This window comes from Phascolarctos cinereus, unplaced genomic scaffold (genome assembly GCF_003287225.1).
Source record: "Phascolarctos cinereus isolate Bilbo 61053 unplaced genomic scaffold, phaCin_HiC Scaffold_7;HRSCAF=346, whole genome shotgun sequence".
In the NCBI taxonomy this organism is placed as follows: Eukaryota; Metazoa; Chordata; class Mammalia; order Diprotodontia; family Phascolarctidae; genus Phascolarctos; species Phascolarctos cinereus.
The window spans coordinates 172,521,554-172,593,642 of NW_027556180.1; the positions used below are offsets into that span (position 1 = coordinate 172,521,554).

At 37.0% G+C, this 72,089-nt stretch overlaps 2 protein-coding genes and 1 pseudogene across 2 annotated transcripts; 1 reads left to right on the top strand and 2 right to left on the bottom strand.

The window, feature by feature from the left end:
• Positions 1 to 762: 762 nt before the first annotated feature.
• SOWAHC (sosondowah ankyrin repeat domain family member C) lies at positions 763 to 5,842 on the bottom strand. The gene has a single exon (XM_020965204.2). It carries the CDS (start codon positions 5,519 to 5,521, stop codon positions 3,680 to 3,682), a length of 1,842 nt encoding a protein of 613 aa, XP_020820863.1. The 5' UTR covers positions 5,522 to 5,842; the 3' UTR covers positions 763 to 3,679.
• Positions 5,843 to 6,475: 633 nt separating this feature from the next.
• On the top strand, positions 6,476 to 60,258 carry SEPTIN10 (septin 10). Its single transcript, XM_020965205.2, has 11 exons — positions 6,476 to 6,763; positions 27,190 to 27,255; positions 31,477 to 31,591; positions 32,447 to 32,642; positions 34,458 to 34,644; positions 37,976 to 38,137; positions 41,197 to 41,293; positions 42,746 to 42,914; positions 51,824 to 51,956; positions 57,467 to 57,652; positions 59,257 to 60,258. The coding sequence occupies exons 1-10, from the start codon at positions 6,734 to 6,736 to the stop codon at positions 57,647 to 57,649; spliced, it is 1,338 nt and encodes a 445-aa protein (XP_020820864.1). The 5' UTR covers positions 6,476 to 6,733; the 3' UTR covers positions 57,650 to 57,652; positions 59,257 to 60,258.
• LOC110193398 (proteasome subunit beta type-7 pseudogene) lies at positions 38,895 to 39,743 on the bottom strand (annotated as a pseudogene).
• Positions 60,259 to 72,089: the final 11,831 nt, after the last annotated feature.

The window sequence follows — 72,089 nt, forward strand, 5'->3', positions numbered from 1 at the left end:
CAAAAGAGGCATTGAAGCAATACTGTTACACCTTACAGGGACTGGCACATTTGTAGTTCTTTAAAGCCAAGTCATTTCTAACACATTTATATCTTCTATAAGATACATTTAGGTAACTTGTGCCAATGACTTAAATAGGGTATTCATTGTTGTGGTTAGATTTTAAATGTTTACTTTATAAAACAAAGAACTATGTTCTTTCAAATGGGGACATGCTTCCAAATGAATTGTTCAGAGTATCCTCTGTAAGATACACACTTCTAAGGAAAAACAGTATTACTTCTTGGAGTTAAAACATGACTTTAATCTTTCAGATAAATCAAATATAAAAATTGACCAATTCTTCTAGGTTTTAAAATAATAATGAGCAAGCTCAAGTGCTCTTAGAGGGCTTAAATATATGCAACTCTGCATGGTTTTTTCCCCAACTTCTTCATTTTCATCACAAAAGCAATACACTGATGGAGTGGAGGATTTCTACAGTTTTAGGAGGGTTTGTGGTTGGCTGTGATTTGTACCTGATATACTCGGGGGTGTGTGTGTGTGTGTGTGTGTGTGTGTGTGTGTGTGTGTGTGTGTGTTGTGTGTGTGTGTGTGTGTGTGTGTTTTAAGGCATCCTTCTGTTCACAAGCTACCTAAATTAGTCACTTCCCAACCCTGCTCCATCAGTGGATGGGGAGGAAGGCCAAAGTCCCCCACAGATATGACAATTTGTTACACAAATACTATAAACACTGACAATACAAAGAAAACTGAGCAAAATTCTAGTGAGTACTTTTTATTTTTGGCAAAATGAAAGTTCAACTTCTTACACACAAACCAAACTCTCAGACTTCCAACTTTTACTGTATATATAAAAAGACAAGGCATCCTGGCCCCCAAGTTTTTAGGCATAAGACACAATAAAATGGTATCAAATTTTCAAGTTATACAGGCTAGCTGCAGTACACATACCATAAAAAGTTAACAGAATACACATTCAATAGTTTCAAGTGTACCTATGACACACAAATGTTCATTTTTTGTATCACAGTTTTTGAATAAACATCTTTTAAAGCATCCAATACACACATATCCATGAATAGGCACAACTTTATGAATTTCAGGTGTATACAAATAATTTGATTTCATATTCTCTTGATTTGGAATTTTAAAAAATAACCAAGAGGAAATGTAAAGTCTCAAAAAGTGAAATATATGCTATAAATTTCATAGCACACAAGCACATTATGATTAGGCAGATTTAAAATAGCTCCTAACTGGAATGATTTTTGAAAATGATATTAATATATTTTTATGTGTAAGCCAAAACAAATATTTTGGTGGGAGGGGGAAGTAAAAGCAAAATATATACAAATTGCTAGACCTATAAAAAGTTGGAATATTAAACCCACAAAATTCTTCAAAATAAAATATCCTGTTCAACTAGGTATCACTCCTATTTAATAGTTTAGTATTTTGATTGTTCAACAGTACTTTCAAATATACTTGTATTCTAATCAATGTTATTGAATTATCTTTGTTATTTCAAAATAGGAATGCCTAGACTATGCCAATCTTTACATTAGTAATTAGAGGGTTAAAATTTTCAGTCAAGATAAATCTTGTCCTTTAGCTTATAGTTTTAATGCAAATTAGGAGGTGGGAACTCATACTTTATTCGGCATTATTAGACATTTTAAGCTTTATTTAACTGTTTTCCTTATAAGCTATACAGATGGTATAGAGCAAGTCAATTTTCTTCCACACAAGAAATCTATTTTTTTCCTTGCACAAGATTACAGATTGGCTCTTGACCCATCTGTGAGTAAAAAGTGCTTTTTAAGCAGATATGCCCCGTTTTCATAACAGCAAACAAAAAAAAAAGTAAAGGCACCAAGGAGTATAGCTTACATTTTTAAAAGATAATTTTTCATGTGTCTTTATGCAAGTAACATTCCTCATCTAATGAAAGATATTACATCGAGTTGGTCTAAATGCAGTAACTCTGTGCAAAGTATGCAGTGGTTAAACTGGTGATTTAGGGGAAGTTCCCTTATCCTCACTATCTCTACCAGAGTAGGTAGGTGCTTGTAAGTTTGCAACAGAGTACCAGACATGCTATATATGTGAGAATTGATAAGAGCAGATCTGCTTGGGCTAGCTGTTCTTATAATTTTTTCTAATTGAATGACAGAAGCTTTTGATATGCTTTTGAGATAGATTTTTAAATGAAATATAAAGCCATTCACTTTTCAAAAAATATATACATATATATATATATATATAAAGGAAATGTAATTGGGAACCACATTTTAAAGTCTTGGATTTTAATTGGCATTATTTTAATTTTGTTTATGTACAAAGCAATTGGACAACCAGCAGCATTCAAAATATAGGACCAGCCCTGAAACTTACTTCTTGAAGGGAAAGTGCCATTTTTTAAACTTGGAAGATTCACCACCTGATTTTAGTTGATATCTTTCTTTAGTATATACAGCCATTAACTTCAAGAAAGCTGTTAAGGTTAGCTAATGGGTTTAGACTAAGATCTTAAAATGTGCAGAACATTACTTCAGATCACAGATAATAAAAAAGTTCTATTTGTTAAAAAAAAAAAAGAATTGTACCTTAGGTGGGAATTATTCAATAGCAATAGTCTATTAAAGTCTAACTTAACAGTTACTTCACAAGATCATGCTAGTAGATTGCCAATTCTAGCTAAGCCTCTAAAATCAGAGATTGTTTCTTTAAACATTTCCACTCTAAGCACCATGGGTCAAAAAAGCAAGGCAAATGGTTAAGTGACCCCTAGATGATTAATCAATTCAAAAAAGTAATGACTAGGAATATTTAATACTTAAATTGATTTAGGTCTGACTAAAGAACTATTAATTTACTGCATGATTGGGTGCTGAGTGTTCTAGGTCTGCTGGGTGAAGTTATTAATGATGCACCTGAGTGCAGTACTGTTGTATACAGTTAGATGGAATGTACCACAGGATGGAATGCAACAACTCAAAAATAAGTGTACCTAACATTTGAGTTCACAGTGACTATAAACTGAAATTGTTTTTAGAATAAACTGCTACTGAAGACTTGCATTTTCACTCACATTATTCTTTATCAGTGCTTTTGCATTTTTCTGACTATACATTCAGTAGTAATAGTACCTCCAACAGCAAATATATTTATAGAAAATGCATGGCAGCACATACAAGTTTCATTACAAACTTCGTTATCTTGTTCCTATGAGAGTAGCAATATTTAAACAGATGCATCAAAAATGATGTATTTATGCATAAAACCCAATAACAGTAAAAAGTAACATTAAAAAGTCCTTCCCACTTTAAGTTCCTGTCTAGACCCTAAAAATCTCAGATCTAGAAGAAAAAAAATTCTAAGGGGAAGGAATCTGTTGGCACCGATACACCTCGACCAAAATAAGCCAGTGTTTGCAGAGAATCAGCCATGTACAGAAAGGTTTAAAAACCTAACTCTCTAGTTTGTTTATACATGGGTTTACCAAAGGGAATACATGACCTCTTTCCCTCTCCTTCCCCTCCCAAGTACAGAACATGGAGTTTATTTTCCTTAATTTTCCCCTTCCCCTTCCTATACTTATTCCTAATTCTGTCTGATACCCAAAATTCCTATGCCAGAGGGCACATACTATAAATTGTGCCCCAAAGGATAATTTTTACCCGAATACATTGGACTTCGGTCTCAGTTTGAAGGAAGATGTGGAGGAGCTGCTTTTAAGGGACCTTTCCTCCTCTGATAGTGGTTGTTCAGGGTCCCTGAAAGAGGGAGTGCTGTGAATGATCTGTGTTCGGAACCGGATTTTGTTCAGTCTGGGTCTCATCCTGCTGCTGTTGCTGCTACCACCTAATGCTTTGCGACTCACTGACTTGCCCCCAGCTGACCCATCAGCCAAGGAGTGGTGGGAGTGGTGGTGGTGATCTCCCCCATCCTCCAGTACGTGAGAGAGTTTATATGTGATAAGATGTGAAGGGAGCACTTTCGAAAGCTTCCAGCGACCACCTCCACTATCCGAAGTGCTCTCTCCATCATCATCTTCCAGGGCGCCCACCAAGTTCTTGATCTCTTCTGCGATGCTTTGGCTCAGGTACTGAGAGGCCTTTTTCCCGCTGTAATCCCTAATGTCCACGTCTGCATCGTACGCCCCCACCAGTAACTTCACCACCTCCACATGTCCGTGCATTGCTGCTAGGTGCAGAGCTGTATAGCCTGCGCTGGTCCTGGCGTTGATGTTTACCGGTATCTGGTGCTTGTTGGCAAAGTTGACGAGCATGGCCAGGAGTTCCTGCTTTCCGTGTTTGGCGGCCCAGTGAAGGCAGGTGAAGCCGGTGATGAAATCACGCTTGGCCAGTAACCCAGGTTCGCAAGTGAGCAGTCCCTCCAAGCTGTCCCATTTACCATCCGACGCAGAAAGCATCCAGGCATGTTCCAGAGGGTCCAAGGCCACCGACCCGGTTGCGCTTCCTTCCTCTTCTGTGGAAGACGAAGCCAGGGAAGCGGTGTCCGAGTCTCCACCACCTCTTGCGGCACGGCCCGCTCCAGAAGAGCCCCCAAGATTGTTTCCCCCAACAAAGAAGCTCCTCTTAAGCTGCGGGGAGCTGCCTATCATTAGGTCCAGCAAATTCTTGCGGCCAGGTCTCGGAGTACTGATTCCTCCTGGGGAGCTGCAGTTGTCTCCCTCCTCCCAGTTTTTTGGGAGAGGCTCTGACTCTTCCACACCGCAGGAACCCTGCGGCAGCCCCCGGAGCAGAGGCACATTGCGTCTAGAGTTCTTCCTCCGCGCCCCGACGCCCAGGGGCTGCACCTGCCCCAATCTCGGCAGTTCATTCCTGCTGCTTTCACCCGAGACTAGTAGGGGTGGCAATTCCTGGTCCACTGACTGTCCACTTTCCTCAGGGTTGCCCTCTGGGAGCGGGTGGTCCCCAGGCGAAGGAGAAGCGCTTCCGTCTGGTGACTCAGGCCCATTAGAGGTAGCCGAGTTAGCCCCGTCCAAAGAGCTCGGGGCCTCCTCGAGCTCGGATGCTTCGGTCACCGAAATGCTGGGCACTACCTGGATAGATGCCTGCGGCGGTAACTGCTGCTCCTGTTCCTGCAACACAGGGTTAGGCTCTCCATTTCCGGGGGAGGCTGGTGGGCTCCCCGCATCCTCGTTTTTCAAGTCCGCTGGCCCGGCTGGAGGCGAGGGATGATGCTCACTGCCCGCCCCAGGATCGCCGCCCTTGAGGGACTGGGGGGTCGGGGCCCCAGCATGCAGAGGGGGAAGCGGACCACCTCCGCAGAACTTCTTCTTCAGGTACACGTACTTGGTCCCGTCCGCAGGGTCGGTTCGGACCGTGGCCACAGCGTTCACCAGCTGCTTGAAGCGCTCCCGGGCCCGGGCTCGTTGCTCGGGCTCGCCCCCCAGGGCCCCCCTGAAATGCTCCACCAGCTCCGCGTTGCGGGCTCGGCCCCCTCTTTGGGTGAGGAAGAGCAGCACCGCCTCCTGCTCAAGCTCCTCCATCCCTCTCCTCCCCTCCTCCTTTCTCCCTTGCAAAGGGACAGCGGGGCGGGAGGCGGCTCAGCCCGGCCCCATCGCAGGCGGGAAGGGCAGCTCGGCTAGGGGAACCTCCTGGAGAAAAGGGGGCGGTGGCTCGAATCCTGCGGGAGCTGGACTGCGGCCCCCGATACGCCGGCCGGCTCCGGGAGACCACCACCGTCTGCTCCTGCGCTCGGTGAGGCCGGCCCCAGTCGGTGCCTCCGGACAGAAAGACGCCGTAGTGTCGGCAGCTGTCTCCCGCAGCGGCTAGCTGGCCACCACCTCTACTAGCAGCAAAAGCAACAGCAGCCGCCCCAGACCCCGCCCCCTGCTCCCACCGCCCCGCCCTTCCCCTCCCTCCCTCCCCGGCTGGGCCCTCCCCACGGGCTCCGCCTCGCTTCCGGTCCCGCCCCCTGGTCGGCCAATCTCAGTCAGCGCTAACTGTGATTGCCGAGGGGGATATGGGGGAGGGGGCACACACATTCTTCCTACGTTCCCTTCATTGTTTTTACTCTGGACGTTCTCCCCGCTTTCAGAAAACAGACTCCGCCCCCCCAACTCTTCCAGACTCTCTTTTGTCTTCCTCCCTCTCCGAAACATCATGGGGTTCCCTGCCTCGAAGGGTGGTTCGCGGCCCAGAACGGTGGCGAACGGCGCGGATCTCTGCAGTGCCAGCACATGCCCCTCCCCCGTCCTCAGTTGGGCTCGCGCCCAGCGCCTGGTTGTCAGCCGCGTCATGCGAGCGCCCCCAGCTGGACAGAGTCTTCGCACACGAAGACCTCCCCTCTCCCGAGTCTCCCGACTTGGCCCCGCCCCGTTTCCACCTCCTCGTGTAGGCCTTTCCGCTAAGGCCCCGCCTCCTCCCTCCCTCGGGCTACCGCCCTCAATGAACTCCGCCCGGGTCTCCCGCGCTCCTCGGGGCTCTGGCTCCACCCCTCTCCAGCCCCCGGGATCCCGCTCTCCTAGTCCCACCCTCCCCCGGGAGGCTCGCGCCAGACTCCTTTGCGCCACCAGTTAAATTCCAGCTGGTGGGAGCCCCCCGGGCTGTAGTCTGGACAACTTGGGTTCCTCCCGTTTTATCTCCTCTTTATTTTGCTCCGGGGCTTCCCCTGCACCCTCTAAGGCTTAGAGGGCGCAGAAATTGCGGCTTATCCCGTATCCAGGATCCTGGCCAGCTGTAGGACATCCCCCGAGACCATGACTTCCTCCGATGTGGCGCGGCACACGGTAAGTGCCGTCTCCCGGGGCATCCTCACGGGAGTGGTGCCAATGCCTCCGTGCGCACCCAGAAGTGGTGGGCTGGCAGGGCGGCGGCGACTGCTCCGCGCCCAGAAGGGGGTGGCTTCGATCCTTGGCTGCTCTCTTCTGCAAAGTTGTCAATTTCGGAGACCCCCCCCTCCAGTGCCTCCCCCCCAACACACACCTCCCTGGGAATCACCCTGGACTTAGAGCCCCTTCCGCCCGGGTACTCCTCTCGGAAATCTCTGCCTTCTTTCCTCCCTTCCCACCCTCCGGCTCGCCCACTCAGCCTGTTCCTTTTGCTTCCATCTCAATTCCATCAGTTCTGCTTATAGTCACCCGAACCTCTTCTTCCCCCCACCCAATTCCCTCACTTCCAAGCGCGCTCAGGGGTCTCCCCGCTAGCAGTGGCAGGGGGCGCGCGCCGGTAGACAAAGCCCTGCGACCAGGGGGGCGGGGAAGCCTTCTGAGTCCAGGAGCAGGAAACTTTTTCTCTCTTGCAGAAACGGGTGGGAGCGATCTGTGTTGATTAGGTTGCGGGCCTTTTAGCAGAAAGCGGTACAGGGATATTAACTCACTCAGATGAGATGTCCAAACTCTCCTCATTCTACCACTGTGCATTAATATTAGGACAGACCTGTGACTACTTGGTGCAAGCTTTAATTAAGAAGGCAGGTTTGAGCGATGGAATTAGGAGGGTACTTTTGTACTCTGCGTGTTAGGGCTTTTAGGAAAGAATGGAATGGAAGTTTGCCCACGTTTATATTGGATAGTGGCCTATTCTCCTGTCTGTGGAAAAAATAAGACCTGAGATCTTGTGCTATCAAGCATTTGCTTAAGATTTTATGAGTATGGAAAATATATCTTGCAGTTTGAGAGTGTGAAAAGTTTAACTTGCAAATTTAATATAAGTAATAACATGTTTGCATGAACTTCAGTTTCTCTTGTTACCTATGGGATAAAACAAAAACCTGTTATCCTGGTATTCAGGGCCCAGTTTACCCTTTGGCCATTTCCATTGTAACAGTCCTCTTTTTGGGATCTCCTGGGCTGCTCTTAGACCGTATTCTTTATAGTGCCTTTGCCCTCTTCCCAGGCCTGGTATCTTTTCTGCAAATCTGGACCATCCTTTAAAGCTGGGATCCCTTTATGCTTCAATAAAGAGTACAAATATTTATTAAGCATCTACTACGGGCAGGGCATTGTATTAGGCATTAGGAATACAAAAGTAGGGGGAAAAAAGTACAACCCCAGTGCTTGATTAGTCTTTCTCTTTCTTCCATCACAGAAGTATGCAATAGGATATAATGTATAAAAACAATACCAGACAGAGGGGCAAGCCCAATGCAATGGTTTAAAATAGAGAGCTTTAAACTTCATCTTTATTCTCTCAATAGGCCTGTGAGGTAGTTCTTGGAAGGAGGTTTCCCTATTTTAAATATGAAGAAAATAAAACCCAAAAATTAAGTAAATGTGAATTCGGATCATAGAGATTTAGAAGAGGTCTCAGATCATTTAGTGTGACCTCTCCTTTAGGAGATGAGGAAACTGAGTCTTAGGGGAGGTCAAGTAACCTGCCTAACGTTATGCAGACAGAAAGCTGGGGTCTGAGGTGGATTTGAATTTGATTTCCCAAGAGTCTTGGCACTTTTCCAGCATACTCTCCACTATTTCTTGCTGCCACTTTGAACTATAGAAGCTAAGAGAACGTGAGGAGCTAGATATTACATAGCTTACTTTTATGTATCACCCTGTTTGCAAAGCCTGTTCTCTGTAACACTCTTTTAACTTAATTTTGCGTTTCTTCCCCTTCATCCAAAAACGTTGAAATTTCTTGTACTGTACATTTTTAAAAATCCTGCTTTGTTTTACAGCACTTTTCGGAGTTCCCATATAAGATTGTAAGATCCTTGAGAGCAGGGACTTTTTGTTTTGCCTTTCTCTCTATACTGAGAGAGCTTAGCAGCTGTGTCTGTCACAGTTAGTGCTTAATAAATGCTGGTTGACTGACTGTCTGACTACCATAAAAATAGAGTTCTCTCATTTTAGATTTGAAAACATGTGCATGTAAGCATGGTATAGTGGAAAGAGAGCCCTTGGAAATGGAGTGAGTTGAAATGTGGATTCAGTTCCTCTTTGACTTTTTAGCCAGATGGTTATGCTCCAGTCACTTGACTTTGCTTTCCTCATCAGTAAAATGGGGATGTAATGTCTACCTCATAGGCTTTTTGTGAGAATCTAGATAATGTTATGCTCTCATAGGATTATAATTTATAATTGGAAGATCCTTGGTGACCATCTCATCTGACCTTATTTTACAGATAAGTGCTTTGGACACTTTAGATGTTAGTTATTATTCTCATTGGATATTCAGAGCAGTACAACTAAATGCTGATTAACAAATGAGAGGTTTAATTAGCAGTAGACCTGGATGTCTAGTTCAGTTTCCTCTGTAACTTCCACAGGTTATAAAAATCTGCTATATAAAAATATGTTCAACTTGCTGCCCTCTTTGATCATTTAAGCTTCAGAAAACACCTTAATCTAGAACCTTTATACATACCTGAATCAAGTCAAAACTTAGTCCAATTGAAGCATTCTATATCAATACTAATTTTTCTTATTTCATGAGTATGCCTGGTTTCTTTTGAGTCTGACTTGGATTTTAAAAATCAATTTAATATCTCTATGTGTAATTTAAGTGTTTTTGTTTGTGAGCCAGATAATGTTCCTTTATCTGATTACTACTAAAGGTAGGGTTTGGAAGGTTTTGTTTTGGGTATTTTTTTTTGTCTGGTCCTTTGGGGAATGTCTTTTACAGGTTAGGGATTAAATCATACAGCCTGCTTTTCAGAGTTGGAACTAAAATCCAAGTTTTCCTGACTCTAGTGATACTATTTTCTATCCAATATACTGTACTGTCTCTCACGTTTATTGCTGACCTCTGTGATTGCAGCAGGACTTTGTGTTTTTTAAAGTCCAGAATGCAAGCGCTTGATTGAACTTTTCTGTCTTTGGAGAGCTACTCATAATTTTCCAAATGACAGTTTTGTGTCTATTGACTACTTCTGAATAGTATTATAGAAATCTCAATTTCTTTTTCAGTTGTTACAAGTCTTGGATTCTCTCATTCTTTTTCATTTCCTTTTTAGTTTAATAGGTATCTGCTTAATTGAAAAGCTTTCACAACTATTTTCTTAATTTTCTCTTTTCACCCTCAAATACTTTGTCAAACTACAGAATTCATGCAAATTCCTGCATCAACAACTTTTTGCTTTGATTATCAGACATTTTGGCTACTCTGTCCTGTCTCCCTTCACACCTCCCTCCCCCCTCCCCCAATCCAATTCCTAGCCATCCTTCAAGATTGGGCTCAAATCTCACCTCCTCCATGTAAGCTTCCCTTACCACTTCAGCCAGCCATGATTATAGTACTGTCTCTTGCCTATGAACTCACAGCACTTAATGATTATCTAGCACTTGATCACATACTACTTTATGACATCTTTTGTAATGTCATTATTGACTTTATGTGTATATGGTTTTTCTCCCCAGTAAATCTGTAAACAACTTGAGGGCAGGAAAAGCTATTAGTTTTGTTCTGTAGATAGCACCTTATTCCTGGATGGTATTTGCTGAATGAATAAATTATCAATTTTTTTACAGGCAGCCAGGGGCTTTAGTTTGTCTGTTCTTTAAACTCCTCTAATGTCATACCCTCATTGTGTGCTGTCTTGTCTGTATTTTCTAGTTTATTCTAATTCTTTATCACATGCTAGCTCTTTCTTTTTCCTAAAGGAAAGTTTGATATGTAAATAAGTAGGCACAGAAAATACGCCTCTTTGTTGAGGCAGAGTATGTTGACATAGAGGGTACTGGAAATAACCTGAATCCCCAAATGTAGAGGATCTTCATAATCCCTAGTAGCCTATCTTTGCATAGGGGATAGAAACTGTTATGTATCAGGTGCTTGTGTTTAACTGAGTTGGCTAGGGCATTCTGTTAATGAGACCATGTTTGTTCTGAGCATAAGACTGTTCAATCTCCTTTACCTTTTAGATGATTTAGAACAGAAAATTTTCCAGGATCATGGAATATACCTTAATCCCAATAAGATATCTTGCAGTTAAATGTTGGTATTCATAAGGGAGATCTGGAAAAGTGAATAGTGCAATTCACCACAGCAATTGAAACACCTTAAAATATTTTATGTAATTTTTGTATGGCTATCCTATAAGAAATACAAGACTTGAATTTTTAGCACAGCATTATTGGACTTTATATTATATTGCAACAGGAAACTTAGTAGATTGAATGGGGATGGGGTGGGGAGCAAGGGACAGTTGCTCTATTCCTAGCATCATTACTAGATGTGTGATTTTGGGCAAGTTAAGAAACCATTAGTGCTTCAGTTTTCCTCTGTGGAATGGAGTTTATAATTTTTCAACTAATATGGGAAGATTAGTGGAATAATCCTCACAAAAAGTCTTAGTCTGATGCCTTTATTGTGCAGTGTAGGTAAGGCTGTGCTTTTGAATGTTTGCCCGTGGAATGGAAACTCTGGCAGGTGGAATGGAAACTCTGGCAGGTCCTGTCAAGTCAGAGACTTTTTTTTTTAAGATTTGAAAAGTTTTGCTATAATTAACTCTTTGATAGAAAAATGGTAGATTACCAAAGGATCTCCTATTATGTGTTACATTTTGTTCAAAATACTTAACTCCTACTTATTTTTATTAATTTATTTTGATTTATCAATAATCACTTCCATAAGCTTTTGAGTTTTAAAATTTTTTCCACCTCCCTCCCCAAGACGGTGTGTGATCTGATATGGGCTATACATATACATTCTTCTTAAACATATTTTCACCTTAGTGATGTTGTAAGGAAGAATTAGAACCAATAGGAGGAATCATCAGAAAGAGGAAACAAAACAGAACAGGAAAAAAAATAGCAAATAGTATGCTTCAATCTGCATTCAAACTTCATAGTTCTTGCTTTGGATATGGATAGCATTTTCCATCATGAGGCCTTTGGAGATGTTTTAGATTCTTTTGTGGTTGAGAAGGGTTAAGTCTATCAATATTAGTACCTAACATACTATGTTATTCCCTTCTTGAGCCAAATCTGATGAGAGTAAGATTGAAATTGTGCTCATCTCCCTCCCTTCTTTCCCTCTGCTGTAATAGGTTTTTGTGTTTTTTCCTGTAATGTAATTTACTCTTGTCTGCCTCCTCCTTTCCTTTTCTCTCAGTGCATTTTCTTAGATCAGATTAATCCACTTACTTGGATCCATTTAACCCACTTGATTAGATTTTTTTTTATCTTTACATCAAAGTCAACTTAAAGCCACCCAATTTATGTATACCCCTTTTAACACGATGTAATAACAATACAGTTATCAAGAGTTAAAAATGCCTTCTTCACTCATAGGGATGTAAACAGTTTGCCCTTATTAATAACATGTTTCTTTCTGTCCCAGTTACCTTTTTTTGCCTCTCCTGAGTCTCCTGAGTATTTGAAGATCAAATTGTCTCTTGAGCTCTGGTCTTTTTATCAGGAAGGTTTGAAAGTCCCCTGTTTTGTTGAATATCCATCTCCTCCCCTGAAAGATCATGCTCATTTTTGCTGGGTAAGTCAGAGACTTTTTAAATAAGGGTTGGCAATGGAACCCTTTGGAGGACTACCTAGTTAAGGTGGTAGGGACTTAATATCAGGGTTTTCCAATCAAGTGATGAATTGTTTTGACCACAACAACTGGAAGGTGGTCTACATAGGCAGACCTCAAATTAGGTAGGTCTCAAATTCTGGGAGTTATGAGAAGAAAATAGTGACTTGGGCCAGTCCCCTTACCCAGTATGTCTGAAATCCGATAGAGGCCACTCTTTCAGTGTCTGTTGGACACTACCAGCTCCTTTCTCCTTCCCCACATCTCTAAGGCCTGGACTGTGGTCTTTATGTAATAGCCTTCTGCTTGGTCTCTATGCCTCAAGAACTTCCTCATTCCAGTTAAACTTCCACTCAGGTGTCAAATTGATCTTTTTCAAGTGCAGAGCTGACCATGATCACTCCCTACCCTTATCTGTTAGTAAACCCCAGGTTTCTTATCACCTCCAGGATCAACTATAAAATCCTGTTTGATGTCCAAAGCCCTTCAGAACCTGGCCAGCTCACATCTTTCCAGATTCTTACACCTTACTTTCCCCAACCCTATGAACTCTGAAATTCAGTGTCACTGACTTCATTCCTGTTTTTCACACACTTTGATTTATGAGTTCTTAACTTGGAGTCTACAATCCATGGATAGATTTCAGGAGTTCTCTGAAATTGAATGGGGGAAAAACTACCTCTTTATTTTCACTAACCTCTAGCTGAAATAAAGCATTTCCTCTCAATTATTTAAAAATTTTTTGAGAAAGATTCTATAGGCTTTCAAAGGAATCTATGACACCAAAAAAGTTAAAGAGCTCCTAACTTAGATGAAGTTAACTAACTGCTTTTGATATTCATTTTAGGAAAGAAGACAACAAACACTAGAAGGAGTAGGGTAGGTCCTTCAGTTTCAAACTGGATGGAATTAGAAGTTTATCAACAGCAAGGTGATCCTACATAGCAATTTGTAAAGACTATTTAATGTAGAGATGGGTTCTATAGGCAGGGGGAATATCAGGGAGATGAAAGTTTGGATCCTTGAAGTATGGGAAATATGAAATAAATAGAAAAACATGAGAACAGTTCCTGAATTCCTATTCTGATTAGGGGAATGTGAGGTATTTATGTCTGAAACAAAGAAACAATTTTAAGGTAACATGTAACTGTTACAGTAGTACACACTGTACAACAATGATACTTTTTAACAAGTACCTATTTTGATGGCTCACTGTTGTCAGAAACATTATCAAAAGTATAAGGGCAGAGGCCATAGTAGTTAGAAAATAACATTAAATATTATCACCTATAATGAATATAATAAATATGTCTAAAAAATAGTATGTATCTGAAATCTTGGGCAGAGTAAATGGGTCAGAGTTAGAAAGGAGGAGAAAGCCCACCCTTATGCTCAGGTAAACAACGGAGGAAGCAGCAGAAGGAGTAAAGGCTCATTGTCTAGCTTTAGAAATTCAGTAATTTTAATGTTCCTTTCCTTTTTTTTAAAAAAAAACATTTATTTATTATTTCTCTGGGGCCCAAATACAAAGCCTATTTTTGAAAGCTATTTCTTAAGACAGATGTTATTTTAATTAGTCATTTTATGGCGGAGGTCATCTCTTTAGACCAGAGCCCTATTGTTCTCCCTTAGAACGTCAGCTTTTGATTGTAGATGATGTCTTGGATCTTCCCTCTTATTTTATAGGTGAAGTACATAATAATTGTCCTGTACATGTTTAGGGTAGTAGGGATGGTAATAGCTATTAATAATAGCTAGGATGTATATATGATTTAAGGTTTCAAAGCATTTTACAGGCATGATCATATTTTATCCTCGCAATAACTGTGGGAGGTGTTATTATCCCCATTTTACAGATGAGGAAAATGAGGCAGGCAACGGTATGTGACTTCAACAAAAGTTGCCCAGAACACAGACTCATCCTAAGTTCAAGCTGGATCTTGAAAAGACTTGTTGTCCTGGTATACAACCACAGGCCTCTTGGAGCTCTGGGGCCAAAATGACACTGTTGGCTCCTGTTCTTGATCTTATGTCTTAGATGCATGCCTCTTTTATCTCTGAGACACTTGGAGAAGACTACATCTGAAGAACATCTGGAGAAACAATGACCCCTAAAATCTCTTCTCCTGTTCCTACTTTTATAGGCTTACAGTAATGGGGTTCCGGTTTCCTGTGTACCTTCTTGAAAATTGTAGCATCACTAAAATGTGACACTGTATCCCTGTACAAACCTATCTACCAGAGCCCAGAAATGAGTAAAGACTGCAATGTGGATTAGAGAATGATCACTAGAAAGTCGGGCACCTAGGCTATGCACCATAAATTTGTTGGATGTTTATAGGTAAATCACTTCTGGCCTTTAGTCTTCTCTAAAAATGAGAGGGGCTGGATTATGTGATATCTAATATGCCTTCTAGCTCTATAGTTCTGAGTTGAGGGGGGTCTATAGCATACAACCTTGTATCATATTAAAGGAAGTGACTTTAAGTGCCTACTATGTACCAGTGACATAGATTCCTAAATTCTGGTATGATTTTAAGACAGCATTTGGAAGTCTAACATGGCTACCTCCATCTCCTCGCCTCCCTTTTAATGGAATTCCAGGGGATACCTTATAAGTTTTTGGGAGTTCTGTAGAATAATTTAGAACCCACTGATTCTCTGGATAGGCCATTTTTATCTCGAGACATAAAGACTACAAGAGAATTAAGATATACAGCTAGTTTAGAAACCTGTTCCCCAGTGTCTCATGATCAAGCTTAGGTGACATGATAAGTTTGTATGAAGTAGTGAATTTTGGTAATATTTGGTTAAGTTGAGTGCTTTGGGGAAAATCATAAAACAGTTTGACTATGAGGAACACCAATGAATAACTCCCAGCTAAGCACCGTAAGAAGTACCTCTATTTTTTTTTATTGCTGCCACTTTAAATAAGTGAACCAAGAGCCAATATAATAGAAAATGACAATTCTACCTAAATTAATCTATTTATTCAATGCCACACCAATCAAACTACCAAACAAATTTTTATAGAGCTTGAAAAAAACCACAAAATTCACCTGGAAGAATAAAAGGTCAAGTATAATAATATCAAGGGTATCAATGAAAAAAAATATGAAAGACGGTACTCCAGCTGTACCAGATCTCAAACTATATTATAAAGCAGTAATTATCAAAACAGTCTGGTATTGGCTAAAAAATAGTGGTGGATCAGTGGAATAGATTAGGTACACAATACATTATAGCAAATGACCATAGTAATATGGTATTGATAAACCCAAAGATCCAAACTTTTGAAACAAAAACTCATTATCTGATAAAAAATGCTGGGGAAAATGGAAAACAGTATGGCAGAAACTAGGTATAGACCAACATCTCACACCTTATACGAAGATGTCAAAATGGGTACATGATTTACTCATTAAGGGTGATACCATAAGCAAATCAGGAGAACATGGACTGGTTTGTCAGATCTATGAATAAGGGAAGAATTTAGGACTAAAGAAAATATAGAGAGCATTACAAAGTGTAAAATAGATAATTTTAATTATATAAAATATAAGTTTTTGCATAAACAAAACCAACGCAACCAAAATGAACAGGAAAGCAGAAAACTGAGGGGGAAATTTTGCAGCAAGTATCTCTGATAAGGGCCTAATTTCTCAAATACATAAATAACTGAGTCAAATTTATAAAAATACAAGTCATTCCCCAACTGATAAATGATGAAAGGATATGAACAGGCAGTTTTCAGAAGTCAAAGCTTTCTGTATATATGTAAAAAAATGCTCTAAATTACTATTGATTAGAGAAATACAAATTAAAATAACTCTGAGGTACCACCTCACACCCATCAGATAGGCTGCATGTCAACTTAGAAGACCTCACATTATATTTTGTTAAAACGTTTCCCAATTATATTTTAATCTGGGTCAGTGGCACTTTGACACCTCTGCTGAAGATCACCAATCCTAGTTCCAGACTAGCTCTTATAGCCGTTATTCAGAGATGAAACTCCTGTGGAGAAGGGGCTGGGTAACCCCATCAGCTACCAACCAACTGCCATACATAGGACAGGCAAGCCAACCTAGCTAAAGCAGCAACACAAGTCAAGCAACGTCACCACCTTCTCTCATACCTGGATGGAGACAGCCTAGGACCCTGGACCCAAGAGCCATAGGAGTGGCAGTACTTCCAGACTGGTGCCCTCAGCCATCATCTTGGGAAGTGACCTCTATAGAGATGCAGCCTAACAACTGCTCCTGCAGGGCTATATTCAAAGGTATCAAAGATCCCGAAAAAAAGTTTCTTGCTGCCAAAGTATTTGGCAGTGTAAAACAGTTCACCATCACAAAGTGACATGACTTTATCACTGGAAATGCATTAAAGTGGCATTAATCTCTTGCCAATACTGTTAAAGGACCATGGGACCTTGCCATTTGACAAGGAGCTACAACCTTCCAGATGGGATGTCTCCCCTATCAAAATGTGATCTTGAGCACAAGGGCTGTCTTTTTTCTCTTTTTGTCCTGAGCACTTTGTGCAGTGCTTTGCATGTAATAAACACTTAATAAATGCTTTTTTCACTCATTCATATGTACATTAAATGACACTACTTCTTAGGCACTTTATATCTTTTAAGAAAGTTTGAAGTATTGAGGGAACAATTTATGGGAGTGGATAGTGGTGATTTTCAGATTTCCCCATGTTTTAGTATCATCTCCTTTCATGTTAGCTTCCTCCCTTAGACTGTCAGCTCTTTGAAGGAAGGTACTGTCTTCCTTTTGGTGTGTATTTGTATCACTAGTCCTTCTCAATGTCTTCATTGCCAATGCCTATCAAACATATAGTATATGCTTAATAAATGCTTTGTTGACTGACATTAGGAATTTCACCTTGTGGAGTGGTTATTCTCCCTGTAATTCCCCTTGTGGATAAAAGATTGAGAATTTTTCTACAAGAAAAACCATTTTAATCCCCAATTTAAAAAAATAACTGCCAAGTAATGCCTGGAAAACATTAACTTTACAAAGCTATTTATAATCTTTCTAGGTGACTCAGGCTTCCTGATCAAAATACTTGCCCACAAGGAGATTATAAGAAAGCTTTTGGCAGTCCCCAGAAGCTCAGGAAATGAATAAACAAAGGGGGATATTTGATATGAACTTTGAGTAGAAAAACTTAATGAAGATTATAAGGAATTTTCCTATAAAAACTGCAAAACATCCTGTTGTCACGTATTCATTGTCTTGGAAACAGAATTTGCTTATCAATCAAGTTGCTTATTAAACAGTGAATAGACTAGAAAAATAAGCCATGCATATTAACAGGTATAATAAAAGCTGAAAACAAATATCAGCCAGGGTTTGTTTGGTCATGTGAGGTCTCTGATTAATTAGATTGATTACTTAAAGTAATCGTTCTCTAACTACCTAACACTATCATGGGTATAATCGCCATAGTCATTATTAGTTTTACCTACTTTTTAATACCTCTGAAGTCGATAGCCTAAGAAGAAGGCTAATTGTAATGGTGATTTTATGACTGCAAATAGTTTTTCTCTGGCCTGGAGCAGATGTTTCTCCCCTGTCCAAAAATTTAAGGCTCCTTTTGTCTACCAATTAAACCCTATACTCCTCTGTCTGGTGTTCAAGTTCTTCCTTAATCTTGTGGAGGTCTACCTCTTTGGATCTATATCTGTCCATATATATGGTCTTATACATATATGTATATATAAATATACATATGTAGTCTTCCTATGCCCTTACATGAAATTTCTCCCTAACAAAACTGCTTCACTCCTCTCCTCCTGTCCCTAGGGTTTTTTTTTTAAACTTTATTTTATTTTCCTAGAGTCTCTGCAGGAGCAACATAGGGGAGAAAAGGGTTCACAATATTCATTCAGTAAACATTTATTAGGTACCTACTATGTGCCAAGAACTGTGCTAAACATTGGGGATACAAAAAGAGGCAAAAGACTCTGCCCTCAAGGAGCTTACAATCTAGTGGGGGTGACAATATGTAAACCAAATATATGCAAAGCAAGCTATATGCAGGATAAATAAGAAATAATTAAAAGAGGGGGAAGCATTGGAATTAACAAGGTTTAGGGAAGGCTTCTTGTGGAAGGTGAGATTTTAGTTGGGACTTAAAGGAAGCCAGACTGATCAGAAGTTGGATTGTAGGAGGAGCATTCCAGGTATGGAGGACAGCCAGAGAAAATGGCCAGAGCTGAGAGATGGAGTGTATTTATGGAACAGCCAAGAAGCTAATGTCCTTGGAGTACATGTTGGGGGAGTAATGTGTAAGAAGACTGGAAACAAAGAAGGGGACTAGACTGCGGAAGAGCTTTGCATACTAAAAAGATTATTTTGTATTTGCTCCTATAGTTAACCGGGAGCAACTGGAGTTTATTAAATAAGGGGTGGGGTGATAGAATCAGACCTGCCTTTTTTTTTTTACTGAAAGAATCAATTATTATGTTCGTATAGTTCCTGCCTTTGTTTTGGTAGGTGTATTCTCAGGTATTTTATACTGTCTAGAGCTCTTTTAAATGGGGTATCTCTTACTATCTCTTCTTTATGTTTTGTTGGATTCTGATTTTTAATCCATATTCACTTTCAAAGTTGTGACAGTGAATTTCTCTCCATCTTATTTTTATTCAGTATTGTTCTTCTCAAGCCTATCTTTTTACCCTATCCCTATTAGCTTATGCTTTCCCCTTACCCTCCTATTCCTTTTGTCCCTCCTTTATTGTGTCTCCTAGTCCTCTTATTTCTTTATAAGTTTAGAATACTTTTATACCCTTTTAGATACATATATGTTGTTCCCTCTTTTACCCAGATCAGATGAGAATGAGGTTCCCCAGCATTACCAGCTTTCCACCCCATTTACTTCCTCTGTATCAGTTCTTCTTTTCATGCCCCATTTTTGAGATGATTGCTCTTTTTTTTTGCTACCCAATTTTGTTTTTTAGGTCACCCCATTGTACACAACTCAGCCCCAACCTTTCTTTCAAACTATCGTAGTAACATTGACACTCATAAGAATACTGATAACATTTTCATATATAAGAAATAAACACTTTGACCTTAATGATTCCCTTATAATTAATCTTTAATATTTTCCTTTTATTTCTTCTGGATCTTTTATATTGAATTTTCCATTGAATTCTGGTCATTTTGTCACAAAATACCTGAAAGTCTTTCAGTTCATCAAATGTCTTTTTTTTTTTTCAGTCAGGCTTATACTCAACTTTTCTGGGTAAATTGTTCTTGGTCACAACCCTAGTTCTTCTGATCTTTAAAATATAATGTTCCAATACCTTGGAGTCTTTTAGTGTAGAAGCTTCTAGGTCCTGTGAAATCTTGATTATATCTCTGCAGTATTTATATAGTTTTTGTCATTGTTGTTGCTTGCAATATTTTCTCTTTAACCTGGGAGTTTTGAAACTGGCTAGGACATTCCTTTAAGTTTTCCCCCTGGGATCTCTTTCAGGTGATGAATGGTAGGTTTTTTTCTATTTCTTCTTTACCCTCTTGTTCTAGAACTTCAAAGCCATTTTCCTTAATTTGTTGTAATATTGTATCAAAATTCTTTTTGATCATAACTTGCAGGGAGTCCAGCATTTCTTACATTGTCTCTCCTTGATCTATTCTCCAGATCAGTTGTTTTTCTAATGAGATGTTTCAGGTTCTAATCTATTTTTTTTCTACTTTTGTTATTTCTTGGTATCTTTTAACATCATTTGATTCCTCTTGTCCAATTCTAGTTTTCAAGGAGTTATTTTCTTCCTTAAGATTTTGGACCTCTCATTCCAACTGGTTAACCTTGTTTTCATAATTTTCTTGGATTGCTTTTTTTAAAAATTTTATCTTGATCTCTCATTTATTTTTGAAATCCTTTTTAAGTTCTTCCAAGAACTCTTTTTGGGCTTGTGACTATTTGACATTACTTTTTGTGATAGGAGTGGCTTTTTTATTTTAACTTCATTATTTTCCTCTGAATACGAACCTAGATTTTCTTTTACACCATACTATCTGACGTCTTGATCTATATCTGGCCACTGGACCCAGATGGTTCTGGAGCAGAAAGTGAGGCTGATGATTTTGCACAGCCATCCCTTACTTAAATCCAATTCAACTTCATGTCATAGCATCACCTCCCTGATATCATGGTCCTCTTTGGGAACCAAGGAAAGTAGCAGCCTCCATGAGGAGAAAAGAAGCTGCCTCTCAGGGACCGAACTTCCAGTTGGGCAACATGCTTGCTTCCTTCCCTCCCTTCCTTCCTTCTCACGCTTCCCTCCCTTCCTTCCTTTCTGCCCCTGTCTGCCTCTCTGTTTGTCTGCTTTTCTGTCTTTCTGTCTTTCCATTTTCTCTCTTTCTCTGTGTCTATATAGGGTATCACACCCTTGCCTGCTGGTGCTCTGCCCAAAGGGAATGTAAATTTTAATCTCTGAAACTTTTTTCTCTTAAAGACTAGCCTTAACCCCAAATCACACTCCCTCATTGATTGGCCAACAGCAGGTCCCAGCCCATGCCCTGCTTGGTCATTGTTTCAGCCCTGATTGGCTCAGAATGAATGTAAACAACAGTTGTTTCCATTTTGCCCAGAAACCCTGAGGGCCTTCCCTTCCTAGATTTTTTTTTTCCAAAGAGGCCATTCTTGGCTCTTTAAGCCTTAATCACTGGTCGCCTCTGTCAAACTGAGAACCATTAAAGACCGTGGCTTGAAAAGGCCAAAGTCTCCCCCAGCATCCTGGGCCATCTCCAGTTGTCCTGTTCCATATCTGGCCACTAGACCCAGATGGCTCTGGAGGAGAAAATGAGGCAGGCGACTTTGTACAGCCCTCTCTCACTTAAATCTAGTTCACTTGCATGTCATGTCATTATCGCCCTGATGTCATGGTTTTCTTCCAGAACAAAGGATAAACAAGTAGTAAGTTATCTATGATCCAGTTCATTTCCCTTGGCTTACTCATTTTTATTTTATTTTTTTAGCAGCTTATCATCGTAATCAGGTTTTAATCTTGAGTTGTGGATCATGGAACCCCAGACCTTAGGTCCTTTTTACTGTTATTTTCTGAATTCTGGGGGCCCAACCTCAGGCACTCCTCTCCTCCCTTAAGCCACAGTAAGATCTTCCTGCCACCCTGTCCTGAAAATGTTCTTGTTCCTTGCAGTGCCATCACCACACTCACTGGGTGTGTGCTCGCTCCTCCTTTCCAACAGTCTGGTCAGCATCTGTAGGCCTGGTATCTGGAAACAGTGGGAGTCTTTCACTCTTCTCCACCCCCCTCCCTCCCAGCTGTCTGATCCCTACATTGTTCATTGGGTGAAAATTCATCAGGTGAAAATCCCTTGCATGTGCTCTGTGATCTAGTGACACTGGCTTTTTGGATGCTTCTTGCACATGACATTTTGTTTTCTCTTTCTTTTCTATCAGCTATTCCTTGTTGCTGTAATGTTCTCTTTTCTCACCTCTGCCACCATAGCTTCCTTCAAGACTCGTCTCAGATCTCACCTTTCAAGAGAGGACTTTCCGCCAGTGTCCCTCCTTCCCTTCCCTCTGAGATTATGTCCCAATTACATCTCTTCTATCTATTTGTCTGTCTATCTAGTAAACAACCAAGTATACACAAAATACCTAGATATATAGCTACACACATACACACACACACACACACACACACACACACACTGTACCTCATTGTTTACATGTTTATCTCTATTTTGTGGGTACCTGGTTGTTTACATGTTGTGTCCCCATTAGAATGTGATCTCTGAGGGGAAGGATCATGACTTTACTTTTCTTTGAATTTCCAGTGCTTAGCACTGGTCAGATTCACAGTAAGTGTTTAATAAATGTTTGTTGACTAATCTAGGTGAAGATGTCCATTACTCAGTTGTGGGATTGGAATTTATGAGAGAGTTAGGGTTGAAAAAATATGTTTGGTAGTCATCTACTTAGAGGTAAACTAATGGAAACTGTTAAGATCACCAAAGGAGACAGAGGTGAGACAGAAGAAAGGAAGACCTAGAACAGAACCAACCCACAGTTAGCTGGTAAGAGATGGACGATGGAACTGCCTATGGTGAGTGACTGTGAAGGAACAGTCAGGTAAGAAAGAAGAGAATCAGGAAAGAGCAGTTTCACAGAAGCCAAGGAAGGAGAGAGGATAAAGGAGCATATGACATGTATCACCACCACTTCCCCCCCATGCCGCCACCCCCCCACCCCACCACACACACACACCCAGTAATACTGTAATATAAACTTAAACATCCCTGGGTCTCTTCCTTCTCTTTGCTTTTACTTCTAGGGTAAATTGCTAATTTTACCTTTTACAGAAAATACTCGAACAAAGACACAATGAAACACATTCTCTGCCCTCAAGGAACTTGTATCCTTCTGGAGAGATATGATATGTAATAGAAATGGAACTATGATTTTCATAATCGATATGATATGTGTAATGAATATACCAATAGATTAGATTTTTTGGAATTTCCTCTCTTGTGAGTCAAACTTACAATGCAGCTTAAATGATGAATCAAATTTTGACAATGCTCACATATATTGATTATTATAAAAATCATAATTCTCTTCACAGTAATAATAGTAAGATGATTTTTTTTGTTCAGTCACATCTGACTCTTCTTGGCAAAGATACTGGAGTGGTTTGCCGTTTCCTTCTCTAGTTCTTTTACAGATGAAGGAACTTAACTCTAAGTGACTTGCCCAGGGTCACATAGCTAGTAAGTGTCTGAAGTTAGATTTGAACACAGAAGATGAGTATTCTTGACTGTAGGCTCAATGCTCCATCTGCTGTGCCACCTAGCTTCCAGATAAGGCGATAGCAAAGTGTCTTACAAACAGTATCATTTTATCTTAACAACCTTGAGGAGTAGGTGCTATTTTTGCATGGATATACAAGTTTATGCCAAGTAGTTCTAAGGGAAAGAGAACACTAAAAACCCAAGATGAAAGGGTGAGGAAAGGCTTTTTGTATAAGAGGTTGTACCTGAGTTGTACTTAGTAGGAAGCTTGGGGTTCTGTGAAATGTATGGGGTGCAATTAGGCCAATTTCACTAGGAGGGAAGGGAATTAGCATTTATATAGCACCTACTATGTGCCAGGCACTATGCCAAGTGGGTGTCAAGTCTGCAAGGTAGGAAGAGTGTGTGAAAAAGTAATATAAAGAAAAACCAGAGAGGTAGGTGGGAGCCAGATGGTGGTGAGACTTCAAAATGCCAGACTGAAGGTTTTATGTTTTATCTGAAAGACAATAACCAACCATTGAAGATTTGAGTGGGAGAGTGGTGATATGGTCACTGTGAAATGACATCATATCTATACTTCAGAAATATCATCTTGACAGCTTTCTGGAAAGTTGGTTTTTGGGTATGTATGTACTCTACAAATATTTATATAATATAGTGAGTGCATAGAAGGCTGGCTATTCAATGAGAAGCTGGGTTTAAGCCCTGTTTCTGACACATGGCAGTAGCAATATGACCATGGACAAGTCACTTAGACTCTCAGTGTTCTAATGATGTAAAATTCAAAATAGAAACAGATCACTATGGGCTGCAGATTGGGATTAAGTGACTTGCCCAGGGTCACAAAGCTAGTTAGTGTCAAGTGTCTGAGGTCGGATTTGAACTCAGGTCCTCCTGACTTTAGGGTCCAGTGTTTTATCCACTTCACCACCTGGCTGCCCCCCATATTTTTCTAAATCAGTTCATCATTTCCTATACCACAGTAGTATTCCAACACAATCACATCCTATCTGAAAGAAAGGTTGTCTAGGAAAGTTTCTTCACAATTTTCTGTATTCCCTCTATTTTTGGCTACATTGGCTTTATTTGTATAATAAATTTTAATTTAAACTGATTGAAATTATTCATCTTATACTTCAACAATGAGTTTAAGGTCTGAATCTCCTTCCTTTTCATCTTTTTTCCCTGGTTTCTTTGACATTCCTGACCTTTTATTCTTCCAAATGAACTTTATTTTTTTTTCAGTAAGATTTTTTAGTAATTTAATTGGGTTGACATTGAATAAATAGATCAGTTAGGTAAAATTGTCATTTTAAAAATATTGGTTTTACCTACCCAAGAACAATAAATATTACTCCAGTTATTTAAATCTGACTTTATTTTTATAAAAAATGTTTTGTGTTTATGTTCATGTAGTTTCTATGTCTGTTTGGCAGGTATACTTTCAGGTATTTAATACTGTCTAGTTATTTTAAATGGTCTAAAACAATATTGAATAATGTTGGTAACACATAGTGTATGTCATTTCCTTATTTTTCTCTTTTAATTAAATCTATTTTAGCTTTAACTTTGAGATCATGATTACTACCCCTAGGTTTTGGGGTTTTTTTACGTAATAAATTCTACTTCAGCCTTTTATTTTATCTTTGTTTATCTCTCATTTTTATTGTGTTTCCTGAAAGCAACATATTGTTGAATTCAAAATTTTAATCTGCTATCCTTTTTCATTTTATGGGTAATGTTATTCCATTCCATTTTATGGGTAAATTTATCCCATAAGCTATAATTATATATTGTGTATTTCCTTCCTTCCTGTTTTTCCTTACTTTCCTTCTCACCCTATTACCTTATCCACCCTTGCTCCTCTAATTTGCTTCTATCCTGCCTTCCTATGCCTTAACATACCCACCCTTCTAAGAGTTCTACCCTTATCCTCTCTCCCCACCCCATCCCCTGTCCCTCTTATTTCTTTCTGAATTTAGAAGACTTTCATGGCATCTGTCTGTCTGTTGTCTGTCTATATCTATATCTATCTATATGCTGTTTCCTCTTTAACTCATTCGTGATGGGTTCTAGCACTACCCACCCTCCCCCTGAATTACTTCTCCTGTATCATTTCTTCCTTTCATCCCTCATTTGTATGAGATAATTACTCCTTTTTATCTCTCCCTACACAGTTTTATTTTTTTTAGAATTACCCCATCATACTTGGCTCAGCCCAAGCTTTTCTTTCAAACTACCTAAATAATGATGACAGTGATAAGAATACTGATAACATTTGCACATATAAGAAGTAAACAATTTGACATTAGTTATATTTGGTCTTTAATGTTTACCTTATATTTCTCCTGGATCTTATATGTTGAATTTTAAGTTCTGCCGTTTTTGTCGTAAATACCTAAGAGTCTTTCAGTTAATTTTTTTTTCATTCAGGATCTTACTTAGCTTTGCTGGGTAAATTACCTTTGGTCATAATCCCATCTCTTTTGCTATAGGAAATATAGTATTCTAAGACCTACAGTTCTTCGATGTAGTAGTTGCTAGGTCTTGTATAATTTCTTATTGTAGTTCCATGATATTTAATTTTATTTTCTTATTGCTTGCAATATTTTTTCCTAGGAGCTGTGAAACTTGGCAATGATATTCCTATAAGTTTTCTTCTTGGGATCTCTTTTAGGTAGTGATTGGTGGAATTTTTCTATTTCTGCTTTCCCTTCTTGTTCTAGAACTTCAGGGCAGGTTTCCTTGTTTTTTTTTGTAAAAAAAAGTTTTTTTGTAATATTGTATCAAGATTCTTTTTTTGATCATAACTTTCAGGTAGTCCAACTAATTTTGGATTGTCTCTCCTCAATCTCCTCTCCAGATCAGTTGTTTTTCTGATGAGATGTTTCAAATTCTCTTTTATTTTTTTCATTTTTTATTATATTTTTTATTCTTTTGATTTTGTTTTATTATTTCTTGGTGTCTTATAACATTATTAGCTTCCCTTGCCCAATTCTTGTTTTCAAGGAATTATTTTCTTCCTTAAGTTTTTGGTTCTCTATTTCTAGTTGGTTGACTTTCTTTTCATACTTTTCTTGAATTGCTCTTATTTTTTTCCTGATTTTTTTCCTCGATCTTTCTTATTTGATTTTTATAGTACTTTAAAGTACTGTTTTTGGACTTGGGACTATTTGACAGTTCTCATTGAAAAAGGAGTGGATAACTATGTAGTATTAGCTATCTATGATTGGGTTCTTTCTCCTTTGCTAACTCATTTTTATTTTTGTTTTGTTTTTAGCAACTATTAATATAATCAAGTTCTAGTCCTGAGGTGTGAGGTTAGCACAGCTGTAATTAGTGTCCCTAGACAGAGGAAAGTCCTTCAGTCTTCTCCTACTTAGCCTTCTGACCCCTGTCAGAAGGTGAAAATTCCTGAGGCTGAGGCTGCCATCCAACCCCAGCTTCTCCCGGGGCTTGTTTGTTGATTCCATAAGGCCTGGAGGTATTTGTACTTCACTCCAGCCGCGGAGGCCTAGTCTTTCCTGGGGTCTTCTCAAGTTGTCTTAGGAGGACAAGTGCTTTACCTAGACTCCCATTATTTCTGCTGCTCTACATTGACTCTGAGGTGTTTTGTCTTTTTGTGGAAGAAATTGAGAGCCAAAAGTTTTCTGACCTACTCTGTCATCTTCCCAGAATCTTCTCCTCTTAATTATATTTTAATTTGGTTCTGCCTACTTAAAAGCTTTGCACAGTCGTAAGTGATAAGCCAGTTGCTGATCTGCCTTGGTAAAATAAGTTTCTTTGCCAGGAGTCCCTTACTCTGATGAAATCAGGTTTAGACCCTGTCCTCTTCTTTCCTCCTTCTCCTTGGAGATCATGTTATTTAAAAATTAGTTTCTTGTTTGGTTGTTCGCCATAATTATTTTTTACTTGTTTTTGTATTTTTGTGGGTTTTTAAAAAAGCTTTCAATTTTCATTTTCAGGTCTATCAGGCTCTTGGGGGGATAAAAACATGTTCTACCTCACAGGCAGGCAAAGAAGAAAAAACAGTGAGTATATATTTTAATTAATGACATGATTGTGGGTTATGCTTTAAATATGATACATGATTTGATTTTAACCAAGAGGCCTGGTAGCTAATTTATGTGATAGAGACTCATACGTGGTTTTAACTTATCCGTAAATGTGTTCTTGACTTAATGATTAATTTAATAATTGGTAAAGCTTTTCAGACTTTTTGATCCAAAAACCGTCTCATCCAGGTAAAATACCTATTCATACTTCACACCAAAATGGAAGAAAAGCACAACCAGATCTCTTTAGCACTAAATGCAAAGAGCAGCATTATTTTGATGGATGTAGTCTTAGAAATGTGTGAATAATAAAGCTATCAGTCTGTGGGGAAAAGCTACCCTAAGTGGGGCAGAAGAAAGCTCTCCTTTCCTTGGAGATATGTAAACAGACAGGATACTTGTCTAAGGATGCCTCATTGATTGAGGGATTAGACTTGAAGACCACTGAAGTACCTTCTCAGCTCTATGTTATTTTGTTCTCTAATAACACAATGAATTTAATATATTGTTAATCTGGATTTAAAGGGAGGAAGACTAATTTTAGCATGAAAGGTGCCTTTTCAATGATATCAGTCATTGCAACTAGTTTTTTTTTTTTGGTGAGGCAGTTGGGGTTATGGGACTTACCCAGGGTCACATAGCTAGTAAGTGCCAAGTGTCTGAGACTAGATTTGAACTCAGGTCCTCCTGACTCCAAGACTGGAGCTCTATCCACTGTGTCACCTAGATGCCCCTTGGAACTAGCTTTTTAAATAATATTTTATTTTTTCCCCGAATTACATGTAAAAACAATTTTAAACATTCTTTTTTTTAAAGCTTTGAGTGCTAAATTCTATCTCTTCTTTTCTCTCCCCTCTCCCTGAGATAGTAAGCAATCTGATAAAGTCATACGTTTTGTGTGTGTGAGAGAGAAATAGTGTGCTTTGGTCCATTTTCTGACACCATCAGTTCTTTCTCTGGAGGTGGAAAGCATTTTCCATCATGTATCCTTTGGGATTGTCTTGGATCATTGTATTGCTGAGAATAGCTAGGCTCTTCATGCAAAATTCTCTTACTGTATACAGTATTCTTCTGGTTTTGCTCACTTCACTCTATATCAGTTCATTTAATTCTTTCCAGATTTTTCTGAAATCATCCTGCTTGTCATTTCTTATAGCACAATAATATTCCAATACAATTATAGAACACAACTTGTTCAGCCATTCCCCAGTTGAAGGGCACCCCCTCAATTTCCAATTCTTAGCCACCACAAAGAGCTGCTATAAATATTTTTGTACAAATAGTTTCTCCCCACTCCAGCCCCCCCTTTTTTAAAAATCTTTTTGGGATACAGACCTAGTAGTGGTATTGCTGGATCAAAAGGTATGCAGTTTTATAGCCCTTTGGGCATAGTTCCAAATTGTTCTCCAGAATGATTGGATCAGTTCACAACTCCACCAACAGTGCATCAATGTCCCAGTTTTCCCACATCCTCTCCAACATTTATCATTTTCCTTTTCTGTTCTATTAGCCAATCTGATAGGTGTGAGATAGTACCTCAGTTATTTTAATTTGCATTTCTTTAATCAATATAGATATAGAGCATTTTTTTTATATGACTAGATAATGTAATAAAAATTATCCATTTTACATTTTGTAATGCTCTGTAGCTTGTTTGGTCCTGAATTCCTCCCTTATCCATAGATCTTACAGGTTAACATGCTCTTCTGATTTGCTTATGACATCACTCTTCATGTCTAAATCATGTACCCATTTTGACCTTATCTTGGTATAAGTATGAGATACTAGTCTATACCTAGTTTCTGCCATGCTGTTTTTAGTTTTCCCAGTAGTTTTTGGTCAAATAATGAGTTTTTGTCCAAAAGCTTGGATCTTCGGGTTTATCAAACAATGTTACCATGATCATTCACTATAATGTATTGTGTACTTAATCTGATCCACTGATCCACCACTCTATTTCTTAGCCGGTACCAGATTGTTTTGATGAATACTGCTTTATAATTGAACTTGAAATCTGGTATGTCTAGCTCACCTTCTTTCACATTTTTTTAATTGATTCCTTTGATATTCTTGACATTTTGTTATTCCAGATTAATATTTTTGTAGTTTTTTCCCTAGCTCTATAAAGTAATTTTTTGGTAGTTTAATTGCTATGGCATTGCAACTGGTTTAACCATGCTTCCTTATTGCTCAATGTTTTTGTTCCACTGACTTCTATCCCTTCTGCATAAGTTGGACATTCCTATTTTGAAACCCCTCCAAAAAAACCCAGCTTTAGATTATTTCTTCAGGCTTCCTTTTTTCATTGCTAAACCTCCTGATCACCATTACCATTATCCAAGTTCCTCATATTTGAAACATTGGTGTTATATTTGACTTATTTTCTACTTTTTCTCATATCCAGTCATTAACTGGGTTCTATCTGTTCAATTTCTATATCTCTCTCATTCATTGCATCTTCTCTTCTCATTGCCATCAGTATAACACGTGCCTGCATTACTATCTTCCTAGAGTACCATGATCTCTTCTTCAAAATAGACTGTTCCTTCCCTTAGAACGTGGCTATCTCCCTCCTTTTGCTTACTTCATTCTCTATAATATGGAATGTTTTCTCTCTCTGAGTAGTCCTAGTCATCTTCTAAAACCTAACTATGTGCCACCTCCCACTTGAATCCTTTCCTTTTGTTGATAATTCTGTATTATCCTTTAAATATGATTTTCCCTCTTAGACCTTACATATACTATGTTATAAACTGCTATGATGTACTTACATTTTGCTTCTCTGTTCTTGTCTTATCTTCTTAGTAGGAATGTAAACTCCATGAGTACAGGGATTGTGTTTTATCTAGGTTTGGTATCTCTCCATATAGCTTAGTATAGTATTCTGCATACAGTAGTTGATTAATAAATGTTTGTTGAGTTGAATGGTTTACATATTATTTGCTCAGTTCTTAGATACCTGGCTTCTTACCTCATCACTGTTGCAACAACCCCTCATAAGGTCAGCAGTGGCCTCCTAATTCCAAATTCTGTTGCTTTACTGATTTTTTTCATTCTCGGGAATTACTGATCCCTTATATCTTTATCCTTATATATCCTTGTCCTTTTTCTACTTTTCAGAATTACCTCTTCTCCGTCTCCTTTGTTGGCTCTTTCATGCCCTAACTGGGCATTCTGGAACTTTCAATTCTTAGCTTCCCTTTTCTTTTCCTTGAATAATTCATTTGTCTTAAAGGGCTCAATTAAAGCAGGACCTCTAAGTTTATCAATACCAGATATACATCCCTGTTTCTGACTTTGTAAATGTAATGTTTGTGATGTTTTTGTAATGTAATGTTTTCTAGTTTTTAGCCTATTTATTATCTTGATCACCAACCTACTTTTAGAATTTACTATTATTAATGCTAGTTTCCAGTGAGTATATAAAATATTTGTTATCAGAGTTTTTACTAGTGTTTGAAACACAACCGCTAATTGAAGTTCTTTGGCATAAGCAAACACAATGGATCTAATGAATAGTACACATTACACCTTTGCCTGGCGTCCTGATTCTACTGATTTTGCTTTATCAGATTGATGAGACTTAACTCACACCCCTTACCTAGGTATATTGCTTAGAGGAGCCCTATTTAGTATATGTAATAATAGTAAAGGGTCTTATATATGAAGATTAATAATGAACAATATCCCACCTCAGCCCTTTAGGGTAGGGTCATAATGCCATGACTGAAGTATTTTTGATAGTTTAGAAAGTAGATTTTCTTGGCTAGGGGTCCAAGGTAGATTCACTTTCTAAAAAATTTAGACCTGTTTCAAATAGAACAAAATTGCATTGTATTATTTGAAATCAAAGTACAAAAAGTATCTATGAAAGAAAAGTATTGGGGGAGTGGCTTTTTTGATATATTCTATAGATAAAGGGTTTTCTTATGGATTTATTTAATCCATTTGAATCTCAGGATAGAATGGTCATAGAATTTAGAGTGGGAATGGGACTTTAGAGGTCATCTATTCTAAAGCCTTCATTTTACAAATTAAGAAACTGAGGTCCAGAGGGGGTTAAGTAACTGGCTCAGAATCATACAGATAGAACAACAAGGTTAAGTTGTAAACTAATTTTTTCCATTAACAATAATATTAAATCTTTTAAAAAATGATCATATTCTATATTAATTAAAGATTTCTTCTCATACTCAGGATGATATTCCTCGTTGTTTAACTATTAATGGCCATGTTGGTTTTGAAAGTTTGCCCGATCAGTTGGTCAACAGGTCCATTCAACAAGGGTTTTGCTTCAACATTCTGTGTGTGGGTAAGTGCCAAACTTTCTTGAAGTTTTCTAACATTCCCAAAACGTACAATATAAAGGCTTTTTTAAAAATCGCAAATGCCAATGTAACACTTGTCGCAGCACTGCTGTTCCTAACCTGTAGGATATGGGACCCATAGGAAGTGCAGGAGTTGTCCTTGTATGCACAGAGCACTGACATTTTGATCTTCATTTAGTTTCAACAAAATGAATATGCAAACAAATGTACCTGCTGTTGACAGAATGAATGCTTTTGGAGTGTGTGTAGATGTGAATGATAAAAATAAAATTTTACTGCAAATTGATAGTAGCTTTCTTTTCATCAGCACTTATTTTCATCAGTCAACATATACTTACAGTGCAGCTACTCTCATGTGGGAGTCTAAATTTTTTTGGCCTTATAAAAGATGTCCTTATACTCAAAGCCATTTGGAACCACTTTTTAAATCATAGTTTTGTGATAACAATTTTGATTTGAGACAGTGGCCTAGAGTTTTAAAATTGATCAAAATAGCACTTGAATTATTGAAATATAACACTTAAATTCTTTAAGAATTTTACTACTTTTCCATAGTTCTGGTGTGTTCCATGTATGTTCATTTTGGTGGTTAATGGGAATCTGATGGGCTGTGGAGGGTGCTGTAAAATAGGGACAATAGCACCTACCCTGCAGGCTTGTGCTTAGCACAGCTGACACATAGTAGGTGCTATCTAAATGTTAGCTATTATTAGCAATTATTGCTGTTAAACCCCATTCTTTCCAGTGGTTGGGAGTCTTGAAGCCATCCATTGGATTTTTGTTGTTTCTTACCTCACTATGGTGCTCATATATAGTTATAAAGTTGCTTTTCGTTTTAGGAGAAACTGGAATTGGAAAATCAACTCTGATCGACACATTATTTAACACAAATTTTGATGATTTTGAATCTTCACACTTTCACCCAAATGTCAGACTTAAAGCACAGATGTATGAGCTTCAAGAAAGCAGTGTTCGATTGAAACTGACCGTTGTCAATACAGTGGGATTTGGTGACCAGATAAATAAAGAAGAGAGGTTAGTTTTTCCTTGTTGATATAATATTTATTTAAAATTATATTAATCATTTGAAGTATTGTATTTTTTAAATTTCTCTTAGAATACTGATCTGTCTTTCTGGTATGGCAGTTATATTCTTTACCTCTGTTATGTTTTTATCACATCATATTTTATATTGTTATTTTTGTCCAATTCTTAAATCCTCTCCTGTTTTAAGAACTTTAGGGGTAGGGATCATATTGTTTGTATCATCTCCATTGATTAGAACAGTACCTCAACTTTTTTCAGTTGTTTCAGTCATTTCTAACTCTTTGACCTTATTTGGGCTTTTCTTGGCAAAGATACTGGAGTGGTCTGCCATTTCCTTCTCCAGCTCATTTTGCAAATAAGAGAACTAGAGGCAAACAGGGTTAAGTGACTTACCTAGGGTCACACAGCTAGCAAGTGTCTGAGGCCATATTTGAACTTGGGAAGATGAGTCTTCCTGATTCCAGGCCTGGTGTTTTATCCACTTCACCAACTAGCTGTCCCCTTGCCCACCCCCAACCTGAACTTTGATAGGTGCTTAATAAAATGTTTGGATGAAGGAAAAGTGAATCTTTCAATTATTTGAAAATTAGATTTAGAATAAAAATTTTTTTTTGACATTTGTAATTATTTTACCTTAAGTATTAAGAAGTCATTTATGTGGAGTTTGTAGAAGATACAGATGTTGAATGTTAACACAATGATTAGAACCAAATGAAGATGGTAAATTTGGAAACTTTTAGGTTCCCTTAACAATTTAAACAGGATGTGACTGTATCAGAATGATGTAAATAAATAACATTCTATTGTGGAGTAAATCCCTGAAGGCATAAGGATACCTTTCTTCATGTAACAGTTATTTTTTTTAATTGTATTTACAGCTTTTTAGGAAGTTGAGTTTTATAATAATTGAACCAGGGGAGTTTGGAACTTAAAGAATTCCCATTTTATGTCTTTTTATGTAGTAGTAGATTTTTTTTTGAAAAATGAATAGTCCTCTTAATTCTTTTTGAATTTGTGATCTTTATATCTCAAGTTTGTGTATAGTGATATATATCTCGTACTGTGCTCTACTTTTTTGTGGTTCTATTATTATGGATGAGTGTCATGCTAAATGGTCTGATCAGGATTCTGTTTTAATTTCTTTGCAAATGAGTAATTCATATAAGTGCTCAGGGAGCAGTTGAATGATTAGCCAGAAGCTTCTCTGATAGTAGGTATTTATATTTACAGTGGAAATTGCTTTTGTTGCATTAAAAAAATCTTTTTTGTTTTTGTTTAGACTTGTTTAAAAAAAAACAAACTAAAAATCATTTGATTAACAGATGTTCATTTCAGTTGGAGAGGGAGGGTGTAGTGTAAGTAAAAGCAAGAAGGAAAGAATGGATAAGATCTCATATGGTTTCCTTGTATAAAACTCCAAATTACAAATTAAGCAATCAGTATCCTCAAGCAGATACTTTTAGTTGAGGGTACTTTCTTCCTAATACATCACAGGCTTTTCCATGGCCATCTGTACAAAAGGAGAGAAACTACTGTTGGTATCATGAATACATTTTAACTTCCCTGTGGCCAGCCATTCTTCCAAACACATCAGTGACATATCAGTTACTTTGCTTCAATCAGTGGCCATGAATTGTAACTTCACAGTGAGCCAATGATCTTGCAGATGTGAACCTGGAGCACACTGTATTCTGTTGCAAAAATTGTTGGTTTAACACACTTCTTTGCAATACTATATCTGAAATATCTTACTAGAAATGAATATGTGTATAAAATACTTGAATTGTGTTTTTTTTTCTCCAGCTATCAGCCCATAGTTGATTACATAGATGCTCAATTTGAGGCCTATCTCCAAGAAGAATTGAAGATAAAAAGGTCCCTCTTTAACTACCATGATTCTCGTATCCATGCCTGCCTTTACTTTATTTCACCTACAGGACATTCCCTTAAGACACTTGATTTGTTAACCATGAAGAGCCTTGATAGTAAGGTAAGATTTAGAAAGCAGCCAATTTATTACTTTACCTATTTACTATTCTTTTTATTCATGTAGGTGCTAATCATATAAATAATACATATATTTAAAAAATGCACTTACATATATTTAAATCATTTTTATTTGTGAGTATATATTCATCTTTTTTCATTTATTCAATGATTGATATATTTAAAATTTTTTGATATCTTAATATCCCCTAATTAATAGCTTTATATTAGGATATCCTTTAAAAATATTTGAAGATATTAAGGTATCTTTCAATAATTAATAATATATATTGGGCTTTATGATTTACAAAGCACTTTGTATGCCTTACTTAATTTTCAAAACAACCCTATGAGGTAGGTAGGATAGGTCATAATGGGATTATATTTAGGATAGGAAGGGTATTACAGTCATACAGTGTGATCTCCTCATTTTACAGATGAGGAAACTGAAGTTTAAGTGATTCTTCCATGGTCACACAGGGAGTAACCCAGGATTTAAACCCAGGTCTTTTTACTCCAAATCCAGCATTTTTTCCACTAAATCATTGCTAACTCTCTTGACTTATCATTCAGAGACTCATAAATGTTTAACTCTTAATGGTTGGTAAAATGAGATTTAGAAGAGGAACATTGAAATAAAAACTTTAATTCCTTTCCTTTAGCAAGTCAGTCTGTTTTTGAATGAGTTCTGTTACCTATTAATTACCTTCATACCAAAATATAAAGAGAAAAGATGTGAATTATTGCAATATGCTTATTTTAAGCCACTAACTTTACCTCTTGGCACTATTAAGTAAGAGCAAAAGAGGAAGAAATTCACTAAGCGAGCTCTTAGGTGATATTCTCTGGTATTGATGATGGTGTGAAGAGGAAGGTTTCAGTATGTGTGATGATCATGGCCCCTGGTCAAATGAGAAGGCAGGATGCAGAAAGCTGGTATGTTTGTAATGTAAATTCAATCTGATGTTGAAATAAGAGCTGAAAACTCTGATTCTGAGACTTCATTAATGTGCAGAAACACCATAGTTGTTGACTGTTAACAACGCTGTAGCTGTTGACTAGAGAAAAAAAGATTTTATGCTTGTAGTATTTTAGTGGTTTTAGCAGAATCTCAGTGAAACTTACTCATTGTTCCCTTTTAGAATAGTGAAGATATCATAGCCAGTTAAGAGTTGTGTAACATATATAAATATAATCATTACTATTAGGAAACATTAAGCTGCTTTATATTAATAAAGCAAGCATAGCTGAAGAGGGAGGTGCAAAAAATGAATGTTTATAAGCTGTTTTGCAGAGTCAGCAATCACTGTACATTAACAGGAAACTGAATTAAAAACAAATGTCAAATACCAAATATCACTAGGAAAACATTCGCTAATGTCAAATTGAAGAGAAATGCCTAACTTAAATATAAAATATTTATATTATAATAGTAAAAGCATGCCATATCATTTTAAGAGGATACTCACTTGTTAAGTGAATTGCTTAACAATTAAAAAAATGTCTATTTTTAACTTTCTAAATGCAAAGTGTTTCAATATCATCTTATTTCTCTTGGCACCAAAAAGTTTTTCTGTTTAAGGAGTCATCATGTACCTAGTCAACTACATTATTAATCAAATAAGTATATAGATTAAAGTTAAATTGATTTGCTCACATAATAGGGAGCCAGTGGAAAATCTTTTCTGAGCTAGTTGCTCTTTAGGCAATTAGGTATCAATAACCCCCAATTTATAGGTTATCCCTACAGTTTTTCTCATTTAGGCCTTTCATGCAGATGTCAGGCTTTTTTTTAAAGTATAATTTAGCATTTCATTTTATAGATTCTCTATTTGTGTTTGATACTGTGAAATCAATAGTATATATGAAGAAATGAATTTTCTGTTTTGTAAAGGGAAAAAAATACCCTGGAATTTTCCAATAACTTTATCTGATAGTAATTGTTCTTTTTTTTTAAAAAAAAACTTTTGTTTTGAAAATTTTCCTTATTGTTATATTTATCCAATATTTACCCTCCTACATTATTTTTTATTCTCTAGATGTACTTTTATCAGTTAAGCTGTTATAGATAGGCTAATAAAAAAATATTGGAATCCAAATTTCATACCAGCAAACATAAGTAAGAGAACAATCTTGATAAAGTAAAAAAAAAAAAAAGCAGAAGACTTTCAAACCCTACTTGATTGCTCACTTATTTCAAGAAATATTTGACCCCATCCCAAAAGGAAAAACTTCTTGTAGCTCATTGTGATGTATCACAAAGGTCAAATCACATTAAAGATTTATGTAATTTTATTGACTAAGACTGAAAAAAGCATTGTAATGTTCCATTTAGTGGTCTATAAAAACTGTTAACTGAGTTGTATTTTCTTTTTTATTGTGGAATGCTGTTAAGTTTTCAAAGGCACATATAATAGTGACATCATTTCCTTTGAAAGATATTTCTATAATCAAATAACTTGGCTGTCAGATTTTTGACATTCATTTGATAGGCGATTTATCATCAGTAGAGCAAATAGATGTTAAACAAAAATCACACGGTGAGTCAGTGGAAATTGGTGGAGGTGAAATGAGGAAAGCAAAAAATAGGCTCTGAGTACTATTTTAGTGCTTTCAGTGGTGCAGACTCTATTACTTTACTGTAATTGCTTGAAGCTCTCACCCTCTAAAAGTGAACAGCCAAAACTGCTGTGCAGTTTTTCCTTCTTCTTCAAAGGATCTTTCCCATTACTAGCCTATCAGAGTCTGAAATTGTACTAGTATATATTTATTCATTTGAGCCTCAGAGACTTTTTAATATTTAAAAACTATACATGAAGATTTAGAGGCTCTTGGGAGGCATAGCAAGTAAACTAACACCTAACTGGGAAAAGGGCCATGGGAGGAATGGGGTATATCACATAGAGATAACTACTTTGGTGGTGTGAGAGTTGGGGACCAGAGGCAGATTTACATTGCTTCTTGCATAGGGTTGACCCTGATCTCTCAGCATTTAAATAAAAAGGACAGTAGGACTATCTTGTGGGTTAAACCATAGGATTTGAACAGTTAACTTTTTGGAGTAGAAGAAGTCAGGAAAGAAAAGATTAATTTCTGCACCTAGGTAGACTGATACAGATGGAAAAAGATCTTAAAGATCTTAAATCTTAAGAGAGTACTGGGTCTTTTTGACACTATTTGGAAGGTAAGCATCTGTAGTTTGTGGTGCATAAATGATACACTGTAAACATAGGATCCTATGATTATCAAGATAAAAATATTTATGGTCAGACTTAATTTTGAATGGGAAAGCCTTAATATAAAAAATATAAAAATAACCTTTGGTTTTTTTTTAGGTAAATATCATCCCTGTGATTGCCAAAGCAGATACAATTTCTAAAACTGAATTACAGAAGTTTAAGATCAAACTCATGAGTGAATTGGTCAGCAATGGAGTCCAGATATACCAGTTCCCAACAGATGATGAAACTACTTCTCAGATTAACTCTTCAATGAATGTAAGAACTTATATTTAAATATATTTTTGTTTACCATTATTAGCTACTACATGTGCTTTGATTTTGAACCCATTGAATTAGAAAAGTCTGTGGATGTTTTATTTTGTTGATCAAGGAAAATTGCTCTATAGATTTAAATTCTTAAGAATGATTTTCTGGGGCAGCTAGATGGTGCAGTGGATAGAGCCTTGGCCTTGGAGTCAGGAGGACCTGAGTTCAAATCCAGCCTCAGACAGATAACACTTACTAGCTGTATAACCCTGGGCAAGTCACTTAACCCCAATTGCCTTACCCAAAACAAACAAACAAACAAACAAACAAAAGAATTATTTCTTCCTATCCTTATTCTTCAAGCCCCTTCATGGCTGGAAGGTAATTTCAAACTGGATTACATTTCCTTATCCCAGAAGTATAGTTAGCCTTTTTTTAAAAAATGAAGGTGTGGTTACAGCTTTCTTTGTCAGAGCATTCTAGAATGTTTTAGTTATTTAAAGTCAAGGAAAGCTTCCTAATGTTTAATTAAAATTTAAACTGATTCCCTTATAAAGTTTTATGGGACCTTTGAGTTGACTTAGTTCTTTTACTCTGTCTTCAATGAAAACAGAACGTGTGTGTGTGTGTGTGTGTGTGTGTGTGTGTGTGTATCTAACAAATATATACATATGTGTATTTATAATTATTTTTTTACAGAATCATTTTTATTAGTGATAAGTTTGTCTTATACAAGGTGACATGGGGCAGCCCCAAACCTTCTGGTTCAGTAGTTCAATTGATGAATAGGCTCTTTTAAGGAAGTCTTCATGGTCTTTACTGTTTTGTCCAGCACTTCACTTTCCATAGCAGTCACTTTCTTGGTGAGAATATATGTTCCTTTCTTGTGCTTGTACCTGCCAAACCTGCTCCTCTTATTGGGCATATCAGATGAATAGAGGAAGTCCAACTTGGTCTTCATCACATAGAGATCTGTGTTGTTCCCAGACCCAACATCATTAGAGATACCGGTTGAGATGGTCTTAATAGCTTCTTGGCTTCTTCTTTCTCCATGTCTGGTTTAAACTTACCTTCAAATTCAAATACAGCCATTACTGGTGAGGACCCAGAACCCATGGTGACATGAGGCAATTTTATCCATTAGGATAGATGCTTGTGGAGGAAAGGTCCAGCAACATCTTCTCTTCCTAAAACCAAGGCTGTCTCCATGCAACCTTGACACCCAAAAAACATCTGTTTAAGCATTTGATTAGTAGTAACAATTTTGGCTAGACATCCCATGGAAAGGGAATGGAATGCCAAGTTAGGGATCACCTGGGTTGTCATATCAGTGTCTAATGAGGTCACGGCACCACAGCAATAGATACTAGGGAATACAAAGGGTATTTCTGAATAGCTCTTATCAGCATCAACCGTTCTTTCTGTTGTTCTTCTATCTGCCCCAAGAGCTGTATGCCATCCTTGTGTACTACTCCCATGTCTGCTTTCCCAGCTGTTGGAAGCTTATGTCACCTACCCCCCCCTTTTTTTTTGTTGTTGTTGTTTCAAACTTGGTTTCAAGGGTTGCATTTCTGTGGCAGTTCTCAAAAGAGAAACTTCTGAGTGGAGCCATCATCTTCCCTGGGGAATACTTCTGGGGCTCTGTATTCACAACTTGAGAAATATATAAATTCTTTATTGGCATTTTTTCCTTTAGACTAAATGGTTTCTTTTAAAAACACAGTTTTGTCTGAAAGAACATATTTTAGAAATCTCTAATGATAACCAAACATGTCTTCTGCAGTTTTATCTTTCAGCCTTTGCTTTATTCATTTTCCTGTTTGGAATTTCTTTGCCCTCCTCACCACCTTTAGAAATCCTATGAATTCTTCAAATCCTAGTCTAAGTCTTAACATCCCAACCTATAGGTTACTTTATTTGTCCCTCTTCTTTTCACTCCTTTCCGTAGCACTTATTGTGTGTTATTCATTTATAATACGCTTAGCCTGCATTATTGTCTTTCTAGTTTATAGGCAGAGGTGTGCTGGAGCCAGAACAAACTGTTGGTGAACTGATTGTTAAATTTGTGAGCATTTATTTATGCATCAGAAATTGGCATACTCTAAAAATCAGGGCTTAATTTGTTTTGTTGATTGTCTATACTTAAGAAGGTGATGGAGAAAATGTTCACAATCCAGGTGAAACTTTAAAATCTGTTTTGTGTACACAGGTTTTTTTTTTTAGCTCTCTAAGAGCTGGTCATTAAACATTTACCAGCATACTCCCATTTATAGGCCTTATACTCCTAATGAGTTAAATATATTTCCCAATAAGAAAATATGTTTTTTACTAATTATATTCCACACAAGATCATCACTGTGCTTTATGTCTAATAGGTATCCAATAAATACATTTTTAATTGATTGATCTGATTACAGAATTTAGGGTTGACTCTTATAGAACTCAACTAGTATATATACAGTATTCATTGTACTTCTCCTTCTCTAACCTCTATGATGATTCATTGTTAACTATAATTTCAGAATATCCCTTTAGCCAGTTATGTATACACTTAATTTGATCTAAACCAGTTTTTTGAGTTTCTTGGTAAGTATGTCAGCTAGACCAGAAGCAGTGCAAAAGTCAATAATGACTGATATTTATATAGTGGCAAAGTAATTATGTGCTTATCTTTTTTTTTTTAAATCTTCACAACAGCTTCATTTACCTGTCAAGATTCAAAGCCCAATTTGTTTTAGGGGCTGCTGTACAGTCGGCTCTAAGTTACTGTTAGGTGGAAGTAAAATGTGAGTTCCTTCACGGCAAGGATTATTTTTGTATGTGACATTGTACCTTTAAGTGCCTTGACCATAGTAAGCATTTGGTAAATGTGTATTATTATTATTAATATTATGTACATTATGACCTGTGAAACCTAGTTTTATAAATTTAAGACAACGCAAAATGTAAATAATATTGTTTTAAGTAATTTCATTATTATATTTTTTTCATCCAAATACTTGGAAACTTTGTGTCTGTTTTCACATTGGTATGGGAATGTGAAATTGATAAGGAGAAATCTTTTCCAGGGACATTTGCCATTTGCTGTTGTGGGCAGTATGGAAGAGGTTAAACTTGGCAATAAGATGGTGAAAGCTCGTCAGTACCCATGGGGCATTGTTCAAGGTGAATATGATGAATATGAACAAGTATTTGGATGATTGTTTTAAGTGTAGTTTGTTTTTAGTTTAATGATTATAATTTTAAATAAGATGAATTGTTCTAATTATTAGTAGCTATTAATTTAGAAATTTATCTAAGTAAAATAGAATTTGGATCCAGTTTTTTGATCAAGGTAGTGCTTATTGTAGATGATAATTCATTCTAGAAAAAGTTTCTTAAATTTTTGGGGAGAGAGAGATCTAAAATCTTCAAAAAGTAAAACTAAACAAAATTTGGACACGTATAATAATGTTAAAACAGATTTCTTTATAAATTGAGATATGTAGTGCATAGTGAACAATGTCTTGTAGATAGAAGTTTTAATTGAACAAATTATACGTATGTATGCTTATACATGTGTATACACACATACACAGTCCTTCCATGCAGGTTATTAAAAAAACAATAACCAATCAACCAATATCCGATCTCAAATTATACCCATGTAGCTTTTTTTTTTAAACTTCACCATGTTTTCATTGGTGTGGCTGTTTCTTCTAAGACAGATTATAATTTCTTCATACTTTAGTAGTAGACAGTTTTGAAAAGTGTTGTGCCTTCTCTCCTTCATCCTTCACCTCAAGTCATCTGGTCCAGCACATATTAGGAACCTGCTAAATGCTTGTTGATTGATTTTTGTGGGGATAAATCCTTTGGTGCCAAGCCTCTTTGCTCAGCTGGTCCTAAGATCTGTTGTAGTCTGTTCTTGGGACCATATATCAAATCTTCTTCTGGATACTAGACATAATAATAATGATAATAATAGAAATTATTATATGTACATGTGTATATGTTATATATAATGTGTTTCATGGTTGAATATCAAACTCTGATGACAATACCTGTATTTTCTTAATGTAAGAAATGTATGGCAAATTGGTCATTGCAGCTTATCACATTGTGTTTATACTAATTTGGGCACAACAGGTTTAAGCTGTTGGGAAAACCATACTTTGTGTCACGTATAATATAGTAATATAAATCTATGGACACTTAGGTATTATTTGACTAAATGTGCTCAGAATCTTGAAGTTTGTATCATCAGACTTTACTGCTTTGAGAATAGCAAATGGTAGATGAAATAGCCTACTGATTGTTTATGGACTGGTAACAGTACCAATAGAATATAGAACGGTATAACTCTATCTGTATTAAATATTTGTGTATCATATTATGCCAGAGAATAATTAGAAAATAGCATAAAATGCTGTCTACCTACTAAACATTGAATTTTTAACATTTTCCTGATTTCTTAATTAGTTTTGCTTATAATCTAACTATAATGCAGCTCTTTTGCCCTTGAAAAGAATACTTGGAATAGACCATAGCTTGCTTACTTATTAAACTTGTAATCTATAAGTTATTCAAATGTTTTATGTTACATATCACTTTTCCTACTCTCCTTTTTCTGACTAGTGGAAAATGAAAATCACTGTGACTTTGTAAAGCTCCGTGAAATGCTTATTTGCACAAATATGGAGGACCTGAGGGAACAAACCCACACTCGACATTATGAACTTTATAGGCGATGCAAACTGGAGGAAATGGGTTTTAAAGATGTAAGCCCAGAGAACAAACCAGTCAGGTAAATTTTGTATGAGAAAAAACAGACATCGCGTTATAATACTTTTTAAAAAATCTTTTTAGGCAGTTGGGGTTAAGTGACTTGCCCGGGGTCACACAGCTAGTAAGTGTTAAGTGTTTGGTCTGAGGCCAGATTTGAACTCAGGTCCTCCTGACTTCAGGGCCAGTGCTCTATCCACTGCACCACCTAACTGCCCCTGTAATACTTTTTAATATACTGGAAAAGAGACAACCTAAAGAAGAGATTTAACAGACTTCATAAAGGGATATATGGGAGAGGCAATTTTTAGTGTGGCATAGTGGACAAAAGGTTAGCTTTGAAGTCATAATTGACTTAGATTTCTAAGTCCTATTTCTGATTCATACTGGGTGTGTGGTCATGGATGGGTCATTTAAACTCTTTATGCCATATGCAATTCTTATAAAGACTCTAAGTTACAGAGACATTGCTTTTATGCATTGGTAGACAGAATGAGGAAGTTTTCCTTATTGGGAGCTCCTTGTATTAATGAAATTACAGGTCTGGTTCAAAACATTTGTTTATTTATCTTTTTATAGAGGCAGGCAGCATGGTACAGTCTCTAGAGGGCTGGTCTCCAAGCCAGGAAAACAGGAAAATATGCGTCTGATTCATATGGATGACCTTGGGCAAATCACCCAATCTCTCATTGCTCTAGGTAGCTTTCTTAGACTAAAAGTTGCCAATCTGCATTGGTAAAGGGACTTTACTTGCTCTTATATTCCTATACTAATGAAAGAACAAATTCAGTCTCACTGACCTTTATATACATATGTACATAGGAACAGGATGAAAGCTCATTTAAAAAACAACATACAAAAACTGAGCACCAAGTATTCGGTTGAAAAACTTCCTGGTAATAAATTTGAAGACTATGTTACTTGATGGCTACATTCCCAACATTTTTTTTGTTGAAATAATTTTAACTTTAAACGCTAATATTTCAGGACTTATATAAACTTATAATTCTGATTAGATTTATCTTGATAAAGTTTTCCAGAAAATTCTTTCTGGATTTCTTCAGATATGGTTATTTCCTAATGGTATATTCTTTTTATTTGTAAATTATTTGGGCCCTTTCTTTTCCTTCTCCATCCTGCTATCTGTATTTTGGTCGTGTCTTGGCTTTGTGCAAGGATAAGCACAGAAAGAAGGTAGTAATGTTGAACCTAAATCAGTTTGATTTTGTAGCCTTATCAATCAAGGATCAATTTTAAATTTTGGGACAAGAGTTTTTTAATTTGTCTGAAGCTCTCATTTTTATAGATGTTCTGCCATAAAGCATTGTTGACACATCAAGACTTCTTAAAAATATTTTCTCAAGCACATACACAGTGGCTCCAGACATGAAGTGAAATTAAAGTATTCTTCCTAATTGTGCAGCTACATACTTCATAGCAGGTGTCTGTCACTCTTTCCAGAGGAAAATCTACCTTTAATTTACCTTAAGATGGGGAAAAGGAATGGCTTTGGTGGTTGGCCTGCAATCGACTAGGTTACATTTCAGGATAGATCAGCTGATCAGTTACCAGTGGCATGGTAAACCTTAGCTGGAGAGGTGTAACAGCAGAGATGTCCCAGATTTGTATACTCTGATGTAGCGTACCAAGAGCTCCAGTTATTGCAACTCATCTTCTGCTTTGTTTCAATATTCTTTGAAAACATAATATGTTCAATGCTCACATTCAAGTGGCCCACTCAAACAAGGAAATAGTTTGTCTAACTGTCCTACTAAAAAACAACTGTCAAATCAATGGTTTACTAAAGCTAACTTTTGTTAGCTGTGTAAAATGTAAGGGAGCTAGAAAATTTTTTTCTTCCTGATTTTTTGCCTTTGAAAAACTGATAGTTGGTGTTAATTGGTCAATTAACTTGGTCAATTTCTCCTAAAAATTCAATGTAATACTCTTTATCTCTGTGTGTATGTGTGTATACACAAATGGTAGCTACAGTCTTTCTTCCCTTCTACAACTTGATTCTCTCCCCTAATATTCTTGAGTGTCCTCTAGTCCTTACCCACTTTTACCCTGGGAGAGAAAGAACAAGAGCTATTTTTCTCCTATTATCTCCTATTTGTTATCTCATTGGCAGTATCCCTGGCCCCTAGTCCTATGTCATCTCTCAGTTCCCAATCCCTACCACCCCAACAGGGCACACTCAACCATACCCCCTGCCCCTAGGATGAAATCAGCAAGGCAGTCTTCACTCTTCACAAAAGAAACAGAAGAAGCAGGGATCTAGACTTCCATTTAACATATACCTGAATTTTACTTTGGTATGTGAATGTATGTTTGGTGGTATAAGAGAAGACACCCTTTTTATCTATCTGAACTTAATGTTTCCCTTTAAAGTCTCAAGTGAAAAAAGAGAATGGGGTAGGCTTGTGGTTGTGGTTTGTCCTTCGTTCTTGAAGAGGACCATGCCATCAGGGAGATGATTAATGACTTGGATTTGACTTTGATTTGAGCGAGGGAGGACTGTGCAAAGTTACCAGCCTCGATTTCTCCTCCAGAGTCATCTGGTTCCAGTGGCCAGAAAAGATCAGGATGACTGGAGATGGTCTATGATACAATGGGAGACCTTGGCCCTTTTAAGCTAAGGTCTTTTCAAGGTCTCACTTTGAGTGAGGCAACTCCCATTCAGTGAATAGGCCTCTTTAAGAAGTGAGTCAAGGGATGGCTCCTTCAAAAAAAAAATCAAACCAGGAGGAGAAGACCCTCAGGGTTGCTGGCCAAAGGAGAAACTTTCTATTTTTACTATTTACTATTTACTTTCACTCTGTTACTATTTACATACAGTATTTACATTCACTCTGAACCAGGAGAGCCCCAAAATTAACCATTAAGTAGTGCTTGGGGCAGGGACCTGTTGTCCAATCCATGAGGTCCTGAGTGATTGGGTTTAAGGTTTGGTCTTTGAGAAAGAAATCTAGTCAGTAAAGAAAGGGGTAGGCAGACCTGGAAAGGAAGGAGCCATTTTTGTAGAGAGAAACCAGGAGCATAAGCTGCAGGTTGTTATAGGGATTGGGCAAGGTTTTTAAGAACAAAAGTGAAGGTTAAGTTACAAGTGAAAGTAGTTAGAAACATGAGGCTTAATTCTACTTACATCCACTTGAATGCTAGATGTTTTATTTTGAGAATGGTGCACCAGAATTGGGCTGTGAGGCGTGGGTTCAAATCATTAAATCTTATGCTTCTTTGCTGTGTGAGTTTCTTAATATTACTCAGCCACTATTATTATCTGTATAATAATAACAGTTATAATACTTTTACAAACTGCTTACAGGATCATTATAAGAAAAGCTCTTTTAAAACTTTGAATTTTTTAAACCACCTATCTGCTTTCCCTTTGTTATCATTAAGACCCTTAGAAAGCATCCAAAGATTTGTGGGATTGTTTCCAAGATGGGAAGAACAGAGAAGCTGAGACTGTAATTCATCTACAGTAGGTAGCAGAGGCTAGAAACCTAGTCAGAAGCCATAGGTGGTCACAGTGGAAAGGGAGATATGAGGAATCCTGGGTTCTGCAGAACTAAGTGTAACATTCTTGGAATCCAAAAAACAGACCTTCGGATGTGTTTTTCTCTTGGAAACATCCTGACACATGGCATGATAAGAATAAGAATAATACAGCACAGCTTCTTAAGTGGGCATATACTTTAGAGTTTTAATCCAAAGTTAGGTTTACAAAACAATCCCCTTACTTACAGATGTGATATTGAATAGGCTTAGAGTATAATGCAACTTTATTTTTTTTAAAGTTGACAATTTTTATAAGGATTGGTGGCTCAATTTAGACTAGCCTCATCAAATTCTTATGCTTAGCATATAGCTTAAAAAATAACATACAAAAAAGATCTATGAAGTTAAAGAAACAGATTTCATATATATATGTATAGGTATATACATATCTATACATACACATGTATATTTTTTTTGAGGAAAAGGAACAAAAGAGTATTTCAGTAATATCTCATACAGAGCAGCTTCTTTTTTAGACTCTTCACCCTACTTTCTTCTCAAGCACCAATTTCATTTATACTATTTTCTTGGTTTTTTATTTCCTTTTGTCTCTTTCTCACTTAATCTCACCTCTTTTCTCCCCCTATCGCCATTTGAAAATGAAATAAATCAGCATAATATATAAATGTTAACAGTTATGGTAAATAAAGCTAAATAACAAAAATAGAGGGTGAAGAAAGGCAGTCTGATACACTGGAGGAAGAGAGAAGGTGAAAGGAATCACAGAAATTCATGGTCTTACTGCACCTTGAAAACATAGCATTCTTTTCACTTTACAGATTGTCTCTACACAAGAGTATTGAGAAATGCAAATATAGGAAGTGGGGTGCAAAGATAGAAGAAATAGGCTTACTAGTGGAAGATTTACAAGATGCACAATATTTATAAATCAGAAACTGTATTATATAGTGGAAAGAATATTGGATTTGGAACCAGAGGGTTTGAGTTAAAATACCCAGGTCTTTTACTTTCTGTTCGACTTTGGGCTAATGACTTAAGCCCTCTGGACCCAGAGGGGATTGTATTAGATGGCTTCTAGAATTCTTTCCAGCTCTAAATATGTGATCCTAAAACACTAGAAAAAGAGACTGGTTCTAGTTAAGTATTCTGTTATTTGTCTTTTCTTAACATCAGAGATATATGAGCAAGATGCTTAGTCTCCTTTATGGATCTTTTCTACCACATTATGCTATATAGGAGGGTAAATGATCTCAAAAGACTGTTTAGCTGCCTCTGGAAGAAGGTGATTTAGATAGAGTAAATGTGGAATTGTTGCTCAGCTTCATGTAACTTTAATGCAGTAGCTATCAAAAAATGTGAATTATTTATGCTTCCATTTTCCCAAATTAAAAGACTTATAGAAGGAAATCTGAAAAGAGGGTGAAATCAGAATACTGAAAAAGGAAAGATAGAAAAGCTATATAAGGAGGCATTTTTTTTGCGGGGGGGGTGGGGGGAACACCTAAGCATAAAGCTAGTAATTTTTTTCATCTAGTATTATGCCCTGTGCATAGTAGATATTTAGTGTTAAATTGAATATCGTAAGATAAATAAAAATATAAAATAGAAATTTGAAGGACAAAGATATTAAAATCTTTAATCTACTCTATGAAACAAAGGTTGGAAGAACAAATATAACATGACTTATACAATAGCCTAATGGTTGAATGCAATGCAAAATTTAGAAAAAATTGCAAAAATAGTTTGCTTAAGAGAAGGGAGAGTAAAAGAGAAGAATTAGTATCATTTGTGGTAAGCATTTATGACTATAAGGGAACTTGGGGACCATATAGCTAAATGAATGAGGATAAAAGAATTAGGAAATCATTATAAAAAGATTAAATGGAAGTGGCACACATAATAAAAACCGCAGATGAAAAATGAAAAGTACAAAAGTAAATACATTGGCAAGCATTGAGTTGATGAGCATTATAGGAATGGGAACTCAATTCAGCAGACATTTACTGTCTATTGTTGTTGAGTTGTTCCGGTAGTGTTCAACTCTCTGTTGAGTTGTTTTAATCATCTTCATTCTCCATGACCCTATTTGGGGTTTTCTTGGCAAAGATATTGGAATGGTTTGCCCTTTTCTTCTCTAGCTTCTTTTACAGATGTGAAACTGAGGCAAAAGGGTAAAGTGACTTGCCCAGGGTCACACAGCTAGGTAAGTAAGTGTCTGAGGTCACATTTGAACTCAGGTCCACCTGACTCCAGAGCCAGCACTCTTTCCACTGTGCCACCTAGCTGCTATGTCTTTTTTTTTCCAGTTTGTCTCACCTCTTTTTTTCCTGACATTATTTGAAGATAAGATCAATCAGTATGTGTTTAAAATACATAAATATAACAGAAGCAAGGAACTCTGATTGGAGATTTGAATTTGATAATGAATTTGTGTTTAAAGGCAAGGAAACTGATATTTTATGAAGACTTTTTGTCTAGAAAGTAAATCTACATTTGGAAAATTTGTAAATTCATGGAATAAGTTTTTTTTTTGTAAATATGTTTCAGAATAATATACAAAATTACATGAAGTCTTTCCTTGAAGGTTTTTGATCAAATTTTATTTTGTTTTGAATCCAAAATTGTACTATGATCACCAGATGACCTCTCAAGAGCCTTTCATGTCATTCAATTCCATGATTATTTAACTGTTTAAAATTGTTTTGTTTTTGCAGTTAGTTTTTATGGCTAAGTGGTATGTTCTTGGTTCTTACCTTCCTCATAGAGATGAGGGAGAGAGAAAGGGAGAGAAAGAGAAAAGTGCATTTATTAAAACACTGTTTAACGGGAAGGTAAATACATAAAGAGTATGGGACCATGTTGAAGAGACTGCAAGAAGTAGTAGTGGTGTAAAAATCCTGCTTCCAAACAAGATAAACCAAGGAAAGGGATTCACTTACCAGAGCTGGGTGGAATGAAAGGGTGGAATCCAAGTTTCTGATGGGGTGGAGATGGCCCGATAGTGGGGCCATGGTGAGGAGACAGTATGTCATGAGGATATATATTGATCACCTAGAGAAAAAAGAAACCTAAGTATCGAATTAGTAATTTTGTTTTTTAGGGTGTGCATTTAAGAAAAGTACCATACATTGAATGTTGAACATAAATTTAATCTCAAACTTAAAAGTAAAGAAAGACAAAAATATTGAACCCTTTTCCAGAGTTAGGCTTGATGTAGTAAAAGTAATAATCTGCCTGTGGCATGAGGTTCATTATAATATTACTAACCTTTTAAAAATTAAATAATGGTTAGGTAGATTCTCTCCTTCAATTTCTAACAGATTTATGATCTCTTAGTATTTTTAGATTATGTGGCACTTTTTAAAAAAAAGAATAATAGTAATATTTGACATTTACCAAGCCCTTGGAGTTATATAAAGGAGTATGCATTTTTATTGTGGAGAGGACATATTCATAGAAGTATATAATGTATGTGTAAATATAATTCATGGAATGGCAGGATTATTGACATGATAGAGAAATGAACTTGGAGTCAGAGAGACCTCTGATACTCATCAGTCCTGTGACTCTGGGCAAATCTTTTAACTCTCTGAGCTTCAAATTCCTCATCTGTAAAAAGGGAATAATAATAGTACCTCCCTCAAAAGGTTATTGTGGAGATCAAATGAGATAATGTATGTATGTATGTAAGTACTTTAAAAAAAACCTTTAAACTTGTGTAAATGTGACTTCTTCTTATAATGGACTATAAACTCAGAGGCCATAAATGCACCTACTAGGTGCTTAATAAATGTTTATTGAATTATTTAATTGAACTTCACAGATAAAGGAGCTCATCCATTTGTCCAAGTTTTCATAGCTCATTAGTACAGATAGTATGAACTACTTTAATTCATTATTGAATTGTTGTGCTAGTTCAAATTTGACATCTTAATCTTCTAGCATATATCATGTGCAAATCATGAGACCTAAATAAATGGCATTAGAATGTCATGTTTTTAATTGATTGAGTATAATCCTATTTATATTAAGTAAAAGAAATGCCTAGGTTGCACATGCTTAATTATTTCAGATTTAAGCAAAAGTCTCCACTAAATCCTAAGAAACAACCTGGCACCCCAGAGGGCTAACTGATATTTTTGCTATTAACACACTGGTCATTATAATTTATACTTTAGAATTGTTGCCTGGTGAAGTTTTGGAATCTTTAATGCCCGGCTTTGAAAAGCAGGTATATTCTATAGCCAGAGTTGTGGAATTATTTAAAATCCTGGCATAATCATGACAATAAAACTGTGACCATGGTTATTCCATGGGGGAATCAATCACTGAGTAGCTAAGTTTTCTAGGGACCTAAAGAGTTTTTGTTTTATCAAAAAGCTTTTAAAATAACCATTTTCAGTAAAACAAAAAAAGATGAGTCAACACCATTTTTCCTTAGAGTACATTGACTGTCTTTTAGATTAAAGCCTCTGATGGCATCAGTGTAAGGAACTTCTAGTGAGGGAGTTCTTGCTACCAACTTAAACCAGCAACTCCTATACAGTTGATAGAATTGCTTAGGATGTTGAGAAGTAACGGACTTGCTCCTAGGCATACATGTATTAGTGTCAAATCTTCCCAACTTAAGGCCATCTCTCTATCCATTATGTAATATTGACTCAGAATTGTGCTCTCTGGGTGTTGTCAAAGTCAAAGGGAGATGCTTTATGTGAAAGTTATTTGAAAACTATAAGTTGCTATCACAAAGTATGGTATTATTATTATTCTTATACTGTATATTGCCCCTAAGTACCCGGCACAGATTGAGTGTATGAAGATTATTTGATACCTGACATTTTAAAAAAATATACTAGAAACAAAGACTTTTCTGTTGATAGAGCCGTCATGCAAGTGTTGCAAGAGGTATTTTTTTCTTTGTAATTACTATACTCAAATACTTCATATTTTAAATGTAAAATGCCACATAATTTAAATAGAAGTTGCTCTTTTAACAAATGGAAATCTTTGCCTTTGCCACAAGAGGACAATTAATTTCATTTGTCTTTTAGAACTCTTATGAATTAAAGGGAAAAAATTATTTTTGAAATATGGAAGAGAATCTTATAGCACTGAACCTCTGCAAGTGAGAAAATCTGCCTCATGAAGAGTTCTGTAAGAATTTCAGTAGAATTGTGCCTCAGGGAATTTCAAATTGTGTTAAATGAATTGGAATTATGTAAGTCCTGCTGTTAATTAGCAAGCATTATGCTTCATCAATTTCATAGGATAGGCAATTCTGTGTGTTGGGTTGCTCTGATGGAAGGGTGTAAAACTGATTGATAGTTTGATTGGTCATAGAGCTTGCCTATGTTTGCATTCTCATTTCAACCTCAGAATGCATTGCATTTTAAGTTACATCACTTTTAGTCTTCAGGAGGCCTATGAAATCAAAAGACATGAATTTTATGGTGAGCGTCAAAGGAAAGAAGAGGAGATGAAACAGATGTTTGTGCATCGAGTGAAGGAGAAAGAAGCAATCATGAAAGAAGCTGAGAGAGAGGTAAGTGTTGCCGGTTTGGGGTTTTGTTTGGTTTTTATGTATCCTGTTTATTTCATTTGAAAGAGTTTATTTACTGTACTTTAGGAGACCACCTGCCATTGCTTAGAAAGTTATCTTGCTGGCAAGCATATTTTAAATAAATATTTTACGTTTGAAATGAGAAATTTGGCTTACAAAAATTGGGCCCATTAGGGGGAGTACTCTTTCAACAGAGAAGTCCACTCACCTAAATGTGATTGTGCCAGCATGCCATTCATTGGGTATTAGGGAGCCCTAGATTTTTTGAAGAGAAGACTGATTCATTCTATCCAAATTTTAAAAAGTAGGTCTGGAAGTGACACAGAGAATTGATTGGAGAAAAGAAAGGGGTGGTCAGAACACTTGTTAGGAAGCTATTGGATTGGCTGAGGATTATGGTAATAGGAGAACTGGTAGAATCACTTGGATTTGTCAGGATTTGGTCACTGGTTGGGAGAGAGATAATTCAAAGGTAACATTAAGTTTTTGAATCTTGGAGAAATAGTTGTCAGAATGAGGAGCCCATTTAGGAGGAAATATAAACTTGCTTTTGTACATTGAGCTTGGGATGCCTATGAGACATCCAAATGGAAATGTCTTATAGACAACTGGAAATAAATGTGAGTCTGGTACATAGAAGAGAGTCAAAGTCTGGATTTGTAGCTGTGTGACTTATCTGCATCAAGCAGCTAAGTGGCATAATGGATAGAACACTGGGCCTGAAGTCGGGAAGTCTCATCTTCCTGAGTTCAAATGTGGCCTCAGATATTTATTAGCTATGTGACCTTAGAGAAGTCACTTAACCCTGTTTGCCTCAGTTTCTTCATCTGTAAAGTGAGCCAGAGGAGGAAATGGCAAACCACTCCAGTATCTTTACCAAGAAAATGACAAATGGGATCATAAAGAGTTAGAGGTGACTGAAAATGATTGAACAAAAAAAGAAGAGAAGGTAGCCAATGAGTGGTCCTTTTGAGAAGGCCTACTTAACATCAGGTACAGACAAAGGAGATAGGGTCTGAAAACTATAGCTGGGTTCTCTAGAATAATGAAGGTCTTTCTGAGAAAAATGGAAAAATCTTTGGCACTGAATAGTTCAAGAAAACATTGGTAAGCTACTTTTATTTTTTTTCCCCTTTAAAAAGTTTCTGGACTTAACTAATGGCTCTTTTTCTTTAAAAAGAAAAAAATTTAAGAAGCTTTTTATTCTGAACTTGACAAACAACAAATAAAATGAGCAGTTCCCAGCACATTTTAGAATAAGAGGGAGGGTATTGTACATGAAACCATAAATCTTTTACACGGAGTTTTTCTTTTTAGTATGTGATAAATTCAACTTTCATAGCTGTCCAGCTTATTTGTTAAGTCTTTCAGGCTTTCAGTGGAAGCACTGGGAAAAAAAGAAATTTTCATATTGGCTGTATCCAAAAATGCATATCTTCTGCATCTTGAGGTCTTTACTTCTGTGTCAGGAGGTGAACATTGTGATTTCATCATCAGTCCTCTGGAATCATTGATAGTCATTACATTGATCAGAGTTTGTTTTCCTTGTTCTGCCTGTTTCACTATGTCTTCCCAAGCTTCTCTGAAATGATCCTCTTAATTTCTTATGGCACAGTAATATTCTATTACATTCATATATCCTAAGTTCAGCCATTCTCCAGTTGATGAATATCCTCTTTGCCACTACAAAAAGAATAGCTATAAATATTTGTGGTGGATGGATCAAAGGGAAAGCAGTTTAATAACTTTTGGGGCATAGTTCCAAATGGTTTTCCAGAATGACTGGAACGTTTATCTAAGTGTTGGTGATTTACAGCATTTTTTTTTCACATAGCTGTGGAAAGTTTAGATTTCTTTCTTTGACCCTTCATCAGAGAAACTTGCTACAAAGATTTTCCCCCCTCAGTTACCCATTTCCTTTCTGATTTGTGTTGCCTTAGTTTTGTTTGCATAAAAACAGGATTGCCCATTTTTTCTTCTATGATCTCTTTCTCATTTGGTCATGAACTATTTATTTATCTATCTAGAGATCTGCAAGATAATTTCTTTCTTGCTCCTCAGATTTGATATGAAGTGACTTTTTATATATGTCATGTGTCTTTTTGGAGCTTGCTTGGGATTTTTTCTAGACTGCTTTCTAGTTGTGCCAGCAGTTTTTGTCAAATTGTGAGTCCTTTCTCTAGTGGCTGGAATTTTGGGGTTTATCTAGACTAGTTTAACAGTATCAAACTGCTCTGTAGATAGTTTGGGATGTGGTATTGCCAGGTCTCTTTCCTTTCTACTTTTCTCCCCATTATTTCCCTTGATCTGTTTTTTTCCTCTAGAAGAATTTTATTATTTTTTCTAACTTTATATAAAGCAATCTTTTGATTGCTCTGACACTGAATAAGTAAATTAATATAGGTCATATTGGCATTTTTATTATATTGGTTTAGCCTAGTGCTATATAAATCAGTTCTTTCAGGAGTAATAACTTTAACCTGAGTGGATCTATTTTGTGTGGCAAAATATATTATTGTTTAAAGAGTGCTTCAGTAAAGAAAGGAGATCTGGGTTTGAATTCACTTTGACACTATTAGCTGTATGACAAATCACTGTGAGGCATTTTACCTAGTTCCTAGCCTCTTATGTGGTTTCCATTAGCCAATATAGATAAAGCACTTTGTAAACCTTAAAGGCCACATAAAAGACAGCTATTGTCATTAATATTATTATGTGGACCAGGTCAATTAGGGCTATGTTTACGGGGCTATGTCTTTCCATCATCCTGGTAGTGTTTCATATAAGTCATTCAGTTGTTTTTTAGTTGTGTCCGGCTCATTATGACCTCATTTGGGGTTTTCTTAGCAGAGTAGTTTGCTATTTCCTTCTCCAGCTCATTTTGCAGATGAGAAAACTGAGGCAAAAAGGGTTAAGGGTCACACAGCTAGTGTCTGAGGCCAGATTTGAACTGGGGTCTTCCGAGACTCCAGGCCCAGGGTTTCTTGTGCTACCTTGATGCTCACTTTTCACAAAGTAGATGCTTAATTAATGGTTGTCCAATGAATGAACTTAAATAAGGATCATTGTTCCTTGAGGAAGCTCTTTTTCACAATTTTATATGCAAAGTGGTGCATAAATGAGTTTTTTTCAAGTTGAATAATATTTTAAATGCAGTAAAGGAGCTTGCTATTGAACAGAATCCTCTTGTGAATAATTTGAGAAAATGAATCATTTTCTAGTTTCTTTTTTTAAATTGGGATTTTTGTTTATACATTTCATTCATACATTCAGATTCATATAAGCAAGTCACATGAGCAGTTGCTTTTGTACAGTAATTTAAAATATTTTAGCTGCTTTTGTTTTTTATAATTTATCAGTAGGCAAACATATAACATTGGTAACCTGTGATGGATTAGTGGGTAGTTACAGGCAATTCCACTTCATTTGAATACTTATAACAGCTGTTTTAACAGTTCACTGGGGAAGAGTTTTGAAACTATTTATCTGCAGCAGTTTCATGTATCAGAGCATTAGACCAGAGCCCAGATCCAGTTCTGACTTTGTCATATAAACTTGAATAGGAAAGTCACTTCAGTTGTCTGCATGATGGTTTTCTTAACTTACACAAATGAGGGGTTTAGACTATATAATCTGAGATCCTTTTCATCTCTAGAGTGCTATGACTTGAAGTAGGCAACACCTAGATGATAAATTAATTGTTTCAAAAATGGAATTGTGAACATATTTCCCCATAGGAACAATCACAAATGATTATTAGTTCCAAAGCCAGCCTACAAAAACCCACTTAACCAAACAATGTATTTCAAATATAATGTGTATCTATTGCAATATAAATTACTGTTGTTGTAACACTAATATTTGGAATAGGCAGAAAAGCAATAAGTAGATATTCTTTTTCCTCCTGAAGTTTCCTTCTTCATCAGTTTGAGGCAGATGCTGACTTCTTTACCTTCCCGCAAAAAGCTAGTTGTCTAGAATGAGAAGCTCTTGCTCTGTTGCTTTCTCCCTCTCAACCACTGCTCTCGCTTTCCCAGATTCCCCACTACCACTCTGACCTGGGAAAGTTAATGGGCTGTGGGTCCAGTAGGATTGACTCAGGTCTTTTCACTCATTTGATGTCCTGGTCAGGGAAAAGGAGAGATTCTTTAATTTTTTTCTACTGTTAGCCTCCTTACTTAATGAAAGCCAGAAAGAATCCAGGAATCTTGGCTAGTTAGTTAACATACTAGTTCAGAGAGGGATTAAGGGCTGTCTGTTTTCCCAGTGGTTTCTTGGGAGGGAAGCTAATTTAACTTTTTTTTAAATTAAATTTTTATTGATATCTTGTATTTATGTCATCTGTATTTTACCCTCTATCCCCTCACAGAAAGCCATCCCTTATAAGTTCTCATTAGCTTCTTAATTATTTTCTAATGATAATTATTATTTGTCACAGAAAGTTCAAATCTGAAATTGTTGAGAGTAGGTGGCCTGGAGCAGAGATTTTTGAATAAGAGGAATCCATGCTGGTTGTATTGGCTGACAGTCCAGCTGTTTGGAGAGAGATAGAAAAAGAGGATCATAATTTCATAGATTTAGAGATGAAAGAAACCATATAATCCTAACTCCTCATTTTGCTGATGAGGAGCCCAGGCCCAGAGAAGCTAAATAATTTGCTTAAGGTTATACAATTAATAAATTTTTTATTTCAATATAAAATCACAAAATCAAAGAATTCTTAAAATTTTATGTTTGGAAGAGATATCAGTAGTAGTCAGCTAATACCACTCATACCCCTAAAGGAATCTCTACTCTAAAACACCTGCCAAGTGGTCATCTAACATCTGCTTGAAGACCTTCTCTGGGGTGGGAATCCACCTCCTCCCAAAATCAAGTCTTTTAGATTCCTAAGCACACTGAACCAGTTTAACTTGTGACAGGAAATGTTCTAAGAAAAATAAAAAGGCAGTACAACATAGAGAATGGTAATTTGTGACTTTCTAAGTTAATGTGAGCCCCCCAGGGATCTATTTCTTTGAGTTTGTCACCATTGGTATGGGGGATAAGTCACTGGTCTTGGATTCAGGAAGACCTAGGTTCAAATCTGCCCTAGACCCTTACTAGTTGTGTCAACACAAAGCAGATCACTTAGCCTCTCATCCGAATATGTAAATAAGAATAGTACCTCTCTATAGAGTTGTTATGAAGAGCAGAGAACATAATATTTATATGTAACATATTTAGTATATGAAATACTTTGCAAACCTTTAAGTAATACATTAATGTTAGAAAATACCTTAAATAGCAGGGGGCTCTGAATATTAGCATTCTGATTTATTTTGTAATCAAATATATCTTTAAAATGATGATAAAAGTCAGTGGGGAAATTCTGTATAAGAGTTTATACTTGAATTGTGTTGTGTACTTGTGAAAGTTTCTTGCTGAACTGATTCTTGGAGTTACACTGCCCCCACATGTATGGTAATCAGAACTACACACTTGCTTTTTAGCTGCAGGCCAAATTTGAGCATCTTAAAAGACTTCATCAGGAAGAAAGAATGAAACTTGAAGAAAAGAGAAGGTGTTTGGAAGAAGAAATAATTGCTTTTACTAAAAAGAAAGCTGCATCTGACCTACTCCAAAATCAGTCTTTAAATGCCTCTGGCCAGTGTGAAGAAAGAAAAGGATCGTAAGAAGTAAGTGTTCTCTGAAACCTAGACCATCAATGCAGAAAAAGCTACTACACTGAAAAGGGATGTGAGACAGGAAAAATAACTTTTCTTTGAATCTTACCTGTGTTTAGAGTATACCTATGATAAATTCAGACCTGTTATCTCTGTTCAAACTCAAACTAAAATTGGAATTTAGTCTTTAAAGGCAATGCAAAGATATTTAAAAACAAACCAACCAAGATTAAAAAGGCCTTTATTCTTAGAATAGTTTTTCTTGTCAGATTTTGCTGATATGAACTCTATGAGAATTTTTATTTCCTTAAGGCTTCCAGACTTTAAATTCTGGTGTGCGATGCCAAACTTGTAAAAAGGCTAATGAGCCAACATAAAGAGACAGAAAGGGCCACCCTGATAAAAAGGGGTGGCCAAGAGTAGCGTTTTATCTTGAGAGTTATGGGTATGTTCAATGTAACTTTGGCATTTGCTTTTTTGAGAATGCTGATTCCCTCTTGCGTATTGCCTCTATGCACCCTTCTGGCTGTTGGCGAAATTCAAAATAACCCCTTCTGGTAGTGACACTTTTGGGGTCTAACCTAACCATCTTTAGAGTCAGTGGCTTGATAATTGCCAAAGACTTATCTTATTGTTATTCTGGCAGTGTCCATTACAAAGTCAGCATTTTCAAAAATCACAACTCATTCTTGAAAACATTCCTAAAAATGTAACCTTGGTGCACAGTACCTTTTGGAAGAGGTTTTCTATATACACCAAAAGAAAAAAAAGTCAGGTTTTGGGGGTTTCATGGAGCTTTTTAGGTTAGACCAATCTGGTTTTCATAGCCATGGGGAGATGTTAGTGAGGAAGGAGTAGTTTCTATTTTAAAAATGGCAAAAAGAAGCTCTAGTGCTAACATATAATACCAGTTGTAATGAATATAATGCTAGTTTTTAATACCTATAATTTATTCAAGTTCTATTTCATTACAATGTGTACAAAAATGCTTGAATATTAAGACTGACAGTAGAAAGAGTGCTAGATTTGAAGTTAGGACTCACAGTCCCAACTCTGTCACTTTGTGACCTTGGGCAAGTCACTTAACCTTTAGACCTCAGTTTCCTCATCTGCAAAATGAAGGGGTTGGACTAGATGCCTGACATCTAGCTCTGCAACACTGGACAGTTTAACAACTACTTTGTCTTATAATGTTCGTCTTATAATGATAGGGAGAAGCTTTTCCCTTCTCCCCCCCCCTTCACTATTTTTGGTTGCTTTGGGTGATTAATTTTTTAAAAAATGTTCTTGTCAATGGAATCACTAGTTGTAATCTTTCTGAGGGCTACAGAATATTGATCTTGAAAGACCATACAGCATTATTTTCAAAGTTAAACAGAGTCAAACTCCTCACACTCTTGGCTGAAAATTCAAAAATATTATTTTTCCTTACCCTTATGAAAATCTAGGTTTTTGAAAATGCATTTTCTATGTCCTGATTTTTTTTCTTGCAGTATTAAACAAAAATTAGGTTTTAGCAGGGGCCATACCAAACACATAGCTCTAGGCATTTCTGTTTTCTGTTCTCTTTTCTCATATGCCAGTTAATCATCACTCTTTTTCTTTTCCTCTTTCAGCTCCAGCTTTATGTAATACAGAAGTTCCAGATTTATATAGCAAAGACGATCACAGAAGCAAACATTATGTGTAGAAGTATGCTTTGATTTTCTTTTTATTATGTAGTGTGTTTTTTGTTGTTGTGCTGTAACTTTTTTTTTACTAAGGACACATGTTAGATGACCATAGCAACTAGCAATTATGTAAAGATATTTTGAAAAAGAAGGCCAATATATACGCCATAAGTTACTGATAATAGTCTTTATTGCTGCTACTTTGAAATGCACTTAAGCTGTCTCTTTTATCGCCAAATTGACCCTTTCCAAATACATTGTACCAAAGATAAGACTCAGTGCTGTTTAAAATACAGCACTCTGCCACAGTACAAAGGCTATATTACATTTAATGTTCAAATGAATATGTACAAGAATCATTCTTTAAAAAAAAACCATTTTTATTATTTTAACACACTAAACACCATTTAATTTTTAGAGTTTAAAGGAATGCCTTACCTTTTACTAGTTATAGATGATTGGTAAGGATTTTTAATTGCCGAATCATCCAATTATGGAATATGATTGTAAGCTTTTCTGTCTTGACTTGCCATGCTGATGAATGAATACATGAGCAAAAATGCCTAAGTTGGGCAGCCTCCTTTCTAGTGATTGATGCCCTGGACATTTTTATGATATTTGCTTGTGTTTCATTGATGCATACCACCTAATTATTTGAGTACTTTAAAACCCTGACTGGTATGTTAGGGAGGGAAAAAAAAGTGGTAAATCCATAGAGATAGAAATTAATGCTCAAATAATAATCACAAACATCTTACTATTAAAGATGCATATAAATTTTAGATTAACTCTGTCTTCTCTACCTACATTGAATGTTTGAATTCAAAGTGCCTTAGTATCATGCATAAGAAAAATGACATGATTTCTAATCATTAGTTAACAGTAATAGTTTTTAATATTCTTTTTTTTTGTATTTGAATATCTTTAATAAAACTGACACTTAACTCATGACAGATTGATATATTTGCAAAATGTGTCGAAATCACTTTAAACCTAAGTCATCATTGAGAAACCTTCTAACATATCTTCCTGATTTATTCAACCTGTAAGTAGCCTTTACTCCACTTCAACGATTTGTGTCTGTTTTGAAGAGCAATCTTTAACATATGCACAATACAAAGTTTGTCCTATTATTATCACTTGGAATCTTCTCCACAACCTGGTGAGGTAAGTGAGATAAGGACTCTGTCTGCCATTGCCATCTTGATTCAGTTAAAAGCCTCTCAGTTTATATGCCCTGATTTCTTAAGGTCACTTTGTACGTATTCTAAGGCTTGGTGTATTTCTCATGTTCTTAAATGTTAACAGGCTTATAGGTATGATAGATACAAAGCAATAACTTCTTTTTGCAGCTGAATAAAGATTCCAGTTCTGTTGGGCTAAAGGATGCAGTTTACCTTCCTGTCTATATAGCTATATGATATAACATGAAACTTATTCATTCTCTTGACCATACTGACAAGCTTAAATTTTCAGTGTTTAAAAAGGCACAAAATTTAAAAATTTAAATTCATGAAATATGCATTGGGAAGAATTTATTTGAATTAATGAAGGAGCTTTATCTAGACTAAAGCATTCACCATATGTCTCCTTTCAATGCATCACCAAATCTCCTTAAAACTTAACTTAGACCTTATTCTAGGCTTTTGGTTATACAATCTGAGTGTCGCCTCTACTACATGACTCACTTGAATGAAGTTTTTTTTTCTTAATAGGAAGCAAATCATGTTTAAAAACAGTTTGCATAAATCATGAATAGAGACTACCTACATTTACAGCCATATGAGAAAATGCTTCAGTGCAGGGCTTCTGTTTGTTCTGGCTGGTTACCAACCTTTAGCAAAACTTTAAAGCCTCTCTTAAATAAGTTCTCTTCCAAATTGATTTTGTGAGACCCAGTCCCCTCTTTATATTATTTTCCTCCTAGTTAGTGATTTCTCTTTTTCACTATAGGTGGCCAGAGCATTCTGTTCTCTTTATCTACCTCCGTTTTTAAAATCTGGAAGGAATGAACATGTCATTTGAATGGGTTGGTTGAATGCCTAGTTACCTTGAGTTTGAATGAGTTTCAAGATATCAGCCCAACTAATATTTGCATCTTAAGTATTTATTGCGTTTATTTGTGGAAACACCTATCTACTGTTTAAATTAGGGACTTAGGTTATTTGTGAGCAGGTAGATTTTATATCTCAATCTATCTATATAGATATAGATTTTTTTTTTGATAGGGCAGGAAGAAGGCCCAAGGCGAATGGGCTGGTAAAGGTCTATTACTAGGTGGAATTGCTAAGACAGAGGAACTTGTGTACTTGGTCAATGATTTTGCTAAGACCAGGAGGCTGCAGCTCTGTAACACAACTTCAGTCAGACACTTTCCTTCCAGAATTCCTATTCCTTTCTTCTTTCTTAGGTACAAATCACAATCTCTCCTTACCTTTTATCTAACTCTGTCCTAAGCCTTCAGATATACACTTTTTTCTGGTACATTTAATGTCTAAAATTTAATAACACTTTGTACCATAACTCTCCTTTTCATGCTATGCTGGTATATAGCCTTATGTTTTCTATCAGATTTCTACATATTGTAGTGGAAGTTTGACACCTAAATGTATTCATAGTGAAACATATTATTAGGAAGAGTAGGGTAGGGAGAAAGGTAAATGATGACATTTCCTTTTTTTAGGTCAGCATGGCATTATGTTCAGAAGTATTTATCAGTTTTTATAGCATAAAAATAAGCCTGCATAAGTGGACTGCTTGGGAGCATATTTCTGGGATATCTTAATCCACACCTATGTAAATAATATCTCTTTACCTCACCACCAGGAATGTGGGTTGAATTCCCGGCTCCCAGTGCAACTTCCATCAAACAAATTCAGGCATTTTACTACAATTCACATCTCCTACCATTATAGTAAGAATGCAAAAACTTCTATACCTTGACTGATGGCCCACTGTTCTCAACCAGTATATGAATCAGCAGTGAAAGTGGAATGTTTCTCTCCTCCACCCCACCTTTAAGCCTGTGGGAAAATAATGTGACCAGTATCCATATACAACTTAGACTTCCCTCAAAGTGAGTTAAATGCTCCTTGGGTAGAAGTTGCTTGCTCCTGTATGTAAATCATGGGCTTCCCCAATGATGCTAAAAGGATTACTCTAGTATTAGTTTCCTATTCAGTTCAACAAATATCTATTAAATGCAGTGGATAGAATACCTGGTCTGTAGTAATGAAGACTCATCTGTAAAATGAGCTGGAGAAGGAAATAACAAACCACTCTGTAATCTTTGTCGAGAAAATCCCAAAGGGGGTCACAGAGAGTTGGACGTGAGTGAAAACAACTGAAAAACAGCAAAAGTGTATAGGACACAGTACTAGGCAAATACAAAGTAAAACAGTCCTTGCTCTCAGAGCTTATGGTCTCCTGGGAGAATGCCACATTTTTAGGGCATGGTATAGGGGAAAGTGTACTGCACTTGGCAGTCACAGTACTGAACTTGAATCCAAAGCCTGCCCTATGTGACCTGTATGCTTCCTACCTAGAGTAAACTACTAGTTTGCTCATCTGTAAAATGAGAGGAGGATGGACCTCTAAGGTCTCTTTTATATGTGTGATCCTATGGAAAACTTTGATCCAAGGTAGGATGCTGTGCTTACAATTGGAGTGATCCAGACCACAACAGCTAAGGAAATTTGCAGAGAAAGAGAACACTTTGAGAGAAGACAGATTTTCCCTTTGCTGGGAGAAATCAGGGAAGGCAGATGCAGCATGAGGAGGTGGCACCTATATTGACTGAGCTGTGAAGGAGAGAGTGATGTCACCAGGCCTAGATGAAGTACATTTTGGAAACGGGAGGCAGCGTTTCAGGTGCAGGTAATAGCTACATCCTTGGGAGGGTGTCCCCAAGAAAATGCCATGAAAATTGTATTAGCGTATACCAGGACCTATAGCATATTTAAATTTATCAATTTGAATGAATAAAAAAATTTGTCAAATATTATGTGTATGGCACAGAAAGGTCTTTTGAGAGGTAAGAGGAGCACCAAAGGAATATTGTCTTTCTGAAGTCAAGGGATAAGAGAATATTCAGGAGAAAGGGACATACAGGAATGCTAAATCGTATGGAGCAGTCAGGGAGGATGAAGACAAAAATGTGTATCAGATGTGGCAATTCAGAGGTCTCTGGAAACCTTTAGAGGAGGTGAAAGTAGGAGTTAGATCACAAGGGGATGAAGAAAGAGTGAGTGGAGGAGTAGCTAGGCGGCCCAGTGGATAGAGCAACTGGCCTAGCAGTCAGGAGGACCTGAGTTCAATTCTGACCTCAGACACTTACTAGCTGTGTAACTCTGGGCACATCACTTAACTCTGCCTCAAAAAAAAAAAAGAGTGGGGAAAGAAGTAAACAGGTATAGACATCTTTTTCAAGTTTGGAGATGAATGGAAGGGTAGAGGGAATACTTTTTTTTTCTAACAATTGGGGAGAACTAAACATTTTTGTAGGCAAGTGACAAGGAATAATGAAGAGGGAGATTAAAGATGCATGAAAGAGGGGATGGTGATGGCTGGAGCAAGGTCCAGTTACAGTAGAAAGAGTACTATATTTGCAGAAAGAGGAATTGGATTTGAGTCTACTTTTGCTGTGTATTACCCTTTTGACATTGAGTGGCTTCTCCTATCCATCCAAAGAAATGAACATTCTGATAATTTCATGATGGTGAAGATCAGGCTTTTCTGTTTAGTTGAGGCAGAGTTTTATTTCCTAAGCTATTTATGGGAAAGCCCTGTATTCTCAGAGGAAACAACATGTACTCACAAAAAAGTACTTATAAAATATGTAATATGTGTGTGTTTGCGTGTGTATATAAACAAGATAAATTCCATAGTAGTTTGGCATGAGTAAAGAGAAAGCATTAGTTAAGGAGGATATTTGGAAGTCTTTAAAAAAAAAGCTTTTGAGAGGCCTTTTTTCTCACCCAAAAAAGGTTGGGCTTGAGCTGAGCCTTGAAGGAAATTTGAGGTTCCTAGGGGCAGAGGTGAGGAGGGAGTACATTCTAGGCAAGGACGAGAGTCAGTGGAAAGGCATAAATGATAGTACATGGACTGTCATGTGTGCAGAATAGGAAGAAGGCCAGTTTGACCAGAATATAGAGTATGGGAAAGAGTAAATATAATAATAAATCTGGAAAGGCAGATTGGGGCCAGATTGTGAAGGGCTTAAAATGCCTACCAAGGAATATAAATATACATATATCCTAGAAGTAAGAGAGTCACTGGAATTTATTGAGTGTGTGTAGGGAGGTGAGAGCAGGGAGACTGATGTAGTCAGATCTGTACTTGAAGAAAATCGCTTTGGTGGCTGTGTGAAAGACATTTCAGAGAGGATAGAGACTTAAAACAGAGACCAATTTTGAAGCTATTTCGGTGGTATGGGCGAGAAGTGATGAGGTCATGGAATGTGATGGTAGCCTATGATGGCTATGGAATTAGAAGAATAGGAGAATCAAGGTGAGAAAGATGGAGGTAGGAATTACAAGATTAAGCAACTGAAGAGGCAGCTAGGTGGCACAGTGGATAGAGCACTGGCCGTGGAGTCAGGAGGACCCGAGTTCAAATCCAGCCTCAGACACATAATACTTACTAGTTATGTGACTCTGGGCAAGTCACTTAACTCCATTTGCCTGACACCCCCCCAAAAAAAAAAAGATTGAGCAACTGATTGTATACATGAGATAAAGGAAAATCTTTGACTCCTGTCAAAGATAAAGCAAATGTAACTGAAAAGATGGTAATACCCACAATAGAAATAGGGGAGTTCAGAAGAAGAATGGGTTTGAGAAGAAAGATAAAACATTCTCATTTGGACATGTTAAGTTTGAAATATTTATGCAATATGAATTTTGAGGTGTCCAATAGGTAGTTGATGATGCAGGAATGGAGCTAAGGAAAGAGAATGAATATATATGTGTGTATAGACATGCACACATTATTTATTACATATACATAATATATAAAATATTAATGGGTAGTTGATTATGGCAAGTTTTACAAGCATGCTTGTTGTTCTGCCTGGAGATAAAGATTTCCCATTTGAAAGCACCTTTTTATAGTTCTTCAGCATAGCAATATCTGATCTACTTATAGCCCTTTATAGTAATGCCTAAATTCTGGAAGTATTGGGGTGGGGGGAATTATAGGCCTGGGATCTAGTAAGCTTGAAACCTGATTGCACATTCTGTTCTTTTTATGCTTCTAGAGCAGTGTTCTTGATGGGGTGGGAGGTAGGAAAAAAGAAAGGGTCAGGGTAGCATGACCCCAAGGGATATATGTGATCAATCATCTAGTGTGGAAAGTAGTGTCGCATCCCATCCTCCCAAGATAGCCTATCCTGGGGTTTATTCACCCTGTGTACCTCTAACAGCAAAACTTTTCCCCCCATTCCAACATCACCTATACCAACATAAGTTTAGATAATAGTTGGTAAAATTGCTTCATCTCCGCCCTTTTCCCATCATGGTTATAGTAGGTGCTCCTTGGAAGGTAGGCTGTAGATTTTACTTGTAAAACATCCCTCTCATCTTTGTCCTTTCCTCCACTCACAGACCACACAATAGGTCCCCATAATCTCTGGCCTGCACTATTAACAATGACTTTCTACTTGGTCTCCCAGCATCAAGTCTCTTCCCAATTTATCCTCATTCAACAGCCAAAATAATTTTCTTGAAGTACAAATTTGACCATTTCACCCCCTACTCAACAAATGTCAATGGCTCCCTCTTACCCATTACAATCTGCTACCAAGCCAAATTTTTTTTAATTTTACTTCCTTCCTCAAACTCAACAATTCAGCCAAACTGGCCTTCTTGCTGTTCCTCACTAATAAGACAGCACAACTGAAGTGTCTAGACATGAATAGGAAACCATCCATTACGCGGAACCATGTAAAGAAGGAAGAACGAATTTATACTCAGGGCTTAATGCTGAGTTGAAATCAAAGAAAATTTACTTCTGCTTCTTTTTGGAGATGGTGAAACATGACTCCTGTTGAAAAGCTGTTATATCTACCTACTTCAGTGACCTGTTACTTGATTGTAAAGTTGTGTATTTCTCAGTAAAACAGCTGTTAAAAAGGCAACCTATTTAATTTGCTCCATATATGAAATTGACTGAACAATTATCTAATAAAGTTGTTATGTATGGATCTGCCCTATTCCCCAGAAAATAGGCAGGGATTTTTTTAAAAATAAGGAAATATTTAATCACATTGCTTTTAATGACTTTTTGTATATAAAATTGTAAATATAATTTTAAATGTTTACTTCACTTCATCTTTTAAATTTTTTATTTCTGTGTATGTTTTATAAGGTAAATACAGTCTATTCTCAACTTTGGTAGGAGTACTATTCCTAGAAAATGGTGCAAAACTGGAAAAAAAATGTGAATGTTGATATATCGAAATGGGGATCTCATGACCACCAAAAACTAATCTTTTGCTAGACACTACTGAAAATAAACTTTTCTTCATACAATTCTTTATAGCAAAACATTTTTTTCTCACTAGCAATTCCTTAGAATTGTGTTTTTTTGTCTGAGTGCTATAATTTCAATTTAAAAAAACAACATTAATTTCATACAATACTATACTGTTGTAAACCTCTGTACCTTGACCATTCTTTGAAAACCATGGGAGAGGTTGCTGGAACTTTAGTTACTGCTGTTGATAGATACAGAGATTGGCAAGGTCTCAACATCATCTCTGATCCTCCAAATATATGGGGAGCTCTTTACTGTGGTGTGGTGAACTAGACACTAAAGAGCCTGATAGGATATCAGCTGCTCTACAAACTTTGTGCCCGTCATTGTCTTTGCTACTGCACATAGCCATGAATGTGTGTGGTTGCCAATGTGAAAGTAAAAATTAGGTTACCAATGAAATCATATGAATGCTTGAAGTCAAGAAAATTAAATGCACAAATGTCAAAGGTTTACTTAATACCAGTATTATAGTTCATGTATGATGTAGATAGATGACCAAAAAGGTTTGGAGACCACCATTTCTAGAGCAAAAGAGTAGTTTGTCCTGGGTATCAGGACTGTCAATCAATCAACAAACATTTATTAATTGGCCATGTGTAAGGCATTACAAAGAATAAAATGACCCCCACTTTCAAGGATTTTACACTCTAATGGGAGAGACAGCAAGTATTTAAGTCTATACCAAATAAATATAAAGTCATTTTGGAAGATAGTTAACTATTAGAGGAGGAAAGGTAGTGATTGAGTTGTGTCTTGAAGAGAGGAATTCTATGAGTCTTAGGTGAGGAGAGGGTGTAACCTAGGTATAAGCATGTTCTTATCTATGAACATGAAGTGATTAACATCTCCAGCTAGGGATGAGTGATCCTTTTTAAGTTCGAGGACAATAAGGCCATTCTTATTCCAAAGTGGCTGAGAAAAAGGTGCTAAGTGGTGAACTGCCAGAGAATGACATCAGCCTACTCCAAGTATATTTAGTGCTAAGAAGGTCTAGCCCTAATTGTGGCATCCAGAGGGCCAAAGCCAAAAACATTAGCCAACTGATCAAAGAGCCCCCCCTCCCACTGCTTTGGGGACTCCCAGTTGTCAGGAAAGCCCTACAGGTAAGTTAACTCCCTAGGAGACATGCATCTGGAATTCAGGTGTAACTGCCATCCCCACTTGACCAGGGTAGTTTACAGGCAATCAGTTTTGTAATAGCATTTCCTTGGTGATTGAGCCAAGGGCAGGTAGCAACGACATTGGTGGCCTTTAAATTAAACTTGCAGGTCAAGGTCACAATCTCCAGCCTGGCTTTTCCCTCACCATACCACAAAAGAGCTCTACCAAATAAGTACTCGGTGTCTAAGGGATGAAGTTATGAGTTCTTCTCAAGGATAGGACAAACATTCTGAATGGCTTGGAAAATAGCCATAAAAAGAGGTTCCATACCAACCAAGAAGAAGTAATCTGTAGGCTCAAGAGCCATACAGTGGAGATAATGTCAGAAGTGTAGGTTTGATTAAGATGGGTTTTTATCCCCCAAATGGTCATGGCCCTTCTAAATCATTCCATTTTAATGGATTGTATGAGTGATATTAAGGACATACTGAACGTAAATGAATTATTCTGGCAAACTCTCCCAACTGGGGATGGTCTCCTGGGCAGTAGGTCTGCCACTTAGCTGCCCAAGGGGTATCACTGGGCTCTAGAGAGGTTAAGTGGATTAGACTAGGAAGAGTATTCCTCAAAGGAATCAGGACATGCATTGAAAGGGGATAAAACAGCTGTCTTCTACCAAGAGTATTTTTGGAGTCTAGAGACAGGACTATTCTTGGTAAATTGCATACCTAAAACCTAGTCTTTATAAAGTCAGCAAAGGGCAAGGCACAGAAAGAGAAGGCTATGACTGGTTCCTTGCTTTGCTGCCTACAAACACAGAGGTCTCTTCCATTCTTAAAAAATGCTGTCTAGATCCTGTCCCAGCTCTGCCTCTGTACTTTGCCATGATGCCTCACCTTGAAGTTCCCTCAACTTCAGTGAGGAAGGAGCATTCCTTCTGTTGCCTTCTCCTCCCAACGGTAAGTACATCCCACAACTTTCATTTTGAGGAAAGACCCAAGCCAGACACATTTCACTACTTGCCTCACTCTACTTCTTGGAGACAGAGTCAAGATGGTGGAGTAGCAGGAAGAGGTACATACAGCCCAGCTCCCTCACCACATCTCCACGAAAACCTAGGAAAAACACCAGACTGGATCCTGACTAAAAAACCCAAGGAAAAACCCATGTATTTTTTTTTCCTGGCCTAGTTTGGCACAGATAGGTCTTTGGACACTGGGGTCAGGGTTTGGCCAGGAGTGTGCCCCAAGAAGTGTTCTAGCATCCAGGGGCTGAAAGAAGACAGGTTGTACACCAGAGCAGGAAGCACTGAGGTAAGAAGAGGTTCCAGGGAACTGGGTGTAATCTGGCAGCTCTTGTCACTATCCAGTTCTGGGTCAAAAATCCAGGATGTACTGGAAAGGGGACTTGCATCTAGGGGTGAGGGAGAGGAGTGGTCATTGGCCCTAGCTATGTACTGAGAAAGGAACAAGTTGAGAAGCCAAAAGGAGCTGTGTGATTCTGACCTGGAAAGAGAGCAGGGACTCAATTCTAGCCTCCAGCCCATTCTGAAGCCTGCAGTAGAATAATCAAGGCAGGAACCCTAACCAAAGGAAAGCCTGTAGTTTGGTCACTGTGGAACTTTCCAGATCATGGATAAAATCTTAGTCTAGAAGCCGTCTACTGAGACTTACAAATAGGAACAAGCTGACAGCAGTCTTGCTCAGAACCAAGCTAGGGTCAGGACCTTGCAGAGTTCAGACCTGAAGGGCAGTTAGCAGACTTCTCCCTGGATCATATCCATTTGGGAGCACTGAAAGCTTGCAGGTCCCCAGCCTAAACTGTCCCTTAGGTCATAGAATAACATACTGCTCAATAGCCCAAGGAAACAGCAGAAGGACCCAAGAGGACAATAATTAAGCCCAGACCTCACATAAAGTTCAAAGTCAAATAGATTGGAAGCATGAATAAGCAAAAAGGAATCCCACCATAAAGAGCCATTATGGTAACAGATAAGATCAAGACACAAACCCAGAAGACAATGACTCCAAAATATCTATAAGCAAAGTCTCAGAGGAAAACGTAGCTTAGAAACAAGTAAGAGCTAAAACAAGAGTTGTTTTTTCAGAGCTAAAAATGATTTTAAAAACAGTGGGGGCAGCTAGGTGGTGCAGTAGATAGAGCACAGGCCCTGGATTCAGGAGGACCCGAGTTCAAATCCAGCCCCAGACACATAACACCTACTAGCTGTGTGACCCTGGCCAAGTCGCTTAACCCCACTGCCTAACCAAAAAAAACCCCCAAAACAAAACAAAACCCTGGAGTGGTAGAGGGGGAAAATGGGAAAAGAAATGAAACCTATAGAAGAAAGAACTGAAAAGGGAATTAACAGCTTGGAACAGGAAGTATAAGACCAAACCCAAGAAAATATCTCCCTGAAATTAGAATTGACTCAACAGAAACTAATGATTTCATGAGGAATCATAAAATATCTAATACAATAAATCAAATAAAATATGAAACAAAATATCAAAACAAAGTCAAAAGACCAAAAAGCAAAATAGAAGAAAATATAAGGAATCTCATAGCAAAAATAATTGGCCTGGAAAACAGATCTAAGGAGAAATTTTTAAAAGAATTGTTGGACTACCTAAAAGCTATGACCAGAAAAAGGACTTAGACATTATATTTTCTTATAATCAAATCGGCAATTCAAAGAAACCTGCCCAGATCTCATGGAACCAGAGGGATAAAGTAGAAATAAAATTCACCAGTCACCTCCTGAAAAAAAGTCACTAAAATGAATACTCCCAAAATAACTCAATCCTAAAGAATGTATGAGTCAAAGAACGTGTCATAGAATAATTTCATTGGAGATGATGACAATGAGATAATACCCATTTTGGGCGGATGCAGCCAAAGCAGTACTCAGGGGAAAGTTATATATTAGAAAATATATTTCAAAATACATTTTACATATTATAAAATATATGAGAAATTTTATAGTTTCATCAGTAGAAGAGAGAAAGAGCAGATCACCGAATTGGGCATGCAACTCAAAACAAAACAAAACAAAAAATCCAATTAAACACCAAAATAGATATTCTGAAAACAAGAGCTGGATGAAATTGAAAGCAAAAAGCAAACAAACACTAAATTACAAAAAACTAATAAAATAAATGTTGCTAGCTAATTTGATTTAAAAAAAGAAAACCAAATTTCTAGCATCAAAGTTGAAAAGGAAAATGCACAACCAATTAAGAAATCATAGAAAGTAGGAGCTATTTCACCCAATTATATGCCATTAAAACTAACAATCTAAATGAAACAGATTAAGATTTGCAAAAAAATATAAAAATTGCCCAGATCAACAGAGCAAGACATAGAGGACTTAAATAACAATTTGAAAAAGAAATTTAAGATGCCATAAATGAACTCCCAAAGAATAAACCCTGAATCAAATGGATTTATGAGTCAATTCCACTGAACATTTAAAAAACCATTAATTACAATACTGTGTAAACTATATATATTTGAAAAATAGGAAAGAAAGGGTCCTACCAAATTCCTTCAATGCCACAAATATGGTGTTGGAACTTGAATCAAGGAGTGTCAAAACAAAGAGAAATAAATTGACCAATATCCCTAATGTATATTAATATAAAATTTAAATAAAATATTAGCAAGGATACTATAGTAACATCACAAAAATGACATACTCATTAATTTATTTATGGCCTTGAATCTTATTAGGCTGGATTTCAACCAGGGCTGGTGCAGTATTAGAAAAACCATACATATAACAGACCATATCAATAACAAAAATAACAAAATAAGATGATTATCTCTAATACAGAAAAGGCTTTTGATATCTATTCCTGGTTTTTTTTTTAAACCTAGAGAGCATAGGAATAAATGGAGCTTTCCTTAATTTCACAATTAGCATCTATCTAAAACCAAGACCTAGCATTATCTGTAATGGAGATAAACTAGAGACCTTTCCGGTAAGGTGTGGACATGAGCTCTGTAATGCTTGTTCTAATCAATCAAATGTACCAACCAATCAAGCTTCCCTTTTTCCCAGGGGAACCAGACAATGGGATAACACAACAGCTAGCCAATCAGAAGGACTTCTGATGCCTAGGGGTGCTTGACATACAGTG

Bases quoted from the DNA above. Each gene is read 5' to 3' on its own strand.
- SEPTIN10 (XM_020965205.2), top strand. From the start codon at position 6,734: ATGACTTCCTCCGATGTGGCGCGGCACACG. The intron at 38,138-41,196 runs GTAAGAACTTAT...AATCTTTTCCAG, and splicing joins AGATTAACTCTTCAATGAAT to GGACATTTGCCATTTGCTGT. The intron at 41,294-42,745 runs GTGAATATGATG...TTTTCTGACTAG, and splicing joins CCCATGGGGCATTGTTCAAG to TGGAAAATGAAAATCACTGT.
- SOWAHC (XM_020965204.2), bottom strand. From the start codon at position 5,521: ATGGAGGAGCTTGAGCAGGAGGCGGTGCTGCTCTTCCTCACCCAAAGA.